This window comes from Scatophagus argus, chromosome 4 (assembly GCF_020382885.2).
Source record: "Scatophagus argus isolate fScaArg1 chromosome 4, fScaArg1.pri, whole genome shotgun sequence".
Taxonomy (NCBI): domain Eukaryota; kingdom Metazoa; phylum Chordata; class Actinopteri; family Scatophagidae; genus Scatophagus; species Scatophagus argus.
This window is the reverse complement of record NC_058496.1, coordinates 25,368,350-25,440,438: the sequence shown is the minus strand read 5'-3', so window position 1 is coordinate 25,440,438 and position 72,089 is coordinate 25,368,350. Positions and strand designations below refer to the sequence as shown.

The 72,089-nt window shown below is 41.6% G+C and overlaps 3 protein-coding genes across 4 annotated transcripts; 2 read left to right on the top strand and 1 right to left on the bottom strand.

Moving 5' to 3' along the window:
- The first annotated feature begins 23,283 nt into the window (after nt 1-23,283).
- On the top strand, nt 23,284-47,330 carry hs3st1l2 (heparan sulfate (glucosamine) 3-O-sulfotransferase 1-like 2). Its single transcript, XM_046386002.1, has 3 exons — nt 23,284-23,626; nt 42,901-43,320; nt 44,703-47,330. Exons 2-3 carry the CDS (start codon nt 43,063-43,065, stop codon nt 45,366-45,368), a joined length of 924 nt encoding a protein of 307 aa, XP_046241958.1. The 5' UTR covers nt 23,284-23,626; nt 42,901-43,062; the 3' UTR covers nt 45,369-47,330.
- Nucleotides 47,331-52,003: 4,673 nt separating this feature from the next.
- Nucleotides 52,004-55,101, bottom strand: LOC124057591 (histone H2A.V). 2 transcript variants are annotated; one of them, XM_046386001.1, is made up of 5 exons: nt 54,947-55,101; nt 53,804-53,881; nt 53,560-53,673; nt 53,324-53,453; nt 52,004-53,099 (listed from the first exon to the last, which is right to left on the bottom strand). In XM_046386001.1, the coding sequence occupies exons 1-5, from the start codon at nt 54,947-54,949 to the stop codon at nt 53,038-53,040; spliced, it is 387 nt and encodes a 128-aa protein (XP_046241957.1). In that variant the 5' UTR covers nt 54,950-55,101; the 3' UTR covers nt 52,004-53,037. The 2 variants fall into 2 exon arrangements, with proteins under 2 accessions (XP_046241957.1, XP_046241956.1); XM_046386000.1 differs by lacking the exon at nt 54,947-55,101 and having other exon boundaries at nt 53,804-53,887.
- A 156-nt stretch (nt 55,102-55,257) lies between these two features.
- On the top strand, nt 55,258-58,918 carry LOC124057590 (transcriptional activator protein Pur-beta). Its single transcript, XM_046385999.1, has one exon. The coding sequence runs from the start codon at nt 55,685-55,687 to the stop codon at nt 56,603-56,605; it is 921 nt and encodes a 306-aa protein (XP_046241955.1). The 5' UTR covers nt 55,258-55,684; the 3' UTR covers nt 56,606-58,918.
- Nucleotides 58,919-72,089: the final 13,171 nt, after the last annotated feature.

Here is a 72,089-nt window from a genome sequence, read left to right as displayed (position 1 = left end):
ATATAATACATGTAACATATAGAAAGGAGACATTTTGAATATTTCAGTCTATTTTGAGTACTTTAACTTTTGATACTTGATGTACTGTACTGCTAATACTGAATGCAGGACTTTTATATTTTCATAGCAGTTTTGCTGCTGAAGTAAAACATCTGAGTGCTGCTTCCATCACTGACTGCAGTGCACATGCAGGTCAGTACTGCAGTCAGACCACAACAGACCACATTGTCTACATGTGAACAAAAAGACCAGACTGCTTTTCCTCATCGTCATGACATCCTTGTTGTGCGATTGATACCAAATGCAGCTCTCATTCCATATAGCAGTGAACTCTGAATTACTGAATCCTCAAGCAGAGCCTCCACACTGAGGGCTGGGATGTGAACGGAGTCTCTGTGTGTTTTCAGTGTGTTACAGGCTGTCTGGAAAGATCCAGAGCTGTAAGAAAGAGAGAGAAGAGGAGTGATAAATAAATATTTGAGTGGGTCCTCTCCGACCCTGTGTGCTGTAATATTGATGTGGTCCAGAGGCCTTGAGGCCAGCTCTCAGGTCCAGTAACACACTGCTATCACACCTGAGCTCTCCCTGACCTCCCAGTGAGGAAATCCAGTGTGGAATGAATGTGATGATGATCCATATACTGAGAGCACAGCAGAGCTCCATGTTGGGCTATTTATCTTAAGTTTTCATGCTGTATTTAAACGTCTTATGAAATGGAGACCGCCTTTTTTCTGTGTCAGTACTTGAAGCTTTTGACTATGTTGTGCCGTCTCCTGCTATATGGCAGTCACACCACAGCAACAGATAGCACTTGTTTCTGACTGGCTGGCAGGCATCTGTTCATATGTGATGCAAAGTAGAGAAGATATTCCTGAGCCTCAGGAGGTCGAGCGAGTCATGCACTGATGTCAGTGCTGGCTGTTGGCTCCTGTCTTAACGGAGACAAGAAACTGAACTCCAAATTGCTCTCGGTGGTCAGGCCTGCACCTCGTTTGGTCACTTACTGCCACCAGTGTGTCAGTATGTCAAAATAGATGAATGAAAGGCTAAATTGTAAAGCTCTATATACATGCAGTCCATTTATCATTTCTATTCTGGTTGACAGAATTAGACAGTTTTATTACCTCAAACTAACCTTTTGATTCTTGCAAAATCTTTTAGATTATATATGATGACAAATGCATTTTCGTCTTACAAACAGAAGATCCAGTGGCGTTAAAATACAGCGACATGTAATCGTCTGATGTGCTCCCTGCATTTGGGTCCTCAGGCAAAAAGTTAACGATAGAAGAATAAAATATGATGATGTGTTTGGGGTTGGCCCAGCACTAGCATGGACTGCACTGCAGGAGGAGCAGCAAATTTCCCCTGGATTTAATGAAATCAAACACACATGTCCAGCTGACTGCTGGGACGGGAGGTAAAGGTGAGGTCAGGCTCTGCGATCAAGTCTGGTGTATGTTATTATGGCAGAGATCCCACTGTAAGTCATTTCATTTGCAGCTAACTCCTGCCCATAGAGCATGTTCACAACCCATGTCTTTGGTCGATGAAATCCAAATCCGTAAGTTTTCATGCAAATTCATTGAAATAATCTGGATTTTTGAATTTCTCTTTGGCTTTAAGAAGCTTTTGCTGACGTTTCTGCTCTGCACTTCCTGAAGACCACCTGTCAGTAATAAAGTGTGTGGTTCTTATTTCTTTCTGTTTACTTGTGACTAAATCTGACTGTAGGTGGCACCATTTTATTTATTTGTTGCTGCTGTTGCTCACTTGCCGTCCTCCACCCTGTGTCACGCTCATGTTGTGTCTTGTGTTATTTCATCCTATTATGTTACACCTGTGCTGCATTACGATACATTAAAGCTTGATGTAAAGTCTCTCCCTCCTCACCCTCACAGAGCTCATCAGCAGGGGTCGGACATTCAAAGATGAGTTAATGCTGGTGAATGACGATACATCTGGGTGCTGCTGGTGGATTTTAAGTCTGTGTCCGAGTTTTTCTTTGCATGACACCTGCTGACTTGCAAGGAGCGCCTCCTCTGTCGTCGACAGAAGAGAGAAAAAGAGCAGTGTGATGTCAGCAGGAGGTACACATTCATTCATTCAGACTGCTGCTCTCTTCTTCTCTCCTCTGTGGATTCTACTGTTTTGTGTCAGTCCTTCCATCATCCTCTGATGTTGTTTCTGTCTTTTCTTCATCTTGGATGTGGCAGTTGACAATTGATGTGTAACTTAAATTGTGTAACTTTTTTGACATTACAATCACTTAATCAGGACGCTGCAGGAGAAAACAGCATTTTTAGACTTTGACACTGACATCAGTCAAAGTTTAGGATCAAGTGCACCTGACTGTAAGCTTTAAGAAGGCTTTCTACACTGCCAGAGGCTACACTTGAGGCACCAATGTGTTACCAGTCGCACAATGATTGGTCAGGCTTTGATCTCTCTCAAGCTCTTTTATTCATTCTTTACAAAACTACCACACACCACCTGCATCTCAGGTTTTTATTCATAGCACAGTCGGGTTTGAGATAAGTAAACACTTTATTGATCTGCAGAAGGGAAAGAACAGGAAACAGACCAGGGAGGCAGGTAGGATACAGACAAGTAAATAAATACACATATAGTAACCTTAGAAAGACACAGACTACACAAAGTCAGTGTGAATATAAAGAACATAAACTCCATTTTGCCAGAAGTATGTTGACTGAACATTTCACCCACATATCATCACTGAAGACCTAATTCTGCACCCTCAGACATTAATCTCCTGCTGCAACAGCCTCCACTCTTCTCGTTTCAGGCCTTTCACCACATCAGCATCAGTGAGATCCAACACAGATGTTGGGTGATGAGGTCTGTCTAGCAGCTGGAGTCCCAGTTCACCCCAAAGATGTTGATGGGGTTGAGGCCAGAGCACTGGGTACTTTACCACCAAACAGAGGACACCATTTCTTTATGGGCCAGTGTTTGTGCATGGGGGGGCAATGATATGCTGAAACAGGGAACAACCGGTCGTGCTGCAGACGGCGGTGTCCATGTAGTTTTGGCCTTATAATGTACACATATGTGACAAACAAAAGTGCAGCTGAAGAAATGAGGTTGAAGAAATGAAATATTAATGTGCATTGCAAATATAAATAAATCAATACACTGATGACATAACAAGATTAGTAAGTAAAACTTGTGCCTACTAGGAAGATGCGACCTCAACCTATGGGCAGTAAAGTTCAGAAAATGTTTTGCATTCATATAGAAAAAGGGCTAAAATGAAAAGCCCAGATAAGTTAACACAAAAAGTTGTGTTACGCTAAAGTGAAACACTAAATGAGCCGTCCGTCACTTACAGTGGAGTCGGCTGCAGTACAAGAATGGAAAAGAGAAGGAAAGCAGGGAAAAGAGAAAGAAGGAGTAGGTTTGGGGATATCCGTGGAGGATCATAGTTTAGTCTTTTTAAACATAGCTGAATTATTCAACAACTTTTGCTACAGAAATCTTTTATTTTTCTTTTTTTTTTCAATAGTGCTCTGGGACGCATAAACCAAGGCCACCAGCAAAACACTCTCTTAGGTTTATCTCACATCTCATCTCATGAATCATATCTCATCTCATGAAAACTACCACTCTCTCTCTCACACACACACACACACACGCACACACTAAAGTAAGACTGCACGGCAGCCATAGACTTTCATCCATCCATTTTCTACACCGCTTATCTGTCAGGGTCATGGGGGAGCTGGAGCCTATCCCAGCTAACCCTAACCCTATGGACGAGAGGCGGGGTTCACCCTGGACTGGTCGCCAGTCAATCGCAGGGCCAACACACAAAGACAAACAACCACACACTCTCACTCTCACACCTAGGGGCAATGTAGAGTAGCTAATTAACCTAATGTGCATGTTTTTGGTAATGTGGGAGGAAGCCGGAGAACCCGGAGAAAACCCACGCAGGCACAGGGAGAACATGCAAACTCCACATAGAAGGGCCCAGACCGGGATTCAAACCTGGAACCCTCTTGCTATGAGGCGATAATGCTAACCACTGCACCACCGTGCCGCCCACAGCCATAGACTTCTATAAAATAATCTACCCTAAGGAACATCCAATGAAAAGCAAAATGAGCTGAGTTTGTTCCCTAATTAGAAAAAAAGTGTACATTGTGTATGTGTGTATGTGTGCGTGCATTGTGTGTATCGTTTTTCTGATGCGGCAGGTGCTCAGGTGGGTAGACAGATGTGTGAAACAAACAAAACTGTCTTTTAGACAGCAGGGACAAGACAGGTAGCACTATGTGACAACACTGTGATCTGCATAGGACACCTGCAGCTGAGTTAAGACACACACCCACACACACACACGCGCAAAGAGAGAGAGAGAGAGAGAAAGAGAGAGAGAGAGAAGCTTCTCGATGATTCCTGAAGGAAGGAACCTCATTTGTTTCACTATGGAGATGGAGGAGGTGGAAAAAGATGCTTGGCCCTTAGAGGACTCTCATGTGTATGAAACAAGGCAACCTATCTACACACACACACACACACACTTTTTGTGAACATGATTCTCATTGTTTCCAGGTGAGACCTTCTTGTTTGCTTTAAAATTTTGCAAAACTCTGATAAACATTTACAGTTGGGACATTTAGCTAGTGTCCAGTATGTATTGGGAGGCATTCACTCATCTGTACAAACACACACATCCATACTAATGCACACTTTCTGCTGGATGGACACTGCTGTTGGTGAACATCTGGTTTGGCGGCTGGGTTTGTATCACCCTCTGTCTTGGATGCATTGGTCACCCAGACCAGACCATCCCCAGGCCGAAACGGCAGCCTCACCTCAGTCCCCTGGCGAGTCACGCATCATTATCTGCCATCTTGGCCCTAACATTCACTGCATCCCCCAGAAACAGAGGGAGGCTGTGGACGGGCCACATTGAAGTGTGCTGCTGTGATTAATATTGATGTGAAGGGGTGAAGTTTCAGAGGGGCGGCGAGGCTGGTTGTCATTATTTCTCTTCTGACTGTAAGCTTAGAGTGAATTTATATAAGCATACAAACTTGAAGTTTAGGAAATAAACGTCTGATAAGACACAAAGCGAACCTCTGTGTATTAGAAACACAAAAATGCTCAGGATGGATTATATCTGATTTGTGATCCCGTGACATCTGATATGGTGTCATTATCAGGTCAAAGTTTTAATTACTTTGGTTTATAGCCAAATTCTTACAAAAGAATGATATTCCCATCAAGGGATGTCAGTAACTGATATTGTTAAAAAATAATTTCAAAATTAATGACCAACAATGAGAGGAAGCAGTGTCAATATGAAAGGTATAAACACTCAATTCAGAGCTTGCACAGGGTCAGAAAGTTGTCTCTTCCAAAGCCCTGGAGAGTTTTATTCAGCCGCTGGTAATGTTGTTATGACGGGTGAGCTAATGCAGCATCCTGTCATGTTGTGTGGCTGTTTCCCTCAGGAACGACTGTGTGTGTGTGTGTGTGTGTGTGTGTGTGAGTATCTCACTGAAGAAGAGCAGAGGGAGGAGGGGGGATATTACAGTACATTAAGAGGGGGATTATACTGACCATGCTGACATCAACATGTTAGCTAATTGACAAGGGGGGTAAGACATGCTGTTTACCAAATCCTCTTTAGGCTCAGACTGAATAAAACACTTCCAGGCTGAATGAATGTCCACAAGCACATCCTCATAGACACACACACACACACACACAAGCGAGGATTACAGGAAATTCATAGCTCTGCAAAGTTGCTCATGACCTGCAAATGTCTAATTAAGACTTGAGGTGGGCTGGAAAAGGTTCTCAGGAAATGGACCTCAGTGGAGCCAAGTCCAGGAATTGATGCTGGTGCAGTGTTCATGTCAGTTATGTCATCCAAAAAGCCTAATTACAAAAGAAAACAGGCTGTAAAGCTATGATTTTCCTGGTGCATTTTGGTAGTTAAAGTCTCTCCTTATCATGGATACCCACAGAGCGCATAAATACAAAAAGACTGATAATGATACTAACATAAAGTCAGCATTTTTAATTTAATTGGCATGACTTTTGGCTTTTGTTTGCTTGTGACCAGTTTCACTGAAAATGATGACAAATGATGCGTCGTTGAGATGTTTGTATACTGGGTGGTGTTTGTGTTGGGGGCTTCCTGATGAAGTGACAACTTCTGCTGACATGATTCATAACTGATGCCAAAGTTCAGAGTTAAATACTTCACAGAAGCAAAGTATAAATTTGCTTCTCTCACATGAATAAAAATTTGCAATTTTGATTTGAAGTTCATTATAAATGTGGGTTGCTGTCCGTCTCAAGGATTCAAAGATTCAAGGATTCAAGAAGCTTTATTGTCATATGACAATAAAGCTCCTGTCATATGATATGTAAACAGTGATACAGGGAGCAACAATATTTACAGCAGTGCTGCGGTATTGTGCAAATAGCGGAGTAGTGCAATGACAGTAGTGCAAATGAGATGAGTGGTGCAGAGTTCTGTGCAAATGCTTCATTGTGCAATTTAGGTTGCCGGGAAGGGGTGTGTGTGTGTGTGTGTGTGTGGGTGGGGTGGAAGGTATGGGGAAGCAGCAGAGGCTACAGAGGACCTCCAGAGTTCAACAGTCTCAGTCTGTTCCTCAGTCTGGTGGTCCTGCTCTTGATGCTCTGCAGCCTCCTGCCTGAGGGGAGAGGGGCAAACAGTTTGTGTGAGGGGTGGGTGGGGTCCTTCATGATGCAGGAGGCCCTTTTCCTGCACCTGGAGGTGTAAATGTCTGTGGTGGTGGATAGGCTGTGTCCCACAGTCTTCTGTGGAGCTTTCACCACCCTCTGCAGAGCCTTTTTCTCTGCCGCAGAGCAGCTGCCGTGCCACACTGTGATGCAGGAGCACAGGACGCTCTCCACCACACATCTGGAAAAAGATGTCAGGACTGAGCTCCCCAGTCCAGCACGCCTCAGCCTCCTGAGGAAGTAGAGCCGCTGGTGTGCCTTCCTGATGAGGCAGGAAGTGTTGTTGCTCCAGGTGAGGTCGTATGTGGACGCCCAGGTACCTGAAACTGGAGACCACTTCCACTGCTGTCCCTCCGATGTACAGGGGAGGAAGGGGGAGATGTCTTCCCCTTCTGAGGTCCACAATCATCTCCTTGGTCTTTTTCACGTTGATGCAGAGGTTGTTCTCTGTGCACCAACCCTCCAGGTGTTCCACCTCCTGCCTGTAGTCAGCCTCGTTCGCTGTTGACGATGCGTCCAACCACAGCTGTATCATCCGCAAACTTCACGATCACGATGGACTAGAAAGTTGGAGCTGATTTCTGACTCGGGTTGTTTTTGCAGGTCAGGTTTGCCCAAGAACTTCATGGATGCAGTGCAAGCATTAGCCACTTACCGGCTGTTCAGGCTAACGGTGGACCACAGTCAGGAGCCTTTGTCATGAGGAGGGTGTGACTCGTGACAAGGCACATGTTAAAGCAGCCTTCACCTGGAAGAAGCTCAATAAATAATGTTGATGAGTATTCGACGCTGCAGGGAACAACAAGTTGACAGTCGATTTGGAGGTCAGCAACTCGAGGCCGAGGCTTACACCAGCTGTATTGCTGTTACAACACAACTCATGTAAAATTCATAGATAATGTCAAGTCAAACTAACAACCTCGTCTCCACCCTGTCCTTCATATTCGCCGCTCTATATTTTCTTTCACTGCTTTTCTCTCTAGTTTTCACTTGCTTCCTCCCTTTTTCCTCCTGTCCGTCTGCTTTCTTGTCTTTCATCCTCTCATTTCTTCTCTTCTGCTGCCCTCTCCTCTCCTTGTTTCCTCTCCTCACTGTTCATTTTATCCTCTCTTGTAACCTACCCACTCCCTTAGTTGTTTTCCCCATCCTGGCTCCTCTCCTCTTCTATACCCTTCTCATTTCTTCTCCCTTTTTTTGTTTCAGCTTTTTCCTCTGCTTATCTTTGCCTCCTTTTGCCTCCTTTCCTCTTCTAGCTTCACCAACTCTTTTCTGGTTTCCTCTCTCATCACCCAAATTTCTCCCATGTCTCCTCTTTTCCTTTCTTTTGTCTTTACTTCCTCCCTCCTCTCTCTTTCTCTGCCCTCATCCAGCCACAAAGGCTCAGAGGAGCGTCATCGTGGGGCATCTCCAAGCTCAGGGCTCCAGACACAACACACCCAATTCACTCTTCTGGGACAGAGGGACGAAGTCAGACAGAGAGCATTAACAATGAACAACACTAACAGCAATAATATGAGTGTTCTCGCTGAAGCAGGCAGACTCATTAAGCTCTTCCCTTTATGAACCACGGTGTTGTACTGTACTGCCTTTAATGTGAATGAAACCAAAAAAAGCTGCTCTACTCAAAAGTGCTGTACAGGGTGGAGCAGATATTTCTTTTCCACAGCGTGACTGAATTATCAACAAGCAAAAAAGCATGGAAGTCAAAGCTACTTTTAATCAGAATACAAGACAGGTTCTCCTATCTTTGGAATTCACAATAAACTATTATGGTTGGAAATATTTTGTATCAAAAAGGAAAGGATCTTAAAATAAATTCTAAGAAAAGGTAAGTAAAAATAACTCTGAAATAAGATGCCCTCATGGTGTGGGGGAAAGTACTTCAACCATCACATGGAAATGTCCCAGGGCCAACTCTGGCCAGCTCTCCACTTTTGATATGTAATAAAGCCCCCTCCAAAAATGAGGGAAAATAGAAAATAACTTTGAAATGAATGCAGAGGAAGAAAAAATAAACAGAATGGGATACACTCACTTAACCCTAGAACACTAACGTTAAAATTAGTAACACCATCACTAACGTTGGGTATATTTTACCCGAGAGCGTTCATCATGCCATATGATAGGACACACAGTGGCCACCTCTTGGTTTTTCTTTCACAGCTGTACTGAGCACACATTTGGTCGAAAGTATCAACACATCCCTTCATTTGGTTGTAAAATTCGATCACTTCAAAATTGTGTGGGTGAAAATCACCCGACGTTAGTGTTCTAGGGTTAAAGCTCATCAACTGAAGTAGTGTAGTGAAGCAGGACTAGTGTCTGATTAAACGCAGGATAAAGAGAAACCCCTCTGAAAAAGAAGCCACAAGCAGCTGTTCAGCCTTTAAACTCAATGAGTCTCTGGTCGACTGCCAGTGGATCAGCTCCAGGTTTCGTCCCACGAGGACGTCGGAGAGCATCTTCTCCGTCTCATCCCCTTTCCAGCTGCAGCTGCAAGTGATCCTTGTTCACAAATATTGACTCAACTAAACTGTTGAATATTCACAGTGGGCTTAAATCTGCAGCTCATCACTCAGTCATATTTACTCCTTTATCAGTGAAGCAGATGAATGAAAAGTCAGCAAAGGACAAAACATCATTTGAGTCCTCTGTCTGCTCAATCATCAAGTGACTGAATATTTCAGAAATGCAACAAAATAACGGACTTGGTTCTTGATAGATTCTGACACAGCAATCTGTATGAATGCAACACCAAAATAAAAGCTGAGATGGTGTTCTCAGCCAAAATAACCTGCTATCTGGGGACCTTTTTTTAAAAAAAATCTAAACAATTTTAAATACAAAAACTCTCAGAATATCATATCGCGATTTTCTGTACACATTTGTTTGCGGTTTGTGTTGTGGTGTCTGCATCAGCATGTTCATTTCCTGGCAGCTATATGGCAACATTCAACTTCTACTATTGTCTGATTTGCAAGGTAATCACAAATGCTCCTTGAGTCAAATGCTGAGGAAACAGTGGTTCAGACTTACTGTGACGGTACTGACATTTTCAGAAACTTAGGATATGTTACATCATATTCTGGTTTTATTAGTGTCAACAGTTTCCATACAAAAAACCAAAACCAACAATGAATGCATTGTCTGTGCATCAAAGCATAGATGTTATTCCTGTGCCATGATGCTCCGTTGTTGTCCAAAAATTGCAAAAATCACATCAGTGAGCCACACTGTTGCAGTGGGTGACAAGCTCTTTGATTCCAATGAGCGTGGTTCATCCAGCATTCTGCTGCCAGAAATACTCTGTTGCACCAAAAGTGCGTTAATCCGCAGGCGAAAGTGACTTCCCACCAAAGGTACTATTTAATGTCAGTAACATTTGCTAAAAATATGGCGGCAAACTCTTTTAGGAAATTATTTTGCCTAATTTTTTAAAAAATTAAACTGTGTGTTTGTGAAACTTTTTAAACATTTCCTTCTCCCACTACGACTCCATTGACAACACACACACTGTCAGTTCTGGTGTTTTCATGAGATTTTTTTCACAGTCATATGAATCTTGTCAGTCTTATCCATCTCAGTGCTTTTTTCCACTGTGCTGCTGTGTCTACAGTTTGATATGTAAGCTGTTAAATGGGTAACTTTTTTCAAATTTCTTACCAAAGACAATGAGAACTGAATGGAAACACTGCAAGTTATGTAAGTACCCACAGAAACAATTATAATTCTTTTTTTGTTTAAATGCTTTGAGCACCGCTGACAAAATTCCTGCCACCTACACTGTAGTGCAGAGGAGGCAGACATCTCAACCCATTAAAAATCAAAAACGTGTGAGACTGTGACCAAAAAATGTTGACCAAAAACAGAGCTACTGTAACCCCCAATGTGGGCCATGTTTTCAATCAATCTTTTGTCATATATATTGAAAAAAAATCTCTTCCAGTGGTTTCTTTTCTAGTGCCACCCAGATGTTGGTGTTTCCTGTTTTTCAGTGTAAATTATGAGTTTGTTGAATTTATACCATTTGAAACGGATTAAATTCATGGAATTTAAAAGAGAAGAAAGGCCAATGTGACCACATCTGACCTTTCACTGCAAGCATACTGTAACATTTATGCCCACCCTGTTTATGGCCCGGGTTTGTTGTGGTGAGTCTTGAAAGCAGCTCTGGTTTAATTTTTGTGGTCCATGGTGAGCTTTTGCTTTGGGAGACCCCCTAAAAAAGGCACTTGGCTTCTAAACAAGATTTCTTAATTTTGTCTGTGTATAAAAAACAGAAAAGATTCCCAGATCCTGGAGGATCTAAGATTCAGGGTGTCCAACTGTCTGTTGTATGGATTGTAAAGCCCTTCCTATGCTTTTTTGACCCCAAATCAGGACAGTGTTTTGAAGAGATGGTGAGATTAGGATCTGCAGAACAGATCCAGGGTAAGCAGACAGAGAGAGCTGAGCTGTCAGCTGGAGGACAGACTGGTAGGACATTGGACGAGGCAAGCAGAGATCACAGGAGGTTTCGAACAGCACAGGCAAACAAAGGATTAAACAAGGTTCAGGAAAACATGAGGAAAATACTGAAGAGCCAAGAACTTGGCCCCAGCCTTGGCACCACGTTAGGAAACTGAACAATCTGGTGAACACTGAAGTGAAAAGGTGGAGTATCTGCACTGCAGGAGCTTGATGAGTGCATGGATTGTGGGTTGACTGGGAACACGAGAGAACAGAGAGTCACATTCAGACAGACTCACAGAGAGAGAAAGAACAAAGACAAGGAAGAAACACAAAGCAGGAGTGACCAGGAGAAACGCAAGGAGTCAGTATATGACAGCGCTCAAATGTCTCATTCGTGATTGGGCAGTATAAATAAAAATGACTGACATAATGTAAATAACTCAGATTTACTCTGTCTCTGACTCAACTTTCTCTCTCTTGCACTAACATGTTGTGTTGTTGTTGTTTTTTTCCCTAACTTCAGTGCTTACATGCCAGCGTCAATGAGGCTGTCTTGTCTGGATGCCAGTCAGGCTGCAGGTAGAGCTGAAGAGGGATCCGACTGTCTTCACCTCTGAACAGGAATCACCACAAATTTGTTATCACTGCCAAAACAAATAGGACTATGAACTACAATGAAGCGACATAATGTTTTCATTAAAGTACATTAAAACTATCTGCTGCCTATGCTGCTGTTTTAACAAGGTTGCATTTCACTTCCATGTGCACAATAACAACATATCATCAGACATTGAATTTAGGCAGCAAAAATGTGAAGTCCTGGCAGTGTCACATTGTCACAACAGGAATAAAACACCAAGACTGCAAAACAACAAGACTTTAGTCTAAAAATGGCCTGACAGCTTTGACAGAACTCACAGGGCTGATGGCTGCTGTACTTTGGATGTAAAAAACTGAGTACAGCAGCTTATTAGTCTGTTGTGTAGAAATGGACAGACAGTTAATTACTTAATCACTTCTTGTTCCTGCTGCTTTGCAATGGCAGCAGTTTATAGACCAGACCAAACCTCATGTTGTCCTTATGGCCTAAGTAGACTTTGTCATCTAACAGTGACTCCACAGCTTCGTTTCATAGTAATTGCCGTTACAGTTATTTGTGACTGAGAGAGCCTGGAAGTTTGTGTCATTTGCAAAAAGCGTGAGAGTGTACAACCCTAATAAATGCATTTCATCAAACATTCCTCTTTCGTGGTTGAGGAATTGAGGAAAATGAAACCTGAGTGACATCTCGTATGTAAAGACTTTTTTAAAGTAACGCGTTATTAAAATTTGCTTTAAAATATTTTTGGTTTTCAGAAGTTCAGAAGAAACTTTTGGTAATAAAAGGGTGAATGAGTGTGCATGTTTTCATTATAATTATAGGTGCCAAGTGGAGTCTTGATAACCAACAAAGGTTACTTAAAGTGAGTCTCACAAAAACACAGTCTGTCCTTGTGCTCTGTGTTGAATGCTTTACTTTCATTATAAAGGAAACACTGTGAAACTATTGGCAGAAAGGCATATTTTGCATTGTGCAGGTGCATGAGCCTTATCATGCATTTGCCTATTAAAGCACTGCTGCAGAGTGCTACTAGTGGTTAGAAACCCCAATGAGTATCTCTGACATCAGGGAGAGGGACAGCAATGGAAAGGATTGTCCCTGTAAAAATAAAAAGTGAAATTAAAAATCAAATTTATGTCCTCTGATCCACCAGGACCCCAGTTAACTTGGGTCAACTCCTTTAGTGATTATTGGCAACATGCAGCAAGCACTCATTGAAGCTCCTGAAGCATGCATCTTTGAAATGCTTTTTTTAATATATTTATCTTCAGGCTTTCTGGCGAAGCGCAGCCATGAGTGGATTGACTGGCAGCTTTGACGACAGCAGCAGAAGCTGCAGCACCAAAACAGCAAGGTGTATTTGAAAAACCCATCAGTCATCTTTCTGTGTATGCCAACTTTTCTTTTTCAACCAAGAGTGAAAAAAAAAAACTTCTCTCAAAGTTCTGGTGCTCCAACTTGAGTTTTTCCTGACATACAAACTGAAAATGTTCAACAAAAGAAAAAAAAAAGAAAAGCAAGTGGATGGAAACATCTTAAGAAAAAAACAGAGTGCCTCAAGACAATCTGGCAAAGAGTTGAATGCTGCGTGAGAGGCGTTTATATACTGGTGCTGATAACTGAAGAGACGCAGGTGTGTGCAGGCAGGCGACTGGTCAGGTGAGGCTGGTCAAACATGATGAAATGAGCAGGAGAAACTGAGTCTGAGCAATTCGATGAAATCTTGATAAAAGATGAACAAGAACGGGTAAAACTATGGTTGTTGTGAGGTTTTGTATTTGCATTGATTTTCTTTTTGTCTCTTACTTCTCACTTCTCCTTCTCCACTTCTGTCTTTCCCTGTTTTAGGGAACTAAAAACTGCTAACTTACACTCACCAACAAGCTGCCAAAAGCTCGCCTGCGATGTGTGTCTGTGTGTGTGTGTGTATATATATATATACAGTATGTGCGTGTCTCAGCGTGTCAGAGTGGCTGCAGTCTCACCGCAGGCCTTCGTGATCGGCTCTGAATCGCTGCTTGAATCAGATTTTTTGTTTGGGTGACAGTTCATATCTATTCTAGGATGTAGCACATATCTCCTACCAACATGCACTGACAGCGATGTCAAGGAGACATGTGTGTGTGCCGAGTCGGTGTAACAAAAGGTGTCACAGCTGATTTTGTACCTACACCACTTCTGCTTGTTTTCATACATATTTTTAGACAAGGAAAAAATATACCTCCCAGTTCTGAGTGAGCTGAGGTGTCTGCACAAACCCCATTTTTTTCTTTTAACTCATCTGTTTTACACATGAAGGGGGCTCAGGACATTTTGTTGAAGGAAGTTAAGAAGGGCTTCAGCGTTTAATATTTTTGCCTCTGGCTCTGTTCAGCTGATGGTGGGGGTCTGGAAAGTGCCCACTGCTGTGATGTCCCAGGCCACCTCAACGCAGACTGAGTATGTGAAAATGCCAAAAATGTCTCTTTTACTCTCCCGAGAATGCATTTACATCCTGCTCTCAAGGTAGGTAATTAGTCTGAGACTCGGAGACTTCAGTTCACGTGCACAGACGCTTACATTAACAGTGCTGCTGAGGGCTTATTTAAAATGCAGCAAGTCAGCAGCTGGTTAAAAACCACAGGCAGTAGCAGATTTCTGTCTAATGCCACTTGAAGCCACAGGGACCAGAGGGAAGAAAATACTCGACTTAAAGGTAGAATTTCTTGAACGCCTGGTCATCAGCACTGATGACACTGAAATTTTCAGTGCAATTTACCAAATCGAATCATCCATCCATCCATCCATCCATCCATCCATCCATCCATCCATCTGTTATCTATTACTGTTGATCCTTTGGTTGATGGGAGGCTGCAACCTGTCTCAGCTGACACTGGGCGAGAGCATGGAGTACCTCCTGAACATGTCACCAGTTCATCACAGGGCTGACATGTGGAGACAAACAGCCATTCGTGCTCACATTCACACCTACAGGCATTAGTATGGAGTATATAGAGCATAGATGCACTTCTTTGGACTGTGGGAATCAATGCAGAACATGCAAAGTCCACAAAGGAAGGCCCAGGTCGGCGGTTTCAAACACAGGACCTTCTCGCACTCTGACAAATGGACTGATCTCTTAACAGTGGTGACTTTTAAAGAACAGAGCCAGATAATCTAGGATGTAGCTAACTCATTAGCTTTGTTGCTAAAACAATACGTCCGCTGCACAACCTGCGAATGAGTACGTGAGCAAGCTTCAGACCTGGAAATGACATCAAACCACAGTTAGCCACATTCAGATTCAGTAAGAAAAGCAACGTGGATTGCTTGAGCCTGGTTAACCATTATGAATAATAGCAGTGTAATGAGTGAGAATGAATATATTCTACAGCTCTCTGTTTATGCACAGAGCAGCCATCTTGGATTCTGAGATCACAGTTGGCAAGTCAGAGTTTAGTGCCTGCGTGGGTTTTCTCCGGGTGCTCCTTCCTCCCACAATACCAAAAACATGCACATTAGGTTAATTGGCTACTCTAAATTGCCCCTAGGTGAGAGTGTGAGAGTGTGTGGTTGTTTGTCTTTGTGTGTTGGCCCTGTGATTGACTGGCGACCAGTCCAGGGTGAACCCCGCCTCTCGCCCGTACTCAGCTGGGATAGGCTCCAGCTCCCCCGCGATCCTGACGGATAAGCGGTATAGAAAATGGATGGATTTTAGAGAGGGAACTCAGAAATCCTGACTTCCCAACTGGAATTCACCGTTTTGTGTTTGTACACATCAGTTAAACAGAGCACATGGTCTGGCCCAGAAAAAACACTCATTATGTTTCAATGACCTTTTGCCATGTCTCTTTGCCTTAGTCCAATTGATAACACTCATAATGACCTCGAGATCCACGGTCATACTACTCTACATGCTGGTTTACAAGCTTAAGCTGGACTGCAGGAGTTTTAAAATCCTCATCGATTTTGAAATCAGGATGCATCATTCACATGGGGAGAAACTTCGCAGCCCCCCTTCTTTCTAATCTCAAGCATGCACACAATACAAGATTTGAAAATAATTGCACAGAGCAGCGGACCACCTGATGTGATCTCTTGCACATGACTTCATGGTGAAGCAGATGTGTTGCAACAACTTGCTAATGTAATGATTTGCAGAAAGCTGAACAAGTCTGGATGACAAAATGGTGATGTGATTCATGTGCCACATGCATGTGTTGTGGTGTCCTAAGTGCACAAGGGCAGAGGGTGTTTCAATGTCACTGTCACACTCTCCACCTGTCAGGTGTCACTTTGTTGACACCTGACAGGTGAACAGTGTGCTGCACTGTACAACATAAACTGGGATCCATTTGTGATGAGAATACTTCTTTAAAGTGCCAGAGGCCATTGAAGGTAAGCCTTTGCTCACTCAAGTCAGTGAACTGCAGACAGGCCATAACTTAACAAAGGAAAAGTAAGTGTTCACCATCAAAGCTTTGTAACAAAGTTGGGAGCAAAACCTGAGAGATAAAGGCTTAGATTTTTAATTTCAACTTTTGAAAAATGGGAGCAAAATCAAAAGTGTTGCATTTATATTTTGTTTAGCATTAGTAAAACCTCAACCTCAACTTCCCACGTCTCTCTCTTGCCGCAGCAGTTGGTTCTCATTCTGTTCAAATTACTGGAGTCTTGTCAAAGCTGAGGCCTTCACACAATCACTGCCTCGCGTTGGATCTTTTCTCTCCAGTCGCAGCAATCTCAGTTCCTCAGCCCGGACACAAAGACTGCACACATCAAGAGCGCAAAGGTTTGATGTCCCAGCTGGTAACTGTTGGCTAATTAGCCTCTGTTCCCTCTGTTTGGCCTGCTGCAGCTAAATGACTCATCAGCAGCTAATGAACCCCGTTTGTCCTTCTGCAGCTTCTGAAGTGAGCTGAGAGTCATGGTGGACAACACATGGAGAATGTAGTGGCTCCAGCAGCGGCCAAATGTTCACAGAGTGGATTTGTTGAGCATAAACTCTGACGTGTAGATTACATGACGGTGATGGTGACTTAACCGTGCGCACAGTCAGCTTATGATAACTCATTCTAAAAGTTTAATAAAGTGTTTGCTTTAAAGCTTATATTGTATGCAGCGATACGATTGTCTTTTCCATGTGTGTGCTTACTCAGAAATGAACACATCTACACTCCAGGACATGTAGATGAACTGTGCAAGCAGCCTATCAGGATCTGAAGTGATGTCAGCAGCACACACTGATTAAACATAAAAACAACAGTGGAAAGTTATGAAGAGAGTCTTATGAGCCAATTGCTGCTGATGCTTTTTCTCATTTGTCTCGAGTGTTTCCAGTGTTGTTGGTGTTCAGTGATCACATTGTGCAAAAGTATGTAGATATTCCGGTGATATTCTGGTAGGATTGATTTGTCCCCATTGTGGAGGTGCTTTTTAGTCCTTTAGTCTTCAGGCAACATGTCAACAATGTCGCTCCCACTGCAGCTACTTGTCTACATGTACTCTCTGAAAAGCAAGTCTATCACAAGCTTGAAATGTTGATTCCAAAAATAACAATTTTTTTTTATGCTGAAAAAGAAAACTATTAAAATATACAGAATATCTTAGAAAACACTCCTGGAGCACAGTAAGAGAATAGCATGAGCTTAATCGGGATATGTGAAAGTCTTTTCATAAACATTAAAAGACCTAACTTATCTTTTATTGTTTACACTCATTTCCGTTGTGTTTGCATTGATGACATTCATTAAATAAAGGCTGCTTTTGTGTTGTTTCAGATGCTTTCGTAAGCGAAGCAGTAGCAGTGAAAATAAAAATGTCTTCGTCTTATCTACGGCACAAAATGGCATGAAGTAAAAGGAGCAAAACAATTATATTAATAAACACAATAAAGGAAGACTTTGTGCTGCTGGCTACATAAAGGCCCTCACAGCAGAAGAGAGACAGCTGAAAAGTATTATCATTACAACATAAATTTCCATGCATATCACTATAAGGAGCAGAGTCTGCTCAGCAGGACAGAGCAGCTAAGTTATGGAGACCCCTTTAAAGGTAACATTTGTACTTTCCTATTGTTTATATCTTTTTGAAGACTGTAAAAAGCAAAAAGAAACAATAATAACAACAACACAACATAGTCTGATGTTAAAACAGCACAGAGGTTGGTGGTGGGAGGGTTGTTGATTTCAGCATGAGAGAGTAAACACATCATACTCAAATAGTGAAAACTTTGAAAGTGAAAAGCAAAGGTAATACTATTCACTGACTTTTATTTACAGCTCGAAAACTACTGCATTTAGTTATGCCCCTCACCAGCTTTAAACATGACAAAATTCTTATTGAGTCCAGTGAGCAATTTGTCCTTGAGTTGAGGGGAATCAGTGGAAAACTTAACAAACCGCTTCTTCCATAAAAGGTTGAAGGATAAATGGAGTTTGCACACGAAAACGATCAAATCCACTTTTATGAGCAGAAGTCAAACAAAATTCAAGCTTCAGTTTCCACAAACAAAAGTTCTTGTAAATACATCATGAGAGTTTGGTCACCTGATGAATTTAAGCTCTACATTCACTCTCTTCTCAGCTCTGTTTGGGTCTCTACCAGCTCCTATGGGAAATACATTGTTGTTTCAGTTTTTGGAGCTTTTTAATTGAACACAGCTGTCTGTAGTGGCTGAAAACAATATGAGAGCAGTGAGGAGGAACTAAAACAGTAAATGGGAGGGCCAGAAAACCAAAACGATGAGCTGAAAGAGGCCATAAACCTCAGAGCAGAGTGCTAATTCTCTGTGTATTCTTCACTATGAGCAGCCTTACACATGTGGACGCACTCATGTGAATTGACTGTCACTCACAGCAATTAGTTTCAATAAAAGCTAACAAAAATTCAAAAGCTGCCGCAAATTCAGTGATTGTGGACCAGAATAACCGAGAGATTTCATGAGAGCAAATTAACAAAAGCTCAAGTGTTTCACGTGATGAACAGGTGAATGGTTCTTGATCTGTTCACAGCAGGCTACTCTTGCCCAATTTATATTATATATATATATATTTGCATAGTTTGAGTGTATTTCACCGTTGTTTTGGCAGGTTTCCTGTCCTGCACACACCTCTGCAGGGCTCCTCCCAGTCTGTGTTGGTTATGTAGCTCACAGCGATGGGATCCGCAGCTTTGTAGTCGGACCGACTGCTTCCTGTCCTGCATTATTAATACCTGATGTTCACAGTTGACCTGGCGCTCACACACTTCCCTTATCAGGCCATGAGTGAAGGAGCATGTGTGTGTGTGCATGCGTGTGTGTGTGTGTAGCAGAGAGACAAAGAATTAAACTAGTGGATGGGTACACCATGTCCACTTCACCATATAAAAATGCCTCCTTCTGGTTGCTTATAAATCAATTAATCCTTATCAGAGTCGTGTAGGTGTGTAAGGCGCCTTGCTGCTAATAGCAATTTGTTCTTGATAATCTGCCTCAGTTCAGCTAGAAATGGCAGTTCATTACTTCTTTAAATGAGACCAGTTTTATCCAAATAGTCAGACACTGGAGAATCCAGACTGTAATGTCGATAATTTGAACTGAAAAGAAATGGATGAAGTGGAGTGGGGCCGAGCGATCTGTCACTAAGCCCTGTGAGAAAACTTCACTGACAACCATATAATGAGCCACTGTGAGGATCTCCCTCTATTTTATTGTGTCTTTATCTCCTCACTCTAAACTGGGAGGGTGAAAAGAAGGGGGGAAAAAATAAGGGGCTGCAGGTTCGGAGCAAATTACCCATGCTTATTTATTCAGAGATGTCGTCTCATAGAGAAACCAACCCCCTGGGTCTTCTCACAGGCCCGAGTGAGCGCCAAATCGCTTTGCTGCTTGGAAGGAGAGAAAAACAACAGAGAATAAAAATGGGAGAAGGGAAAGAAAAGGTGGTGTGTCTTCCAAGAAGTTGTAAAAAGAAGTGAGGCGATAGATAAGAGGACGACGATTACAGGAAGGGGGGGTGGACAGAAGGAGGAGAGGAGTGGGGACAGAGAGACAGGAAGGAGACCTGAACAAAAAGGGAAGGGGAAAGGAGAGCACAACAGTTTTTTTGGAAGGGGGGGGGGTAGCAATCAGATCAGCAGATCAGAGCGATAGTTAACTTGAGACTCCGAGGGAGAAAAACGAGATGAGAGAGGCTGGGGGGTGGGGGGGTGATGGAAACTAACAAGGGAGGAGGTGAGGAGGGGTTTGCTGGTTGAGCGTCTCCCAGGGGTCTCAGAGGGAGAGGAAGATGGCTTGACGAGTGCGCCCCCCGCAGAGAAACTCAACAGGGGGTCAGCTTTTTGTTTTGGAGAGAAAAAAGAAAACCACCCTCGACAGTAACATGGCGATAACAGAACCTCGTATGCTCCAGATTTCAGCTGGTGGAGGCACTTTGTTTAGAAAGATGGAGGGGGGGGGGCTTCTTCTAAATCGGTCACCACAAACACACACAAACACACATTCTGCCCACCTACAGATATAAGATTAAACAGCCATTAACACATGCATTTCGATATACAGTCTGTAAGCATTAGTACGGTGACATGTCTGTCTGATTTGAGATTAATAAATCCATGTTTATAATGCACATTTTTAATATCCATCCATCCATTTTCTATACCGCTTATCCGTCAGGGTCGCGGGGGAGCTGGAGCCTATCCCAGCTGACTACGGGCGAGAGGCGGGGTACACCCTGGACTGGTCGCCAGTCAATCACAGGGCCAACACACAAAGACAGACAACCACACACTCTCACACTCACACCTAGGGGCAATGTAGAGTAGCCAATTAACCTAATGTGCATGTTTTTGGTATTGTGGGAGGAAGCCGGAGAACCCGGAGAAAACCCAGTTTTTTTTACAGTGCTAACCACTGCACCACCGTGCCGCCCACATTTTTAATATGATTTGCATATTTAAAAAAAACTGTATGAATGTCACATGTTCAGAAAATAGTTTTAATGCTATCAGTAAAAGCAAAATGAGACTTAATTAATTAATCACGACATACATGAAGCATGTGACCTTAACAACACTTGAGCTTCCACCGAAGAGATGAAAAGTAGCAGCAGATGAAAAACATCAGATCTGTATGAAGCCATGAGGAATCGGTCACATTCCTCAAATTAATACATGAAACAAACATAAATGAGATGGTTTTCATCAGTTTGAGGTTTGACTGCAGCTCTTCTAGTTACATTGTCTCATTGCGACCTTTTCTTCTGCAATGGTTTGGTAGCAACAGACTGGAGAATAATTATAATTTCATATCACACGAAACTTTTTGCTAGTGCAACAAAATATATTCATACATTAAAAATTTGCTTAAACACTAACCCAATAACCTAACAATGCAAGTGTGACCTCCTTAAACTGAACTAAGAGTCATGAGGAGGAGATGAGGACTGATGGTTTGGTGTACGAGAAGCCAAACTTTGACACTAGAGGCTTGGATTCATGTTACATGCCCCACGTGTTGTTAGTTTTAGACAAGAAAAAGACTTGGATACGACTTTGACTCAGTCCCACAGCAGCACACACTCCTGCTGCAGGAAATACTCCCAAAAGCACCTAATTTGGAGTCATCTACTGCTGCCCCTAAATCTAAATAGTCCCCTCGAAAGGTACTATTTAGTCCTGTGTATTCCTGGAAAGCTGTTAGGAAAAATTTCAGAACCAGCTTCAAAGATTTATGTGTTCAGTAGGAACCAATGGATCTGGGGCTGAAAGCCTGTTCTTTCATTGTTCTTTGTTCTTTCATGGCATTTGTTCACAATAGGAAAAATATAGGAAATTGCATTTTTCAGAAACATTTGATTCAGAAATTTCCTTTTTATCTTGAAAAAACATAAGCTGAATGATATTTGCTAATTCTATATTAACAGTATATGAAATTAATTGTCAGAAGACAAGGTTGAATAAGAGGTCATATTACAAATTTTCTGCTTTAAGGGTGTTTGAGGTTGTTTACATCCACATTTGGTGAACAGAAGCCCTTCTTCCCTTGGGGTTGTTATGTACTAATAGGGTTCCAATCCCCAGATGTGGATGTGAACACCCTCAGACTGAAGCTGAAAGTCGGTGTTTGTTAGTTCGTTTCAAACCCGCTGAAGAAAAGAGTCCAAACACTTGGGGGGTGGGGGGGTCCTGTATGCTAACCCATACCCAAAAAACATCCTTCTGCTCAGCCTCCTGAGGAGCAGTTTAATGTGGATCTGGAGCAGATTAGCAGGCTACAGCTAAGTTCTGTAATCGCTGTGATGGGCTTAAACAACATTGAGTCGGGGGTCTCCTCAAGGTTAAACTGACTGCTGTCTGTTTCCATTACCTGTCAGTGTTCATTCAAGCGCTCAGATTTTTTCTCTTCTCTCTCCATTTTGTTGCAAGATGCTCAGGTATTGATTTGAATAACAAATTTATAACTGTGTAAAAATCATGTTTTTCTGTGTTTAGGTCCATAAAACCATGGGGGAAAAAGAGGAAATGATATTTTATCCTGTTTCAGAGCAACCAGCTGACTTTTCTTGTTTCGCAAATGTTTCAGTCAGAGGAAGTCTTAAGAAAAGTTCATTGCCTTCAAAAACATGCTGACATATTTTACTTCGATTCCAGATTTTTTCACTTCTTTTAAGAAATAGGGTTCGTAGGGCTTGATTTGTAGATGGAAATTACTTCATAGGTACAGAGATTTTTTTTCAGCATTTAACTGCAGTGGCTGCAAAGGATTTCATAGATTGTGTTTAGATTTTTAAAATCTTGAAAAGTTACTTGTTTACTTTGTTCACACTATTCATGCCACGTTTCTGACAACATGCTGATGACATTTACCAAAAAGTGTAGCCAAGTGCTGTTAGGTCTCACTCAACAACCATTGATAAGATTTGTCCCTGAAATGATTTGAAAAGTGAAAAGATTCCTTTCTCTCCCCACCTACTGCCTCGCTATTCAATTAAATGTCTTTGCAGATTGAAAGGCAGGAAAAACATGGAGAGTGCAAAAACATTATATAGTTTTACTGATATGAAGTCAAATTAAAAGCAGTAGCTCACAGGGAGAAGGCCATCAGAGATATTTGGGTTGTTTTATTCCCTTTGTGCAGCTTTGTGCCAGCTCTCTGTAACTTATTTATGATTCAGGGGACTCACAGCAAAAGGGAAGGGGGAATATGAAGGAGAAAGACAACAAAAGAGAAGGTTAAAAGCCGAGACTCAAGCAGGAGGATCCACTCCAGCTGAATGGGAGCAAAGAATGATGAGGAGGAGGAGGAAGAGGAGGAGGAGGAGCGGAAATGTTTGCTCCACGAGTCCTTCAAGGTGATCAGGTGATAGAAAAGAAAAGACGTGATGTGAGAGAAATGAAACAAGACAAGAAGGGGAAAAAAAGGGAGGAAGGAGGGAGTGGGGTGTTTCCCTGAGGCGGTGATGTGTTTGTGTGTGGACTAATCTCTCTCCCTCTCTTTCTCACTCACTCACTCACACACACACACTCCCTCCCTCTCTCTCCCTCTCACAGTCACTCAGTCAGTTGCAACAACACGCTCACCGAGGTCGGCAGCACAAAGACGAGAGACGCTCTCTTACTAGCTCGCACACACTCTCACTCACACAGACATACCACACCACACACACACGCTGATACACACACACGCACTCAGACACTCGACACACACCTCCTGAGTGACACCCCGAGGAGCTGAAGCAAAACTGACCGGAGGAAGGAAGGAGGGGAAAGAAAAGCTGACCATAAGATAAGAAAAAGTGAAAGGAGAGAAGAAGACCGGTGCAGATTCAATGAGAACATCAAAGATTTTGGGAAAATATTAACCAGGTAAGAAATCTTCTCTTTTACATGATAACACACTCAACCTGAGAAGCCACTACACTCTGTACATCACAGCCAGTATTTACTTCATGCTGTGCGGGGTAACATCTGCTCCTCATGTCTGGAAGTTTCTGAGCTCTCCTCCCTCTATGAAGCACATTGAGGAACTCGCATGTTTTTGGAGGCTGGTTTGTTTATTTCTTACCTGCGAAAGAGTGAAGTAAGACTGAGACACAGATGCTGACACGTGGTGGAAGTATGGGCCATTGTTCATTCATCTGTGCAGATGAAGTTGAAAGGTCTTTTTGTGTGTGCATTCAATCATGTATGTGTGTGTGTGTGTGTGTGTATACAAGATCACTTTTGCAGAGTTCTCATGGAGACTCGTGCTCTTCTGACAAGAGCTGATGTTGATGACTTGCGTTGGCTGAGGCGTAACACTGACACGGACACTCGTTTCTCTCATTGCGGTGACGCCAGAGAGCAGAATAAGTCACTTCTCCACATTCAAAAACCACCACTGCCTTAACAAAACTTTAAAGTAGTTTGGCTTATGTGGAAGTAAGCCATTGGTATATCACCAAGCAACCTGAGCTCATGCATTCATACTTTCTGTTTATCAAAACTAAAAGGAAAACAACATTGTGAGTCGTTTCAGATCAGTGACACTAAACATTGCTTGAATTCATGCAAAAAAGCCCTCGTAGTAATTATGACTGTCATCCATCAGCAGCAGGAGGCTGGGTGGTGTTATGGTAGGGTCACAAAGTCCACAGAGGAAATTCAGAGTGACTGGATGAGCAAATAAAATGTCAGGACATTAACACTGTAGGCCGTTTTAACCCAAACCACAATGATTCTCTGACTTTACCCACAGTACTGTCATTGAACAGAGTCATTTTTCTAACAGTTACTGAGATTTATGGCAATACAGGATTTAATTTGGAGGACTTGTTGCAAAGATTTATCAGTCTTAGATATTATTGTGATATCCTTGAGCATTTTGTTGTGTTTGATTTCCCCTCCAATCACACCAAATGAATTAATCACAAAAAAATAAATGAGCAGAACATTTAATGTACATGTTTGTAGCATGATTTGGCCCAAATGTGGACACACCACAGCTAAGAGGAAAGCAGTAATTCCCAGCCACCACCACTTATCATGGCACTCCCACATGACTAATTGGTTAAGTGAGTGTGTACCGAGAAAAGCAAAACCTACTGTAGAGCACTCAAACAGACTGCTAAAAGACGAAACAACCAGAGCCGGTCCAGGTCAGGGAGAAGGTGAAGGGGACAGACGTGATGTGTTTCATGCTTCTGACCTTCACCGTGTTTGCTATGAGCTGCTGAGAGCAGGGGAAGAGAGCGCGAAGAGAGAGAAAGAGAGAAGATACACAGAGAGCAAAGACATGAATGGAGTCATTGTCTGGTCTGTGTGTGTGTGTGTGTGTGTGTGCACGCTGAGTGAGGGGGAAAGGTTTTGTGTGTCTCAAAACAAACTGTAAGCAATCGGTGTCACATGAGAGGTTAATGTTCTACCAAGACGTGTAAACAAAGAGATCATGTCAAATAACTGCGTTAACGCTTATCTGACACTTCATGTGAATAGACGCCTTTCTCAGGAAAATCACCTGGTTCACAGGAAGTCATCTGTTTTATGTTGCCTTTGTTAATAAGCAGAGGAGCTGGATAGTTAGCACGAGCAATGACTGGCCAGTTTGAAAGGTCAGACCCACAGAAAATCCATGAAAGTGAAGCCACAGTGCTGACCTGATGAAACAAGTAGACAAAATATCAAGCAACAGAGATAATCCTTCATCATCATGGATCACTGAAGTGTTTTTTGTTTTTTTGTATTGGACAGTCCAACTGAATTGTTTAATGAGGTATGTGTAAGTTAGATAAAGTATTTTGCCAAAAGGTTCAAACTGTCTCTTTGGTGTCAAACTGACCAGGTCAAACTGACCAGTGCTTTTCTCAAAAACTAAAACCTACAACAACAGTTTCATCACCTTTTAAGCTGATGTGGTGAACTTGTTAGCAAACAGTTGCTTATTTCAACATCCAATCTGTTTCTGGTCTTCTGGATTTTGGTTTTCACCAACTCCTGTGGGAAATATCTGGCTCTTTTGGTGTTCAATCCTGCACTTTGTTGGAGAGTTTTTGCATAAAACTACTGCCTGCTGCGGCTGAAAGCGGCAGGATGACAGCGACAACAGAGAACTAATACAGTAAAGTTTTAAAAACAGTGAGCTGAAGTTGCTCTGGGGCTTCGTAGAGCTGAGGAGAACTGCAGAATCTGTCGACAATTATCTGCTGGTTCATCTACAAGCAACGTCTTTCACATTTCAGTTGTTATTCAGTTGTAAAATTCGTTTTCAGCATAGAAGTATGTGAGAGCAGCTTTGACTCGCTCACGTTAAGCTACGGGCTGCAACACAAACAAAACAAGGGAATGGATAAAAAATATTTTGTGGAAAACAAAAAGGTTGAAAATCATTGCACCATGCCTGAAAATCCTTCCTTTGCTCCGATAAAGAAAAACAATATTTTCACATTCAGAAAGTGAGGCAACAGTGCAAAACAAGTATGATAAACTTTTAACCAATTATTTCTTATCACAAGTAGAAATTGTTATGTTACACAATGTGAGAGTTAAAGTGCTCCACAAAGACCAAAACAAAAAGAGGATCATAAACCACCAAAGCAATTAAAACCACAGACGGTTAACAGTTGAATCAATTACACAGTGATTGGAACATAAAACACTGTCGATAAAATGCAGACAAGCAAAGCAGCAGCGATAAACATTTCACCTGAAACTGATTTTATCATTTTTCAGGGCTTTTTTCTTTGCTCCAAAACTGTCTCCTGTTTACCTCTGGATGGAATCTGCTTAATATCCCCCCAAAACTGATTAAGATTATGTACTTAGGAAGCTTCACTGTCGGAGCTTCTCAGCTACAAATCCTTGTTTAAACAAAATCCTAATTCTGCAGAAAGCTGGCACCTCGGGGCCGTACAGAGACGAAGAAGAGTAGGTTTTTCAAAACTGTACTCAGATATATGTTCTGTTTCAAAAAACAAAGACAAAGAGAGCAACAGTGAGGAGACGTACGGGGGAGGAGCGGCGGACGGAGACAGCGATGACGGAGAATTAGGGACAAATCGAGCAAAGTTCGATGGAAATGTGGTGAGACAGCGTGAACCAGAGCAATTTGGATCAAAAGTCAAATGGAATTTTTAGAAAATGAGGAACATGGCATGATTTGAGAGCACGATAAGAGCCTGACAAAGCGACACTGACAAAGACATTGTGTAGAATCAAGGTGTAGAGGTTTGTCTTGTGTGTGTGTGTGTGTTAAGGGGGTCCCTGCCACCTTGGTAGCAGAGTACATTATGGCTGTTTGGGCACATTAGGGGGCATTAGCTGGAGGAGCAGTCCTGAATAATGCATGGCCTTTATTTATGAGCAGAGTGCATATGTCCTCTGAAGCGCAGTGAACCCAGTGCATGCACGCACGCACACACACACACACGCACATACACACGCACATACACACACACACACACACACACTTCTCTTTTGTCCTCTTTTGCACTCTCAAAATAACAAAATTTGCCAAACTGGGAACTGGGTGACTGGTAATTTCTGTGAGACACCTGCAGATTCCTACATGCTAACCTAAGAAAGCAGCAGCAGCAGATGAGCAGTGCACTCGGCTGAACGGTCTTCAGGTCTAACAGGGCAGCTAACGTCTGCTCATTAACGTCTCACACACACACAAACTCATGCACTGCACTTACAAGAGAGTCAATCAAAAAATTTTAAGTGTCACGATCCTTCCAGACCTTTCAGACTTTTATCAAGATTTCACACCCAACAGTTTTTCCTCCAGAGTGAGTCGTCACTTGACTCACTAAAATTATTGCAGGCGTGAAGGGAAGAGTCACATCAGATACATCATCGGGAGCGGTTGATTTTTAAACCTGTGAAAGTGATTTAAGTTGGATTGGAGATTGCACAACCTCTATATCACTGATAAGTTGATATGAGGTAACTTTGATTAACTCTTCATTAATCAAAATGGACATATACATTTTTTTACTCTACACTTATCACATAATTCATATATTACATTTCTGATTACTATTTTTACAATAAATTTCAATTTTGTTCACAACAGTGTGGTTTTAAAGGACTGTCAACTTGCAGAGACTTGAAATTTGCTTTGTACAAAAGGCTCAGTTTTTCTTTGTTTCTTTGTTTAGTTTCGAAACTAACGAAACTAAACGAAAGCTTGCTGGTTCATTCAGGTGTTTGCGAGAGACTGGGACAACTGAGACTTGTGAATGAGCTCCTAAACATTACCACATGAATGTATATCAACGTTGAGCTTTATTCTTCATTCAAGCATAAAATTGATCACGTCAGAGGACATCTTCGAACTGACCTCGAAAAGATGATTTCTCATTAGCTTAAAGGTGGGTTTATTCTATGAAGAGATACCGGAGCAGAGCCTGGGAGGTGGTGCTGGTGCTGGTGGTGTTTAAAGAGCTGGAGGGAGGCCATGCACTCAGGAGGTCAGTGTTAACTGTGTTTGAAAACCTTGGGGTAGAAGTTCATCAGCCTGGCAGCCGCCCGCTCTGTCAGGGTGAAGGTTCACAGTGACTTCAGCTTAGCAGGGAAACGCACACACACACACACACATACACACAAACATGTAGATTGTCGAGGCCGTCACGCCTCAGCAGCTCTGAGGTGACATGGACTCCTGGCGGCACAGACAGATGGAGGGAGCCAGCACGACACACACACATTTCATTCAGAGTTTAACCCGACTGAGAATGACAGAATCTTAAAATTTGTCTTAAACCTAATCCCCGAGTCAAATAACTGACCCTGAGTCACAAACAGGACTGGGTTCTGAAAGCTTGATCCTGTTCATTCAGTGTGTCAGATTTATTTAACCAACGCTTCATATCAGGCTGCAGCTACAGGTTGTGATGATTAATCTGACTGTCACTAAAATCTGAAGTGTCTCTGCAGTCATCAGAACAGGGTTACTCATCTCCACTGAATATATATGTTTTTCTTTATTCTCAACCTTTGTCATTTGCATATGTTGAAAACTGATTTGATTCAGAGAGGGAATTAAAAAGCGCTGGGATTTGATAGTCAAACCCCAATGTCCTCCCTTAACGAGTAAATAGCTAAATGTGGCATGTCACAGTGTTAGAGCTATGACGAGGTGCAGGCCACAGACATGTTGTATTGTAGTGGTATGTTGTACACAAACATGTGACTCAGAGAGGTTAAGCTGCAGCAGGGATTTGAGATGGAAATGCGAATGTTGTTAAAACTATTTTTTTTTTTTCCACGGTAAAATTGGAACTTTGGAGAGGCACCTTTCAAGCCAGTGGTTGAGCATTCGGTACTGAAAAGACACACTCTAAATGGAGCATTTCTTTAACCCTGACCTTGTACCTTGAGTACGGGCGTCACATTGTGAAAACTCAAAAACACAGCAATAACACTAATATATTTGTTAGCAAAGTTTATCGTGGATTGTGGGGTTAAATGTTCGGACCTGGGCTCTGGACTGTTTGCCTACGCGATGAATTTCAGCTCTATTAATTACATGATACTGCATTGATCCCTGGAGGGAATTTTCCTTTCACTTGCCTTCCTGCTCACAGAGCTCAGAGGTCAGCTACAGAGCAGCCGTCCCGAGGCTCGCTGGGCTTCAGTGTTCAGCTCAAGGGCACAACAGCAGGATTAGATTTCTGTCAACACACTGGGCTCGAGCCAAAGTTTTCAGGCTGAAGGATAATCTTCCCACTCACTATGAAGGGGAACATCATCAATCTACCTGACACAGAGTGAAAATAGTGTACCTGAAAATCTCATAATATTAAAAGTGTATGGATATATTTTCTTTCTTTATTTTTTTAAGAGAATAGTCCAGCGAGAGTTACAGCAGTAGAAAGGTTTGCTAATTTATGAGATGTTGTGATGTGTCCAGAATTTTAATCAAATTCACTAACTTTTTTTTTTTTGATGGTTTTCAATGTTGTGTTTTGATGTTTCAGATGCTTTTATAAAAACTGGGGAAAAGCATGAAGCTCATTTTTTGTCCATGACAGAGGTCAAATTTGCACATCAGTAATGAATTGCAGCCTTCAAACTCTCATATATGAGCAAAACCTTGTCCCATCCTTGTGATCGCTCGAACCTCCGCTGCCCTCGCGCCTCCTGGTGTCCTGCCAATTAAAATCAATCAACCCAATCTCCCATATCGACCTGCTGTGTACAGTAAAGTCATTAGATCTGAATCCTGGCCCCCTCCCAAAATTTTAGGAAAAAGTATCAAAGCAAGGTCATGGAGGGCAAACAAGAAGACTGCAGAGGGAGGAGCAAAGCTTTAGATTTGCGAGGTGACCTTGATGGATTCCAGACAGTAGGAGGGAGCTCAAATCGCAAGTTGGGTGGCAATGTGTGTGTGTGTGCATGTGAGGTTAGAGATGGCTCTCATTAATTCCCACTTGCAAAGATGGCCTGTAGACTGTGTGTATGTATATGTGTGTGTGTGTGTGTGTGTTTTGTGGTGTGGCAGGGAGGAAGGAGGTGGTGTGTGGGGGTTAAGAAGGAAGGCAATAAGGCCATTTAAGAGTCATAAAGTGCTTGCCCAATCAAATCCGCCCCCTGCTAGGCGGCTCGTGTCCTCTGCTCTGTGCGTGTGTGTGTGAACACACAGCACACATCTGTTTGTATAAGTGTGTGTGAGCGCAGAAAAAAAAAGAGCTAGAGTGCATGTACATATGTGTGTGTGAGGGAGTGATTGTGCATCCATGTGTGTGAATGTGTGTGTCACTGTCTCGTTTGTGTGTATGTGTGCTGTGTGTGTGCACTGAGGGTCAGTGGGATATTGTGCTCAAAGAGAGACAGAAAGGGATGAAGAAAGAAAGGAAGCACCACCGGTGGAGCTCTGCGAAAATAACCACAGAACGGATGCAGTGATCTCAGTGTGATGTGTCCAGCTACATCACAATGTGTCTGTGCCTGTAAATACATGTGCATGCATTTGCACCTACGTCTACGCCTGCGAGTCAGAATTTCTGCCTAATTTGTAGCCTCTGCAGGACTCCATGATTTGCTTCCTGTTCAGCTCGCAGATTTACTTTTCGCAGAAGTCTGAAACGTCAAATCAGAATCTGAAACAGCCTGCAAGTTAAACTGTGCATGCGGCGCATCATCACACAGCTACGAGGGGCAGAAAAACATGAAAACTAAATGACAGATACGCTGATGAGTTAACAGATGGATTTAAGTGCAATATTCTTACTCTTTAGATCCGGTTTGGTCCCCATTCGTACCTGAGCTTGCTGAATGCTCAGTTACTAAGTCATTTTTTTTTGTCTGCCATGTTTCTGAGCGGGCAGGGTTCGATTGATTGGCTAGACTGTGTTTTACAAAAGAAAGAAAAAAAAACACTTCCTTATAGCACTGACTAAACTGTACAGTAAATCAAAACAGTTAGCTAAAAGGGGAATAAAAAGCTCAAGATAGCTGTGAGTGGGGTTTAATTCACTGCGATTTCAATAATACAAGCTTTTGTACATTAATTCAGTGACAACCTCAAAATATTGTTGCCATCAAATGTTGATTTGATCCACCTGTGATGCTACAGGACTCTCCCTGCTGTTTGTATTTCAACTCAGGTGGAGAGATGTGACTTAAACACACCAACATGTCGACAGCTGGGAGCTGCTGCAGAAATCACCTCACCTGCCTGAGGGTCAGATTTCACACAGGGAGACAAAAAGCTGGGCAATGGCACCATCAGTACCCTGACATGTAGTTTTACTCGTTTGGCTTGTGTGTGTGTGTGTGTGTGTGTGTGTGCGCGCGTAAAACCTGCCTTGTTACATTTCAGCACAAGGCTCATTTAGAACATAATGGAGTTTTGGTGGTTTAGACCGATAAGACTGGTGAGTTCTTCCTTTTAAAGATCAGCTCTGAAAAGCCCAAACATAGCTACAAGCCGGGGAGTCTGTCTCAGAGTGTCTGTGTTGACTTCAGGGCTGAACAGTTGAGACACCGTTCAGACTAATCGTCCATCTTGGCCAACAAAGCCACCAGAAGCCGGTTTGGTTTATTACTGTCGCTGTAGGGCACCGCTTGGCCGTAACACCACACCAACTGTGGCATCATCTGTAACCACCAGCGCCCTCCCTCATCCCCTGATTCTCTCTCTCTCTCTGCAGCTTCTCTCACTTTCTCTCCCTCTCTCTTTTTTCCACCCTTCTCTACCTCCTCGCTTTAATAATCATATCCCTGGGGTCTACTGTCCAGGTGAGAGAGATCTAAAGAGCTGTTGCCATGGTAAGCTAGCAGCAGGAGCCCAAACACACCTGATGATGCTGGTACGCCAATTCTGGGTCTCTGTCCCTTTCTTATCACTTTCCACTCGTTTTCCCCCAACCTTGAAATCCTCCTCTTTCACACAAACACCATCTGCTTGTTTTCCCACTATTTCACTCCCTGTACATGCAGAAGGGAAGCAAAACAAAACTGTCTGTAACCCAGAAAAAAGAAAACACAGCTCAGGACCCAGATAATATTTGGGCTCGTTGGCCCGTGATATTATTGACCAGACACAACTTGCCCGGCCCCATCTGTCAGCTTGCTCTCGTTCCAGACGCCCATATGTACACAAGCGTGACCCTCAAATGTACAGCAAATGACACTCAATTGATTCTCAAAAAACAACTCGATGGTGTCTGTCAGCCCTGGAGCTGCTGACCTCACTGAGCTAAGAATCTTCCTCCTGTCCCTCTTCCTCCACTGAGGGGGAAACTGTCCTACACCCCCTGAATGTCCCGTCACAAGTGACAGTCGGGTTAAATCCACTCTGACAGGTTGGCCTCCTCTCACTGTCAGGCCAAGCTGTCGGGGTCACCGTCACTGTGAGAGAGACCACATATGTTGTGTGTCTATGTGTGTGTGTGTGTGTGTGTGAGAGAGAGAGAGAGAGAGAGAGAGAGAGAGAGAGCAAGCATGTAAACAAGGATGTTTGGCAGTCAGGAGGGGACGGAAGTGTGAACTAAGCATGGAGTGTGTTGTCTGTGAGGTCGCAGTAATTAAAATAAAATGATGTGTTACGCCTCAAAGGACTGACCCTTAGAATCCCATCATCCACCAGTGTCCAACAAGGTTTCCTCATTTTTGGTCTTGTTTGTTTGTGTTACAGTTGTTTGTTTTCTTTGTTTGTGTTTGTTACCAAAATATCTCAAAGCTACCACTTTGCAGCGTTGAGTGAATTTTGGTGATGGGTCAGGCCATGGACCAAAGACTTGTTTTTGGTGCGTGGAGGAGAAAATATATTCGTGGATTCTTTGTTTTAGGCCACAATCACACTCAACTGAACAGATTTTGCAGACCAGTCAAATTCCTTTACACCAAAATGAGAAAGCCATTTCTTGTTTGTGCATGGAGGAATTGTCGTGCTGAAGCAGGAAAGCACACTGTTGTCTGTTAAAACAACATTGTGTGCTGTCGCATCAATACAATGAAGGGGGTCCCGGAAACAACACAAAACCTCTGGGTTTGTACCAACTTTACATGATTTTGTAACAGTGGTGCAGAAATGCAGCCTTTGAGTTTCAGAAACATGTCGTCATAAAGACAAAAACCCAAACGGGAAACAAAGAAAGACTGTTTCATCATGTACCTGGCATCGTCAGACACTCACCTCTGTACTAAGTGACATGTGCCGGGTTGTCTGCCAGGTGGGCCATGTAAACACGTGCGTGCGTGCACACACACACACACACAAGTGTATGCACAGGCACTCAGACCAGAACCCCTTTTAATTAGAGCAAAATTTACACAGTCCTCCAGCACGCTTTGTTTTTGTTTCTCTCTCTTTCCCTCTCTATAACCCACACACACTCACCCACACACACACACACACACACACTCACAAAGATTTCTTTGATAAAACTGAATTTGCTAATCAGGCTTCCCAATGCGCACTTTCTGATAAAACAAGAGGCAACAGAAGAAGAACCCCTTCTTCTTCTTCTTCTTCTTCTCCTTCACACACACTCAGCAGTCGTGCTCCATGCACGGATATACTAAACACACACCAGAGAGGAGCAGGCGCATGTTTGATACGGTTGACCCAGATCTTGGAGCGTGCACAGCTGAAGATGCAAGGGGGAGAAAAGGGGGGATAAAGGGGGACAGGGGGGAGGGGTTTAAGCAGGAGATGGCTGGATGGGCGGTGGTGGTGGAGTTATCTGAGTGTTATGCATGTGTGAGTGAATAAGATGATGAGGGAGTGAAAGGGTGGTGGGTGTGGGCCGCCGAGCTGCTCAGAGGTTGGTTTTTCCAAAGAGTCTAATTTGAAAAGCAGCAGGGGGCTGATGGGTAAAAGATGGACAGATCTCAGCAAAGGTCAGAGTGTGTGTGTGTGTGCGTACGTGTGTGTGTGTGTGTGAGAAAGAGAGAGAGAGAGAGAGAGAAGCCAACAAATAAAGAAATGATAAAAGTGCATGAGGTGAGGGGAGGCTTTCTGTTTGCGGCCATGTTGGAGGTAACTGATGGGAAGCTACTGTATCTGTAAACTCACTGGTCAATAGAAGCACAGTATTAAAAAGATATGGTTCATGTTTTGTGATTTCTTTAATCTGATGCAAGCCTCAGCACTTACACTTCACTGTGTGACTGTGTGTGCGTTTGGGGGCGAGTTTGGAATCTGCGCCTTAATCCTTACATGGACTAACTGCATACAATGCTAATGCTTGCTAAAGTGCGAGAAACGGTTAGTGAGTGCGGTATGTGGCAATTTTTAATATTAGTGGCTGGTTGTGTAGCTGTAGAAGTTGCATGCAATGTTAGAATCAATTCTTTTGCTAAAATAAAGTATAGTTCATGTAGGTAGCTCACAAAAGTTAAAAAACCAAAAAATATTCAGGTGTTTCTCTAACTCATCATTCTCTCAGCTTGGATCACAGCTCTAACTTTGTTTAGCATGATGAGCTACATAATGTAGCTCATAGGCACAACTGAAATGACTTCATTTTATTGTTGCAGATGCATCACATTTGACACAAATTGCAAATTAAGTGTTGAAAAACAGATCTTTTGCAGTTATTTACGGTACTACTGCAAAATAATTTGGCTTTGTAGTCTTGATTTTGTGGCTCTTGGGGGTTTATATTATGTTCAAACGAGACTGTGCTCCCAAGAAAAACAAGAGAAACAGCCATCCTGCTGAGAGCAGCAGAAGATCAGAAAAATCTTCTGTGTCGCTCAAGAAAGCACGAAGCTACCATATATTTTGTCATTAATTTGGAAGGCTTGTCGATGCAAAAATATCTCTGTATTCATTTATACAAGTATTAAGTGATATTGTTATTAATGCAGATACGGACTTTGGAAGCAGAGATGAAGAGAGATGAAGGGAGAGGAAGAGTCTCTTTGTCAGGACAAAGTCAAGCAGTTTTATTTTTTTGCCCTTTGTCTATTTCCTCCTGTCTCTGTATTCTTCTTTACTCTGAATCTCTCTCAGGAAAAGATCAAATCTTCGACTCATGTTGGCAACTAAGCATATCTCTCCCCAGGCCCAGTACCTGGTGCAGGGTGCCTCGGACTCCTCACATATACAGATAGATTGCCTGGAAGAGGAGCAGCTGCTTGACTTCAATAGAGATGGTAGAGCTGTTTTCACTCTCTCATGCACACCTCAAGTTTCTTTCATCTTATCTGTGAACTCCAAAAGACCTGGCAGCAGATAGGAAGCTTTGTTGGCCTTAAAAGGATTTTTGTAAGATACTGTGGTGGGAAAAGGAAAGGTGGACTTCTCGAGTATATTTTCTCTGTTCATACATTGTCAAACATCTTAAGCCGCCATTCAACGTTCATTGTACTCCATCTCTTCTATGTGATTACTGAGGAACACAAGACCAAGCCCAATATGGACACATTCCCTTCTTTCTCAGATGGATTCATCTATTTTGATTACAGACCCCCCTCCGAGTGTTGGCCGTTTCCTCTCCAGGCGCGTAATGGGAACGGGATGGGAAATAAGACCAGCTTTGTTACATTTTGCCTTTGATTCTGAAAGGCAATCATCTCTGTGGCTGTGGTGTACCATAATCAGAGAACGTGACTGGTCAAGCGGGAGCAGGGCATGAGATGGTATATGACGAAAAACAAAAAGCCAAGAGAGTGTGACCGAGGTGGAAGTTTGGAGCTAAAGAAAGACAAATAGCTGAGGAAATGAAAGTGGGACCTAACAAATAAAAGGAAAGAAAGGAGACCACAATGTGGAAGAGAGATGGATGGATGGATGGTGAATGGATGGAAGAAGAAAGAAAAAGGAGGACAGAGAGAGTTTTATCTGACTCTCACAGCCTTGGTGATATGACAGCCTTGGCAATCCAAAGCGTTTCACCATGCCACCCCCTACCAGGAACAATCTTCCTTGCTGCCTTACACACACACACGCTCCTGCAGAGCACACGCACATAGACACACACACATCAACTATACCTCAGTCCCATCCTGCCTCCCGACTGCCCGCCTCCTCCCTCCCTGCCACCCTTCGTCTCTCTGCACAGGATAATCCTTCCCCCACCCCCCAAATACCATCGCGCAGTCAAAAGATATTTCCAAGGCCCTGGATCGCGGGCAGTCACATGCTGCGTGCTGGCACAAAAGGCAAAGGCACTGCACACATGCAGATGAGACGAGATACACACAAATATACTCACGTACCAAAACTTATAAGACACAGAGACTCTCCCAGTACACAGATGACAGCTTCTGCCTTTCACAGATAATTACACTCCACCCCTTTTGTTTCTCTCCATCTCTATCTCCTCCAGCCTGGATAGATACTTGTGTCTGTCAATATGGAGAAGTCACGCATCATTGGCAATCCTGGCATTGTTGTTGTTGTTGTTTGTTCTCCCTATCCGTGCTGGCTAATGAGAATCACAAGAAGCAATGAGCGGGAAAGATGAGGACTTGCAATGATTCATGTGAGCCTCATTGAACAGGGCTAAGAGGCTAAGTTAGTGCTCATATGGCTCTGATTTAAAAAAAAAAACAAAAACAAAAACGGCCGTTTAGCCATTAAGTGGTGCTGATGGAGTTGCCAATTTTGTTTTGCCTTTATCTTATCTTCATCTCATCTAAAAGTAATCCAAAATTCTGCACACATTCATTAAACAATAGAAAATTAAGTAAATAAAAATTACAAAGAGTAAATTAATACAAACATGTGACAAAAAAAAAGCTTTCACTTTCAAAAATGTATCCAAATTCAGTACTTTTTGTAGGAAAATAAAAAGGGGACAGAGCATACTAAGTGTAAACTGGGAATTTTAGAATCCTGAAATGTGCAGTTTAAAGTACGAAAAGTGACTATATTAAAAATTTTGAAACCAGTGAAAAAAGTTGTGCAAAAATAAATACTTTTATCCCAGAAAAGTTTCACTTACACCAAAATTATAGGAAGTGAATTAAGGACAGGACACTTGACATGTACATGAAGCATTTCTGAATCCAATCCTGTCTTGTTTCCAATCCGTCAAGATTAAAGTTCATTGACTCAAAAATATTTCGGGGCAGAAAGGTGCACTTGTGTTTTATTTATGAGCAGCTAAGAGGCTGCTGCAGGGCATTCCCATTAGCACGGTGCCAGGGTTTGTTAACGGTTCCACACAAACAGGGAGGGATTCGAACGACTCACAAAGAAAGACTCAGGAACAGGCTGAAGAAGTAGAACAGAGCTGAGGGTTGAGTAGGACGAGGAAAGGTGAGAGGGAGGGTAGGAGGATGCGGAGGAGAGAGAGGAAGGTCATGAGGTGAGGTGGAAGCGAAGCGACTCGACAGCAGGGGAATATTCCAGCTTACAGGGGAGTCACAAGGGACTCACACAACCACTTAACACAAGGCATGTGTCTGGCTGTGCAACACACACATCTACACAAAGACACACACAAAGATCTCTCTTTGTCTCTATTGCTCTCATGCACACACACACACACACACACACACACACACACATAAACTGTACACACTCCACGCTGTGATTGACATCAGCCCACAGTTTTCCACTTTACATCAAAATGATGATGATGACTGTGTGCTCCGGCATTCTCTCTGCTCGCTGCCAGCGACTAATGTGCATGAGGCAAAATTCATATGCACACTCACAGTAGGAAAAAAAGTTAATGGTTGGCAATTGGCTGATATTAGCTTATTGCAGATATATCAGTATTACATGTTGGCGAATAAGTAAGAAGAAATTGCACTACAGAAATGTTAAACTTGAGGTCTGTAAGAAAGAGTAACTGGGTTTCCATCCGAGTGTTTTCATGTACTTTCGCATAAAAAGTATCATTAGAAACGCTGAGAGAAAAAGAAGGTCTGAATTTCACAAAGAATTTTTAATCTTAGCTGATGTGGGAAAGCTAGCAATAAAAAAAAACATACAACAAAGTGCAGATGAAACATATTTAACGAATAAATCTTACACAGGCCCTGAAGCCTTAGGAGAGATGAAAAATGTCAGTAGATGAAAACAACAGATCTATGGAGTGAAGAAAAGACTGTAACCTTCCTTAGAATTAATACATGAAACAAACAGAAATGTTATATTTCCATAATGTTTTTCTCCATTCTTTGATGTTTGACTGGCCCTCATTTAACTACAACATCTCTTTGTGCCCTCTTCTTCTGCAGCAGTATGGTGTTGGGGCATTAGCTCCACCAACTGCTTAAAAGAACCAATTCCTAATATCAGCATTGCAGCAGTGGATAGAAATATGCATACATTTTCATTTTATTTGGCAGAATTTCAGAGAATTTGGTGAATTTTCACTACATTTGGATTGAAACCTGGCTAGTATTTCTATTACACAGATTGTGCACCAGAGCGCACTGACAAGTTGATTTTTCCACCGTAAGTAAAACTCATAATAATAATAATAATGATAAATTAAAACCCAAATGTTTGCAACATTAAATGCATTCTGTGAGAAATGTCATTCTTGTTTGTTTATGTTTTCATTATGATGAGCAGGAAGCACTGACCTAATGAACTTATCACCACAAAATGTTGACATCAAACATATCAGTAAGATGAACAACATATTTAATTTGTTTTCTTACAATATCCTCTCGTAGCATCTAAAGCATGATTATGGATACATTTAGATACTCACGTTACTTGGTTAAAGTTAGGCAAAAGATCAGTGTCTTGGTTAAATACTGAAAAAGTCAACAGTGACTTGAAGCACAAGACAGGATGCAGTTGTTTTATTAATATTTTATTTAAGCTTTTCCTAACCTTAGCTAAAGTGCTTTTGTTGCCTAAACACTCACAGGACACAAGGCCACAATGTTTTGTGTCCACCAGGGCACCAAGAGCTGCATGTGGTAGGTGATCTGAGGGAAACAAAGAGTTAGTGAAGTATTTGTTTCAACACACAGCTTTGTGTTTTGCTGCGGTTCAGTCTGGTCATAAAAGGCACATTATTACAATATTGTGCAAATTCAGAAACGCTCCTAATCTTTTGAAGTTTGCACAAAACTGGAACTACATTTCACACTTTGTCAACAGCTGAACAGGTGTATGCTTGCACCAAAGCAGACATGTAATTTTAGGTTCACAGTTAAGGTTGGCAGCTGCTAGCAAGACCCACCAGTGGAGTTTATATGAAGACAACAAACCACAGAGCCACCATGGTTGAGTGAACGTCATTGTGGCAACGTTTTCAGACAGGTTTCATTGTCTTAAAAGGTTGTTACTTGTGCTTTGTCTTAATTTAAATTACTGTGTTATTTGTTGTTTTTTTGTTTGTTTGTTTGTTTGTTTTTTGGACTATGAGTACTAATATTTGTGTGGATATTTTGCAGGATGGCAGGTCCCCTGACTGAATCAGCTCAACATCTAGTTGATGAATTGCCATAAAATTTGGTACAGAAATCTGTGTTCCCCTCATGATGATTTCTAAAAAATTTTGCGATCCCTTACATGTCCAATATTTTGATTGTTAGATTGTTGTTGTTTGATTGTTACTCTTAAACTAAAATGGCGAGCATGCTAAACATCATGTTTGCTTAACACGACAATGTTAGCAGTGTTATTGTTAGCATGCTAATGTTAGCATTTAGCTCAAAGGACCGCAGTGCCTAAACACAGCCTAAAATGTCACCTACAGGATTGTGTTTGGTTTTCATATCATCATCTGCCTGTGGGAGGAAAAACAGCTTTTCAGGCAATCAAATGCAGCTTCTCAATGCTCATTCTTAACTCTCAACCATATACTGCAGTAAAAAGAGCTTTACCTGTTTTCATAATAAAATACAGGAGGCTGGCTTTAGCTTTTTTTATATTAAATCAAAAATACTATGACTTTCAAAACAGAAGAAAGCACAAACTATTTATCATTCTCATGGAATAATGTTGTGCCATGAAAATGTATATGGTTGTACTTTAAGGTCCCAGTTACTCAAAAGTGATCTGAATCTGTTTATTATCAATATAATTTGATAATATTTTTAACTGGTCGCTTAGACAATGAAGTATACTGAAATAATAACTGTGGTCACCACAACACCAACATCAAACCACACACTGTTTTACATTGAAACTCCCATCCAATGAGTGAGTCGATGAGTGATGGCAAAGGTTGCAACATCGATGACGACAATGTCACCAAGCCAGGGGATAGCACAGAAGGTTGGGGGTGCAACGATTCTCCCTGAAGGTGCAATTAGCACTCCGCTACAAGAACACCGCTAGACAGGGTTCCTCCTCTGAACCAGAACATTGTTATACTAATTAATTACTCAGTCGCACCAGGGCAGCTTCAGAACAATAACAACAGCAATAACAACAGGAAAAGCAGACGACCAGGGAAGGGAAGAGTTTAGTGCTTTGCCAACAACTAAACATGCTCACTAGAAGTTTTTACAGTTAAAAAGTTGTCGGCAAATTACAGATGCAAACAGTTTAAGGTCAGTTTGTATATTGTTGCTGTATTTTCCTATTAACCTGCCCCAATATGATATTTTCAGTTATTGTCTTCCATATGTTGCAATTTGTTGAAGTGAAAGCTGATTGAGAACCAGGGATGGTGGTTTCTGTGGTTCTTTTTCTTTTCTTTTTGAAGCTTTTCAGCTGTTCCCACTTGACTGTTGGCAGTTATAGTCTGAACAATATGACATAAACATAGAATTGTATAAATGCAGTGTCTTACCTTTTCTTGACTGAGTAGCTTTCCAGCTCAGTGGTTTCACCACAGACTTCCTGACAGAAAAGCACAGGTGTAAGTAATAGCATTGATGATGGCTCTGCACCACAACACGACTGCATTAGTGGCACCTGTAATATCAGCTTGTGTGAGTCAAAATGTAAAATACCAGTTCAGACCCTCAGCTGAACGTGCTTACACAGAAACTTGTCTTCGGAGTTTGGGAAAGTAATTTTGATAAATGAAAATCACTAAAATCACATTAAAAACTTGTGAAAATTGAAGTAAAGTTTGTCCATAAAAATTCATTATGATTGTCTGAATGAATATTTGACAAAGACAAGAGAAAACACAAGGCGAGCAAAAAAAAGAAAAAGAAAAAAACGCAACATGGTGATAATTATTGTTTTAAGGTGTCACTCTTTATTTTGTGGCCACAGAAAGCCCACAGACATTTCCTAGATATGATGTCCAGTGATCATCTGTGATCGATCACAGGTTTGTTTTATCCTACAGTGGATGATATTTGGTGCTCAGTTTAAACCAAACACTACTGGATGAAGGATCAGCTGGTAATTTAGAAATGTGTTTTCGTATGAAACCTTCAGCTACTATGAGTTCCCTCCACCACCGCACCACCTACAGTATTATCTTGTGAGCCTTTGGAGGGGCCCAACCCCGAGACTGGGAACCACCAAACAAGCAGCTATGATAATAAAATGCTATCAATATATTGTTGCAATAGTATTAATAAAATCTATCATATAATACATGATAATGTTGCATTCAAAGTCAGTTTTACAGAATGAGTACTTTCACTTACATTTTGCTGATGATTCACTTGTACATTTACTTAGGTAGGATTTTAAAAGCAGGACTTCTACTTATAATGGAGTATTTTTGCTGGTGTTGTGCTGGTACTTTTACTTAAGTAAAGGATCTGAATTCTTCTTCCACCTCTGCAGTCCTCAGCAAGTACAGATTAAATTCAACTCCAACAAACATATTGCAGCAGACATGCAGGATTCACTGCAACTTGTCTTCTGTACTTTAAAAATGGTTCAGCTGAACTCAGAAGGGTGTTAGAGCTCCTTAGGGAGACCCTAAATCTCGTAACACCATTAATTTTCAATGCATCTCCTCTCTGTCTGCTTTAGATGTAGATTAATATTTTAGTATCCTCTTGCCATAATCACATCATAGTCCTATATTCTGAGCTGAAAACACCACTGCTTGGACAAGGACTTTGTAAAATGGCATACTAGAGTGCAGAGCCGTCTCAAACGTATGCGATCATGAAACAGTCAGGCAAGTCTGAGTGCATAAAGCAACTGCTGCGTGTATGTGAGATGAAAAGAAACGCTCTGTGACTATGCTTTTGCAGTCTGAGTGATGCCAACACTGCATCCGCCCCCGCCCAAAGGATTCACGTTTTTATTCTTTCTCTACAGAGGGTTTGGTGAGTTTTTTGGTTAAGATTGGCTATTCAAATCTTTGGAGATTTGTTGGTGTATTTGTATCTTTCACTTGCAGAAATGTACAAAATATATATGTTGCATACTTGCTTGTTGTCATGTCTTGACATAACTGTATACATATAAACATGTGCGTGTGTGTGTGTGTGTGTATATACATATACACACAAATAACTTTAAGGTTTCTTTGTTTCTTTGGTTTTCCTTGTTGATGAGTTTCATGATTCAGTTCTGCAGTTTTCTTTTAACAACTACAGTCTGTCTGAAATAAAATGTGGTAATGTGTCACAATTACCATTAAAACTGATTTAAGTTCAGCCCCTGGTTTTATTCATCTAAACGTTACCATTCTCCTTTGCATTTGATTTACATTAAAGAGGATTTCATATTGCCTATAGGCTGCAGCCTTGCCAAATAGATGACCTCTCTGCCTTGCATTTCTGCCTAAAGCCCAGTATCAAAGAGGAAAGTGGTGAGACAGCAAAAGTGGACAATAACCTTTTTTTTCTTTCTTGGCTCATAGGTTGTCCAATTGAAGAGCTCCCTCCTGAGGCCCCCTGCTGCCTGATAACAAGCACAACTCTATACAAGTCTTGGAGCTTCATGAGTGTGTGCACATAACCTCCACTCCACCTGTGTGTGTGTGTGTGTGTGTGTGTGTGTGTGTGTGTGTGTGTGGGGCACCATGCTGTGGACAGTGCTACTAGCACTGCTGGTGCTTCTGCTGCTGCAAACTCAGCTGTCTGTGTGCTTAAGGGAATTACGCAGTGGGGCTTCCAGCTCTCCTGCCTACTCCTCTTCATCATCCTCTTCCTCCTCCTCTTATAATGCCACCCAGCAGCGGCTGCCCGGAGCTATTATTATTGGTGTGCGGAAAGGCGGCACCAGAGCCCTGCTGGAGATGCTCAACCTGCACCCAGATGTGGAAGTGGCAAAGGCTGAGGTAAAAGACACTCACTGTCACCTAATGACTGTCCTATCACCAGGAGTGGAAAGAAAATTAGTAGATTTACTCAGCTGCTGTAGCATACTTGAATACATGTTGAGATACATTGCTTGAGTATTTTCCTGATATTTTGTTGTTCTACTACTCTGCTTCACTACATTTCACAGGGAAATGTCATATTTTTTACCCCACTACATTTGGCAGCTGTAGTTACTTTTCATATTAAGGAAAAGAAGACATGATCTTGAAAATAAGCTTACAAATTGCCTTGTAAAATACAACACATAAAATGCCCCTTAATGGCTGTCAGAAGTCTGATAATCAGAATTGGGAGATTGAAATGGCCATTTTGTAAACTGTATACTCTTGTGAATGTGCAGTATATAGACAAAAGTACCCAGACACACCTCTTTATGGGGCTGTTTATCAGGGGTTGGGCCCCTGACTTCCAGTGAAGGGAAATCTTAATGCTTCAGCATACCAAGACATTTTGGACAATGCTATGCTTTCATCTTTGTGGCAACAGTTTGGCCCCTTTCTATTCCAGCATGACTGTGCCCCAGTGCACAACAGTCCATAAAGTCCATAAAGACATGGTTGGACGAGAACTTGATTGGCCCACACAGAGTCCTGACCTCAACCCCATCAAACACATTTGGGATGAACTGGAACAGAAATTGTGAGCCAGGCCTTTTGGTCCAACATCAGTGTCTGACCTCACAAATGCTCTACTGTATGAATGGGCAAAAATTCAGAAGCACTCCAAAATCTTCTCTGAAATCTCCGGAAAACCTTCACAGACCTTGTTCTGTTTGTTGCTAGCTGCAAAGTTGTTTATGGATTTAAAATGTGATGTGTGATCTGAACTGATGTAATGTTCCACTAGTGATAAATCTGCTTCATTGGGGGTACTGATGTACTGCTGCTTCTTATTTTCCCGGTAAACCTTGCTTAACCTGTGTTGTTGAGGTGAATTTGAGTCCCACTCTTGGTGAACTTGTCCCCTGTGGTGATTATCAGTGCAGAGAGAACAAAGTCAGCTCAGCTTATATATGGTTTACAGTGTAGGACTGCTTATGATTATGAATGGTGACAGGCCTGTCCTGAGGAAGCACAGACAGAAATCCTTACCACGGTAGTTTGAGGTGAGGACTGCAAAGCTGGCACAAAGTAATAAATTGGTTTGGACAAGATGGGAACAAAATGAGAAACACTCAATGTCTTTTTAATGGTAAAAGGCTTATAGGGAAATACCTCATTCCTACACATTTCAGTGCTCATTCAAGAGAGGATTTCAACAAAGCTGCATAAAGATGTGACATTTTATGGACATCTTCTTATCTTCAGTAACACTGCTCCACCTTCTGTCCCTCTGTCAGGTGCACTACTTCAATGTGGAGGAGCACTATCGTCGAGGCCTGGCCTGGTATCGAGCCCAGATGCCCTTTACCCTCCTTGGTCAGCTGACGGTAGAGAAGACCCCCGGCTACTTTGCGGCCCCCCAGGTTCCTGCACGTGTCTGGGACATGAACCCCGCAGTTCGCTTGTTACTTATTGTCCGAGACCCAGCCGAGAGGCTGGTGTCCGACTACACCCAGGTCCTCCACAATCGCCTGACCCGCCACAAGCCCTACCAGCCTCTAGAGGAGCTCCTGATCCACAAGGGCCACATTGACCCTGGGTACAAGGCACTGCAGAGGAGCCTGTACCACCAGCATTTTGCTCGCTGGCTGGAGGTCTTCCCCAGGGAGCAGATCCATGTGGTGGACGGCGACGCCCTCATTCGGGATCCCTTTCCCGAGTTAAGAAAGGCTGAGAGGTTTCTGGACCTGCCGCCCAGGATAAGCCCCAACAACTTCTACTACAACACCACCAAGGGCTTCTACTGCCTCCTGTCTGCAGGACACGACAAGTGCCTGGATGAGTCTAAAGGCAGGCCACATGCGCCGCTTAGCACGCAGGCCTTTAAGAAGCTTTGTCGCTACTTCAGGAAGCCCAACAAGTTGTTCTTTGAAATGGTTGGGAGGTCGTTTTCCTGGTGCTGATCCAGTGGCGAATAGCAATTAAGGAGATAAAACATGTCCTAAACAATGCCAACACATTCAGGGACACAGTGAGAGACAGAAAACTGTTGTTTGTGTATTTTTTGTAGGTAGATGAGTGGAAATATTTTGGTTTAACTCAAGTCATGAACATCTCCTGTTGTTGATACCTACTCAGGTATAAATGTGGCCAACAAGAGCAGCACACGTGTGTGTGTGAAGATACAATTCAAATTGCTTGTGTTGAACATGTGGCCAACACAAACCTTTACAAAGACCATTCTGGTGCCTCCTTGGATAAACTCACTTGACGAAGCTGTGATAACTGTGCCATACACAAGTTTGAAAATGCAACTAACTGCTCATTTGTGCTTGTTTGTGGGGTGTTAAAACAAGATGTGCAAACTTTGAACTCATGTAGAACTAGCGATGAAAAGATGGTTGAATTAATTCATTGTTGCACTATGAACTCCAATTGCATAAAAAGTCAATCAAGGTTCAATGTAGGCAATTTTAAACGGAAACCATCTGCTTGCTTTACGTTTTCAGTTGTTTGTGTGTTAGTAAAAATGTTTGAGTTGAGTTTAGCTGTTATTTTAAGGTACAAACTTATAGATGTTCAGTGAAAATATCTATATTTGAGGCATTTTGAAAGTAGCAACACTGAAAACTTGTTTATTTGGTTTCCCTTTGGTTTCAAGGCTGATGTAGTTCTATTGCTAGCTTGTGTCTTTTTTAAAAACAACATTCTAATAAATGTGTTCAGTCCTGCTGTCTCCTCTCTGGTGCCACACTGCATTGAACCCAGCTGTAAGGTTTAAAAACATCAAATATGAAGACACATAGTTGCTGACAGGCCTCTGAAAGCTCCCCCTCTCTCAAAGTGTATAAAGGTTTTGCCTGTCAGTGTCTATATAACATGTTCTTTACATCAAGGAACAAAGGACGCCTACATTTCTTTACATCATGAAGTCAAGGAATTACGTCCACTTTCACCATCACACTGTAACAAATCACACCTGTTTGATACCTGACTTTACTGAAAGTTGGTATCGATTATATAATTTAAGTCAGTTCATCTGGAAGGACTAGGTCATACTGACATGTCATGACATCAGTGCAGCCACTTTGAATTACAAGATTAAAGGGAAAGTGAGCTGCTTTTAACGCAGACATTTCTTTTGTTTTATGTGAGTCTCACTAACCCACAATCCTTTAGGGTGTAAGATTAAACACAGTTAAATACAACCGTATTGGCAAAGCAGGCATTATGTTCAAATTTTTACATCTGATGTGCTGAATCTTGACAATTTTTTTAAATTTCAGTGTTCATTTTTATGTAGTCACAAGGCTGTGCTTAAGGCCTGGTTAGTTTTAGACACAAAAAACACCTGGTTAGAGTTAGGAATTGTGGATTTGTTGTCGAAAACAATGCTGGAAACTCTCTTGATGTCGCTTTGAAAATATCCTCGTGAGGTTCTGGAGGCACAGCTACAAAATGTTCCAGCCTGTTCGTTGGTTGAGGCGGTCTTGAACAGTGGTCTCTCTCGGACAAGCCACAAGCCCAGCTCCTTCACTTTCAGATGCAAAACTCAGCTCATATACATTTAATGTAAACCTTGAAATGACACATATTGTAGATATGTTGATGTGAAATGTATGAAATTTACTTTATTTTTTATTATTTTATTCTGGCTCCAGATCTTGTTGAATGGGGAAACTGTTTATCCCCCAGAAAACAGGTATAAATCTAACTAGGCCTACAACTAGTGATTATTTACATTATTGATTTATTAGCTATTATTTACTTAATTAATCAATTATTTTGTTTGGAAAAATGTTTGAGAATAGTGAAAATACTCATCACAGCTTCCTTATGCTCAAAGCAACATCTTCAAATGTCTTGTTTTATATGAGCAACAGTATAAAATGAGAGATATTTAACGTAATAACACCCCCCCCACCCCCCCCCCCCCCCCCCCCCACCCTCCCCCACCCCCCCACCCCCCCCAAAAAAAGAGAAAAAACAGCAAAATCTCCCAGTTGGGAAGCTTACTTATAAGATTAATTAGTTATTAAAAAGTTGAGCCCAGCTCTAAATCTAACACAAGTAAAGGGCATGTCACACTTTTTTACAGATGATGGTTTCATATTTCAAGAAAAGTTTGATGAAATCTGACAGATCTTTGCATCATTGGCTCAAGATTTTTTTCTCTCATTTTCTCGACCTCGTAAACCAAACATTCTGTATTCTTAAGTATGGTGACTTTTTGTGAGGTGCTTTTCAGGCATCTCCTGTTTGCTGCAGAAGAAAATGGGAGCTGAAGGCTGACCCCTGGCTGTCACCCTCCCCACTGTCCTCAAGAGAAAACTGTAAAGACAACGGCAGAGAGAGAGATGTAAGAATAAACAAATGATTCTCGCTCTTTGAAGATGTGAGGCAGTCTTTCATGTGTTCCCGCAGAGGTTTGCGCTCATGTGGACAATACATCTGATGTCACTTTTGATCAGAGAACTCTTGACTCCATGTGTTGGGGTTCTTAAGTTTGTAGCTGTTTCATAACCAACTTTTTGGAGTTATTCTTACCATTAGCTCCATTTTGAATCTGTGATGATCTGGTAAAGAGGTAATCTGCAGGGTTTTACAGTTTGGTGTTATATTTAATGCAAATCCAAATCCTTCTGGCTGTGATAATCCCCTGACTTTCTACAGACTTTTCTACAGTGACACCAAGAAACAAGTATTTATGATCTTGATTGAAATGTAACAACCACTATGTTACCAGGAAATCTGGTAGAGACCATATTCACACATCAGTATGAACAGCTTCATATAGTGCCATCATCAGTTTACAGTTTTAATTTGTCCAATAGTTTATGATCAAATATCTGTAAAACTAAAGACATTCGCAACAGCCTTCACAGTATTTTGTGTTAATTAGTAAATGTGCTTCATGCTAAACATTAGCACGTTCCATTTTCTGAGGGAGGATGATAGCATGTTGATTTTAACATTTAGCTCAAAGCCCCACTGCGCTTAAATACACCCTCGAAGAGCCACCAGTTTGTCTGTGGCCATGTTTCTGGAAAAAACAAACCAAACAAAAAAAATCACCTTTCCTTAAAAAAAAAAATCTACCTTATTGCAAAAACAGACCTACAAGTACAGCAGAGCAGCAGTAGTCTGACTCTGATGGGCTGCGCTGTGTTCCTCGAATAAATCTTGAAAATATGTCCATTTGTGGCTGACAGTTGGACAAAACTTTAACAATAAATTAGATTCCAGCTCTGAATCAGATTTGAATCTCATGCACAGAGTCCAGCTGAAGGCCTCAGGATGTCAGAGAAGCTATTGCTGCCTTCACACAGGTCAGGCCTGTTAGTGTCGTAATAAGATCCTCGCTGTCAGTGTTGGGCTGTGAGCTACCACGCAGCGGAACCAGCAAGTTTTATCATTTCACAGTTATTACACCTCTGAGTCAGACATGAATAAACAAAACTTCAGAAGTGATTGTTTTTCCCTTTTAAATAAACCATAATTTTGTGTTCCTGTCACCCTCTGAGCTGCTTGTTCTTCTGCAGTCTCATCTCTCCTCTCTTCCACATCATTTGCAGCTCATATCATAAAAAGATTTTCTGACACTTCAGCCACTGGGAACTGCAAAAGAAATAATGAGATGAGCATGACAGTGAGGTGTTGGGATTCAAAGAAGAAAAACTCTCTAATGTTTCGGTCAGGGAATAAAAGTTAATTAAGCTTCTCACATGTGATTTTGAAAATTTACTATTTATTTTTTTATTTACTACAATTGTGCTTAGGTTGGATTAAACATATCAAAGAGGTTTAGTAATTGTTTGTAAGGGCTAAGTGTTTGCTAATTGTCCAGTTTGTAAGGAATAATTCCATATTTGAGATACACTCACGGGCGGCACGGTGGTGCAGTGGTTAGCACTGTCGCCTCATAGCAAGAGGGTTCCAGGTTCGAATCCCGGTCTGGGCCCTTCTATGTGGAGTTTGCATGTTCTCCCTGTGCCTGCGTGGGTTTTCTCCGGGTTCTCCGACTTCCTCCCACAATACCAAAAACATGCACATTAGGTTAACTGGCTACTCTAAATTGCCCCTAGGTGTGAGTGTGAGAGTGTGTGGTTGTCTGTCTTTGTGTGTTGGCCCTGTGATTGACTGGCGACCAGTCCAGGGTGTACCCTGCCTCTCGCCCGTAGTCAGCTGGGCTCCCCCGCGACCCTGACGGATAAGCGGTATAGAAGATGGATGGATGGTCTTAGAAACAGGGAAAACAGCAAGTCTGGTTCTGTCCAAAAGTGAAGAAAATATGCCTAACCTCACCTTTAAAGCTTCTTTCTTGGTCTAGCACAGTGTCAGTGAGGAATTTACCTCAGTCTGGAAATGGTTCAGCACACAACCCCATAAAATCACAACTTATGATTCTTATATTTTTGTTTTACACTATATAAACATAAGTATTTGGTCACGCCTTTTTTTTTTATTGAATTCAGGTGTGTTATGGGGCTGTGTTATGGGGCACAGTCCATAAAGACATGGTTGGATGAGTTTGGTGTGGAAGAACTTGGCTGGCTCATAAGGAGCCCTGAACTCAACCGTATCAAACACACCCGGGACAAACCATAATGAAGCCGGCGAGCCAGACCCCTCTGTTCAACATCAGTGCCCGACTCCACACACGTTCTACTGCATGAATGGGTGAAATACTTCAAAATCTCACAGAAAGCCTTCCTGGAGTAGTGGAAGCTTCCATAGGTGCAAAGGGGGAACCAACTCCACGCCAATGTCCATGCACTTAGAATGTTACCAAAATCCATGGTGTAATGATGATGTTAATTAGTTAACTTTAGAGGTGCTATTAGGTGCTTCTACTGTTGGCACTTGAATAAATTTGTTATTTTGCTTTTCAGAAAACATTCAGTCTGCAGAAACAAGACATCATTCCACCTCAAACCCTGTCAAAACTTGTATTTGCAATGAAATAAATTTCGACTGCAAAGTTAAGAATGCCAGTACTTCTACTACCATTTTTCCCTCCACAAATATTGACTGAGGTATGAATGTTGTCCCTGTTCTTGAACTGCATTCAGAAATGCTGTAATGTTAACCAAAAATCTCTCAAGGTTGCAGTTTTTCCATAAACTGCTAAAAGCGTCTTCAAAAGCACTGGTGCTGTTCATAACAATTACTGCTAGAGACAAAAATGTAGCAAAAGGAATAGCACAAAGCAAACAGAGCAAACACAACTGACATATTTCACCCTTGAACCGCAGACATTAAGGGTAAACTTGCATAAAGTATATCACATGATTCTCACGACAAATGTGTAAACCGTCCTTGTTCATGTTTGTAAAAGGGGTATAAAACACCATGGGAGTGTGCAAATTGTTCAGATGAACACGATCAGTGCCATGTGAGGCAATTGTCAAATCCCAGGGGTTTTGTCGATTGCTCCCTGAGAACCATTTGAACCATGGAAGACAAGATGCTTTGTGCCCTTGAAAATCAACAGCTGCCCACGCAAGAGCTCCCACTACAGTCTCTGCAGCACAGTTTGCCACAGCCTGTGTCAAATTCAGGCAATCACAATTCATTTCTGAGAGTGTGTGTGTGAGTGTGTGCGCACGCAGCACATAGGAAGGGAAACATTTGATGAATACACTGACCAGGGAATTATTAATCCATGTTCTCACTGCATGATTATGATGGCCACAAGAAGCCGTAAGAACAATCTTATTCACAATATGCGATACCTATAGAAATTGTGAGAAAATTAAGAATGATATCAGTCAAATTTATCTTTTTAATGTTTTTTCTTTTTGTCTCTTTTGTGGTGAATTATACTCTAAATATGGAAAAAATAATAGTAATTGTTTGTATGAAATAACACAGATATAAAATTTGAATCTTTGACTGTAACTCAAGTCAGTAGTTTAATGTAAGCGTTGTTTATAGCTTAAACAAGATACAAAACAAAATCAGAATGAGATGTGATCAGTGTGGGAAAATGCTTTTATATCTCTTAAGCCATCTCAGTGGAATATTGCACATAAGTGGTTAAAATAAAGGTTATGTTAAAAATTTCCTGACCCTAATATGCCATGTTACATTGTATTCATGTGGCAAGTATATTTTATGGGCCTAAACACTACAGAATTTCAAACAGAAGCCCATTGTTGTCTCAGTACTATCTACATATGTCCCTTAATAAGTGTTAGACTCTGTTATAAGTTTGCCTCATGAGTCTTTGTTTCAAAACTCATGTATATCCTTTAAACAATCCAGTTTTGTCATGTTTGCAGTTCCATGCATTTATGGTGCAGACCTGGCTGACTGAAGAAATATTATATGCTGTTTATCTCATTGACCTAAGTAACCTACAAATTTATCACCCAGGAAAGGTTAAGAGGTATTATTGTAAATGTAAGTTGCTCCCCCTACTGGCAGACTGCAAACTTGCAGGACAAATCCTGAGGTGACCGTTGGGAGATACCCGATTTGATTCATGATCTGGTTTGACCAGTTAAGTCAGACTAAGCACAGTGTAGCCTACTGTGAAGGCAGGAAGACACTTGGTGCAACTCTTCTAAATCATTTAATCAACTTGTCTTGCTGATTTTTTTTCTAAAATATATTTATTTGTAAACCAAAATGAAAAACAGACTGCACTTGTTGTTCATGTTGGACATTTGAAGCACCTTACATATGACCGTAACAAAATTAACTTCAAGTAGTGGTTTCAAACCGAGGATAGCATGCAAACTGTATTTATTAATAGATAAAATAGGCAGTATCTTCCCTGAAAACATAGCTTTCAGAAATGACTTCTGACTTCTTTACATGAAAAATCTAGAATTAAAATTGAGACAACAGTCTGTGGATACATTTTTGAAGCACTGATATGGTCCACATCTGCCAGATTTCTGGTCTCCAAGTATCAAGGTACCAATTATAGAAGAAATATACTTGACAGATGGCTCCACAGTGAGGCAAAGACTGCAGGATCAGTGTCACCTGATCACAGCAGCCTAGGATCACACTTACATTTAATACAGTTTTGAACTGCTATAAGCAAATGCAATACACTGTTGCACAAAGCTGCAGTAAGTAAATTTCAATGTCTTTTCATTTGGATGTTTAAAAAAAAAAATCAACTTAATACATGACTATTCTTGCGCAGTTCAAAATATTACAGTAAGTCAAAAAGGGAAAAAGCACCGTCGCACATTTAGCTGTCATTATCTGCTGTCCAAAAAGATCTCCATAAAAACTTGCATTATAGTACATACTGTAACTTCAAGAAAATAACCACAGAACAAGTTTTTTTTCTTTTATATAAAAAATGGTTTTAACAATTTCTTTTTTCAGTATAAAACATTACATAATCCCAGGCCAATCAAACAAATTCACTGTCACCATTTGAAATAATCATGAACTCCCCAGTCAAACGTTCTACAACAACATACAAAGGGGTTTTTTTTGTTGTTAAGGGGTTTTCTGCACTTTTTTTTCCTAGTTATGGGAAAATATTACAACACAAAGTCTAACAATCACTCTTCTTTTGCTATAATATTAAAAATAAAAAAGAACAAATGTGAACTCCTGGTCCAAAGAAAGCCCAAGCCCCAAAATTTCTGGTCAACATGGCATCTATGCAGTCTTCTGCTGGCCCTTCTTCCCAATGAGGGATTTGTGGATGTGGGGAATGACACCTGAAAACAAAAACATACCGTAAGATGAATTGTTTCATGCAAATGTAGCTGTGAGCTTCAGAAAAATATGTCTAGATAATGTGTAGTATAGAATTGGCAGAGCACACTCACACTCACAAGATACAGGAATACAAGTATGATGTACATGCAATCAAGACAGAAAAATCTGATGAAAACAAGAGAGAAAAACTGAAATCATCTTGTTTGTGAGACTGTCAACTCACCTCCTCCAGCAATTGTTGCTTTGATAAGAGAGTCCAACTCTTCATCTCCACGGATGGCCAACTGCAAGTGACGAGGAGTGATACGCTTCACCTTCAAGTCTTTAGAAGCATTGCCCGCCAACTCTAGTACCTGAACAAAAATGACAATACGGGACATTGATGCAAACAGCCCCAGCTGAAACAAACATTAAATGATGTGACAACCAATAGCACCACATAAAATGGAGAAAACTTACTTCAGCAGTGAGGTACTCAAGTATAGCAGCACTGTACACAGCTGCTGTGGCTCCTACACGGCCATGGCTGGTTGTGCGAGTCTTCAAGTGCCTGTGGATACGACCCACTGGGAACTGGCAGGAAACAGACACAAGACATTGTTGTCAGTAAAACAAGGAGGAAAATCCTCTCCAATCAGGGAGGAAAGTAATCAAGGTATGCAGTAAGCCACAAGTGGCCATGTGAAGACTGAAAGACATTTACCTGAAGGCCAGCCCTCTGGGAACGGGACACTGCTTTCGCCTTGGCTTTGCCACTGTCTTTCCCTGCCTTGCCACCGGCCTGCATAGGGTGAAGCAGGATGGAATATCAACTTAAATCCGGGAAGAAAAGCAAAATTGAGGCAGAAATATCTGAGGCTGTAGTGCTTGCTTTATACAAGAGGAAGCACTGCATAACAAAAAGTAAACACCTCACAGCATGTCGTACTTTTTTAAATTAGCAGCCAAAGAACCTGACAAAAACAAATATTAACGCACGAAGTGGTTATACTACAAGAAGAAAGCGAAACTATTAAGAAAGTCAACAATGTGTTGTCAGGGGGTAACGTTACGGATATCGGACTTAACTGTTATCACTTTCCCGCCAAACAAATACAAAACATAATTTAAAAAACCCGGCAATGATAACGGTCACCAAAACTTACAAGCATAAAACCTACAAATAATACAACTACCTTGATAAAACTAAGACTGGCCAATTCTGACAAAAACATAAGAAGCCGTTAGCGGGCTACTGCCACTGACCCCGCGACAAACAGAAAGGTGACGCGCCGCCTTAAGACAGTGGAGTTTGCTTAAGAGTTTGTTTTTTCATTCACGAAATCCAACAAGAAAAAAAAAAACCTGCCTCACAAAGTATCTACGAATGACGAAATCAATTTTACTCCATTCTTATTACATGTTTAAAGACTTACTTCGAAAGACCTAGGGCCAAACACTAACACTTAAGCTAATGAAATAGCTAAACTTAGCATCCTAATGGTGGCTAATCCACCTTTCTGAGAGGCTAAGTTACACCGAGGGGAAAAATACACTGCTATGACTCCAGGTTTATACGAAACACTCCATTCCTCTAAATGACGAAATGTCAACAAAAAAAAAACATCGCAACAACTGCACTGCAAACTTTCGTGAAAAACAACAGAATTGGACTTCTTGCGCTAATGATAATGCTAACATGTTAGCTGATCGTTAGCTCACTGGCAAGCTTTTTAACCACACACATTCTGGTCGAATTTCCTCAGTTCAAAATTAAAACAGCATCTTATACAGTTGCACATTAATCACAGCACAAATGTACCTATATCCCATGTCATGCATGTAGCATTAGCCAAAGCGTACATACCATTTTTCCGCCTCGTTATTTGACTGTAAAACTGAGTGGATAGCAAACAATTTCGGCTCTCGAAAGCAGAGAAACAATAAACCCTTTCGGAAATCTTTTACATGAGACCCCTCGTGGGAGTCTTGAAAGCCAATCAGAGTGTGTGTTGTTACTTCGAATCTCTGTTCCGGCCAATCACTCCACGGCTTGCAGAACACTCACCCATCCCCCACCAAAAGATCATCGTGCCTTTGCGCACGAAACTAGCAAGTAGGCGGGACTGTGAGCGAAGTGTCCTTCCAGGGGCATCCGTCCCCAAAATATACAAAATATATAATCAGGAGGCCATAGTTGGAATTAACTCTTGAATTTCAGTGCAAGGGCACTCATTACTTCTTCAGCAACAAATAGCATTGCACAGATTGCATCAAGAAACTGGTTATGGCAACAATGAATTCACCAGAGGACAAATTATCCGTTGTGGTTACTCACTCAATATGAGTTTAACATTTAAATAGAGAGCTGGTGTAGATAGTAAATACAACATCTACTCGAATGTCATCCAGAAAGAGGTTATGTTTAATGACAGGCAGGATACATGGCGAATGAAAACACAAGCCCTCTAACTGGTGTTGTAACTGGCAGCCGAAGCAGCCAAACAGCGCTCAGGAGGAAGCGTCCGGTTTCCTCCGCGAGCTCGGCGAGCAAGGGGGGGTGGGGGTCAAAGATACGCAGAGAAACGGGCTGCTGGTGGCGAAGATGGCGGATGGGGACAGTGGCAGTGAGCGCGGTGGCAGCAGCGGTGGCGGAGGGGGTGGAGGCGGCGGCGGGTTTCAGCATTACCAGCGGGACTCGGAGACCCAGGAGCTGGCCTCGAAGCGGTTGGACATTCAGAACAAACGCTTCTACCTTGATGTAAAGCAGAACGCCAAAGGCCGGTTCATCAAAATCGCGGAGGTCGGCGCCGGGGGCTCGAAAAGTCGGCTGACCCTCTCTATGTCAGTTGCGGCAGAGTTCCGCGACTACCTGGGGGATTTCATAGAGCACTACGCCCAGCTCGGGCCTAGCACCCCCGAGCAGATCGCTCAGTCTTCCGGTGGGGATGACACCGGGCCTAGACGGGCCTTGAAGAGTGAGTTCCTGGTGCGAGAGAATCGAAAATACTACCTCGATCTGAAGGAGAACCAGCGGGGTCGGTTTCTCCGGATCCGTCAGACCGTTAACCGAGGCCCCGGTTTCGGAGTTGGAGTGGGTGGCATCCCCGGGGCTGGCCTGCAGGCCGGTCAAACCATCGCACTCCCGGCCCAGGGCTTAATAGAGTTCCGCGACGCATTGGCCAAGTTGATAGACGACTACGGGGGAGACGAGGAGGACCTGGCCGGTGGCGGTGGGGCCGGGGGCTATAGCGAGCTTCCGGAGGGCACCTCGATTATGGTGGACTCCAAGCGGTTCTTCTTTGACGTGGGATCCAACAAGTACGGAGTTTTCTTACGGGTGAGCGAAGTGAAGCCCAGTTACAGAAACTCTATAACAATCCCCTTCAAGGCGTGGAGCAAGTTCGGGGGGGCGTTCAGCCGCTACGCCGAGGAAATGAAAGAGATCCAGGAGCGGCACCGGGATAAGATGTACGAGAGGAGAGTCGGAGAGGAGTCGGAGGGAGACGACGTGGACGACGATTGATGGAAAGGTGGTTAACTTGCTTGTGATGAAGCTGACAACAAGATGCAAAGCCTGGCGATAAACAGAGAGTGGAACGACCATTCTGTGCATGACGAACCGAACTTTAAAATGCTAAAACGACGGATTAAAATAATTAAAAAAAAAAAAAAGTATATTTGACTGAGGAATTCCTGTCTATATAAGAGAATCCTGTTCTAAAGTTTAGGTGGATGTTATAGCTTAATGAGTGCGGACTGCAGAAGTCAGCTCCTGTATGAGATTCCCCACGGATTAAAAATTTTATATATATATATATATATACATACATACATATATAATGTACACACACACAGTACATATATAGATATATATCTATATATGTATATTGATATTGATTGATTGTTTGAAAACCTCACACGTAGCTCAGCAAATTAAGTTTTGACAGTGCTCAAGACACAGCAGTAGGCTACTAGTTCCACTTCCTGGTTGCTATCCAATGGTGAGAGCTCATCTGGTGCTGACCTGTAGTCTGTGATGATGATAAGGAAGTGTGACATACTCATACCAACAGGTGCACAGTGGGAGTGAGACAGAGCGCCTGCATCACTCACCATGGATGTGTGTGTTTTTGTCTAAAATGACCTGTAACGGACAACTTGCCCAGCCTGACCCGTACCACCAGGAGCCACAGTCTCAGCTATGGGGGCCATCCCTGGCATCGCAGTATATCCACTCAGTCCAGCAGGGTCCTGTATGGTGATCTGTTACAAGCACATGACACATTTGGATTCTATGGACAATCCAAATGAGTTCAAATGACCCCACTTCCTCCCTTCCCCCACTCCCTCTCCCTCCTCGGCCATCTCTCAGGTGCTAACTTCCTGCTCCGATAGCTGAAATGTGGTGAGGCCTGCCCACACGCGGCTTCTTTCTTCTCAGTATTTTGGGGTATATCAGCATTACCTGTGCCTGTGCATCATCCTCAGGAGGTTCTGGGTGCAGAGCTGGCCAGCCAGTTGCTACAGCTGAGATGTCTGTGGCAACTGATGATGCCTCGCATGATGCAGGCCCATGTCTGACCCCAGTGACCTTTTTATCAAAGGGGACGCGGTGAGCCAGGCCTCTAGCACTGGTCATGATTTTTTCGAGTTTAAAGCTTAATATTGCCGGGCTTGAGCTATGGTCTCGAGGGAATTGACCTTGTTGACTTATTTAGAGTGCAACATTTGGATCCTTTAATCTTGAACTCAGACCATTAATGACTGAAGCAATATTCAGTCTGATTGTAAGAAAAATTAGGTGCTTTTGGAAAACAAAACCCACAATGGGGTGCTGTACCTAAAGGAAAAAAAAAAAGAAAAAGCATATACTGGAAGAGATTTACTTACTAAAAAGATCAAGTATAGATAGAATTATTTTTCAAAAGAGATATATTGAAATATGTCTTAGAAATATGAGACATTTATTAGATAATACTGCCTAAAGTGGCTTATTTAAAACACTAAACTTGGATGCAACTGTCCAGGGTGATATTTCATACCTGCTTTTTTCCTAACATTTCTTTTATTCCTTAGAGGAAATTAAGAATACAACAAATTGATAACAGTATGTTATAGCGATTTCTAGAAACAACTTCATTGAAGTAGTTTGTCAGCAAACACTCAGCACTCCAGTTCACTTTACATAGCATCTAATTGTCCCCTCGTTTCAGTCCAACTGTTTTAACCATGTTTTGTTACAAACTGGCTTTCCATCAGTTGCTATATGATGCAAACATAAACACCTGCAATCATCAACATTTTGTCTTTAGCGCTCCTTTTAAAAATATGATCTCCTTTTTTTTTTTTTTTTGCATGCCTGCTCTTATGCGGAGCTGCCTTGTGTTCTTTTCTTTTGCATATTCTGATTGCTGTATGATGGTATTTATCCAATTTTGAGAGCGGTTTCAAGTTAGATTTCTTGCAATGGAAAAAAAGTTAAGTTTACTTACTCAGCCTAATAAAAAAAAAAAAAAAGCCACAAAGTTCCCACACTTTGGGGAATGTCACTTTCATTGTCCCACTTCCTTTGGTGTGTCAACCTCTTGTTGAATTTTATTTTACCCACTTCAACACAACAAATGCAGAAATGCCATATGAAAAAAATAAACACCTGGGAGCAATAGTTTTTTTTTCTTTTCTATTGATATAAATATATATAATATTACACGAGATTGAACTACATCCTTCTTCCTGTACTGTGTTACGTGAAATGGCAGCTGTTTCAGTCGTGTGTTCTGCTGTAATATTCTACCAAGTTCCTTTCCACAAGAAATAAAAAGGTTTTTGCTCAGGACAGGTGTGGTCTTTTTATCCTCCCACTTCAGGGTAGAGATCAACAAAAGTATTAGGATTTTCTCCCGTTATTTTGTAGGTAGTAGGTTATTTCTCATCACTGACTAACCAGCAGGTTGTTTTCTCAGTTGATGAATTGTTGTTTTATGAATTGTTTTCATCTCTGTTTAGACCTAAACATCATTTTTTTGCAAAGACAATTGACACAAGGACAGTATTCTCAGAATCCACTGATTCTCAAAGGAGAAGAATGATAGATAATGTGTATCTGCATCAGATCTGATTAACAAAAAGTTAATATTCTGTCATTTTATTGCATGTATGTAACACCACATTAATCAATACCTAAATCTGTTTAACAAATGAAGTGATGTATAAAGCAAGTTTCCCTCTGAAACACTGCAGAGGAGAAGTAGAAGCATAAAAACAAATTTCTAAAGTAAAGAACAAGTACCTCAAAACTGTACTAAAGGACAGTACTTGAGTGAGAGTGACTTGAGAGTGACTTATTTTCCATCACTGCGGGTTTTATTAGGCCACGAAACATTCAAATAAGATCTATTCATTCAGAGACAGTGAAACATGGTTACATGCCAACACAGAGGGACCACAAAAAACATGACATGATGAAAAACACACACACCACACACACACACACATATGCTAAAATTGTGGCAATTACTTCATAAATAATTATACTGAATGCACAAATTCAAGTAACTGTTTCATTCAGCAGCAAATTTCTGTTAACGGAGTGAATGAATGAGAAATGTCACCTGATCTACTTAATATAAGTTAGATTTAATCTGAAAATGTACTTAATATCCTATAAGGCCTACAGTCTTCTCCAAGTATGTAACCACCACTGTCTTAAATTAAAAAAATGGAGTCACCAGCTTCTGGTACATCACAGCATTAAGCCAAACATCCAGAAAGATGAGCTGAAACCAAAAAAATACTCTGCTGTCTACAAGCCTACAAGGTGCAGGTCAAAAGGGTGACATGTGAAAAGTCCAACAGGGCAGGTTCCAGTGTGAGGTTTTGTTTTAGAGGAACTGAAAATTGCACAGCTATCTGCAGACTGCCAACTCAGCTGTAGATGATTCACAGGAAATACATTACAGGAATATGCTGTTAGTCTCTCAAGTGATGACATAGAGGCACTAAAAACGACCCTTTCTAATCATCAAAGAAAATTAAAGACAATTATTGGGTATGTCTAGTTGCACATCTTTCAAAAAAGAAAATCCTGCAAATATGGAATTTATTCTGTTCAAAGGCCACCCATAAGTAAAATGTAGCTTGTTCCATCATGACTCCCTCTCCTCAGAATAGAATCATTTTTGTTATACTCAACATCGAACCGTAAAAGTGCACCAAGAAATGTGAAATGTGAGAAATTTACTGATCCAAAGTAACTACCAGCTAAGGTGGAAGTGAACTTATATATAAGAAATCAAATTCAAGTGCAAGGAAAGGCAACACCATCATCCCATAGAATTATAAAATGTTCTGGATTATCCCTCACTTGGCCCATTTCCTCACCCAGCACAATTTTTTAATTTTTTTTACATGCAGGACTGTGACGCATATTGCAGTCTAATTTACAGAGAATTTGTAATATGTTAGGTTTGAAGGAATGTTTAACAATTTTGACAAGGCGGTGTAAGCAAACAGCATTTTGTTTTGTTGTTGAATTTGAGTGAGAAAACAATTATTGAATTTTATGATCACTGAATGCATTTTGCGCCAAGGAAAAGATAAATGATCCACATTTTGGTCTTTAAGAAGAGTTTTAAAGAAAGTAAAAAGTGAGAAGTGTTGATAAATGGGTGTCCTGAAATCTTATGGTGCCATCAGGTGACACCCTTTGAAGATCCACTGACATTGACTTCAGGGGGCCGAACTGACTGAATGCAGGGACACCATCAGTAACTCATAAACTGTGCCTTTAAAGGCCCTCATGGCTGTGGTACCAGTGCGCTGACGTTAAAATGTGATCTTAATTTTAGTCATTCTCTTCTTATTCAGCAATATGCATTTGTTACTGGATGACACCAGGAATAAACCTGATAGACAGTCCCATGTAAAAAAGAAAATGAACTATTGGCCATTATAGGTGCATATTACTAAATAACTTTGTCAGTCAGTCATTTTCTATACCGCTTATCCGTCAGGGTCGTCGGGGGCTGGAGTCTATCCCAGCTGACTACGGGCGAGAGGCGGGGTTCACCCTGGACTGGTCACAGTCTGACACACAAAGACAGACAACCACACACTCTCACACTCACACACTAGGAGCAATGTAGAGAAGCCAATTAACCTAATGTGCATGTTTTTGGTATTGTGGGAGGAAGCCGGAGTACCCGGAGAAAACCCATGCAGGCACAGGGAGAACATGCAAACTCCACATAGAAGGACCCATACCGGGATTCGAACCTGGAACCCTCTTGGTATGAGGTGACAGTGCACTAGATGACTTTGCAATAATGAATTTTACTTCACCTCAAATTACCTCAAACAAATTGCCACACTATGCAGTTATGTTAGAGCCCCAGTGGGTCTGATTCAGCTTTAATTCAAGTCCACAAATCAAAACTGAGGTTATATTATTATTTCAAGTGAAGTGAATTCAGTTTTAGGTAATTTCCAGATTCTCTTAAAGAATTTAAACTTGAAGGTGTACCACCAGGCAACAGAACATGATCACTACAAGCAGACCCCTTCAGTCTTAGAGGTGAAACAGCCGGATTTTCCCCTTCAGTCTCAGAACTGAAGGAGGCTTTCACATGAGAGGTGAAACGTCTTCAACAACCTAAAAATATCTGACTGCTTTCGCTTCTAGCACTTCAACTACCATCACTGAGAACCCACATCGACATACAAGCAGACCACCTGAGAAATATTAAGCCAGTATTTATTTTCTTCTCTTTTAGCTGTGATTTTAAATCCCATTAATGTTGTAAAATTCTGCACATTCATATTGTGATTGTGGTTATTGTTAATAAGAAGTTGAACTTTTACATTCACCACTAAACCTAAGTGGTTTTAACTTTTCTCTCTAGTTTATTATTTTTTTTTTCATTCTTTACACAACTGTTTTCAAGAGCAGCCATTCATTGTTCATTCACACGTTAGACAACACATCTTATGAAATTGTTCTGTTCCACCATAACCCGTCCTGCACTGTCCACTGCTTCCTGCACCGACAGTGAACTCTGGCACTGGATGTAAACTGAGATGAATGTTATCTTCAAATACTGTATTTATTGTAGTCCTTGTAGATACTCTACACAACCTGCTTGTTTGGGGTTTTGGTTAATGAAACTTAATGAAAGCTTCAGCATAAAGCATTAAGCAACACCTCAATCATTAGATGAGATGCTGATTAAGCAGAACTGTGATATAATATGTAGATCTGCTGACCTTGTTTTAACGTTCAAGTGTCAAATAAAATGCCATGAATCCTTTTGCTGAGGCCTCTCACGAATGGATTTCAAAACATTCTTATTAATCACGAACTTTGTGAAGGAAGTTGGAATCTCAACAGCATCATCTGTCTGTCTGTCTGTCTGTCTGTCTGTCTGATGTTTCACCACAGTGCCATCAGTACATGCTGTGACTCACAGGGGATGACGTTAAATCCTCTGCTGTGTACTCCACTTCCACTACTTAGCCTCGTGATTCACCAGCGTAAACGACATGCACATTCACACACAGACATGTTCATTCACACAAACAAGCACCCCCTCCCTCCCTGATGACAAATGAAGAGGCACAGGGCACTAATGTGTGTGTGCAAAAGAGAGGACAGCACAAGGGCACATAATACCACACTGAGCCGGGTGCCACTGAAAGAGGGGATTATTTCACATGGCCTTGGTGTCCTGATGGACTGCTGCACAGATACAAGCCACATTAAGCTGCCCATTCATCCTTCTGAGCAGACGATGAGTGAGAGGTAGTGAAGGTTACGAGGTGGTGGGGTGTTGAATATACCTGGTGCCCAATACTGTGCCTCCTGCAACCCCACACACTCAGCTAAGTACTTCTTTACATACATGCTGTCATTTATGCATAATGATGCAAGATGTGAGTATACAGAGTAATAACAGAAGTGAGAGTGTTTCAGTGGAAGCCTTGAGCCATGAGCCATGAGCCTTAACGTGCTTTCGTCTGAAACACAGCCGAACATTTTGTTTCAGTGTTCCCACACATTCCAAATTTTTTGTCAACCACTGCAAAAGCACGCTGACCCCGACACTTCACGGTAAACAAGGTCCTCGTGTCTCCAGATCAGCTCAGAAAAGCGGCCAGAGCCTTTTTCACCACAAGCTTCTGCGTTGTCATAGACGTAAAAGCACAATTTCAATTAATGACTTTAACGAAAGCTCTCTAAAGCTCTGAAAGCTCTCAGCAGTCAGACTCTTCTGAAATCTCTGATATATGAGACCTGGCACTAAATAATATGCAAATATCCTACCATATTCTATCCCCCATATTGTGTGAGATGGCGTGGAATCACAAGACATCAAATTATTAGCTTCAAAACAGGGCTTGAACTCCAGGGCACAGTGTAGTGATTTACTTCTCACTAAGCTAGAAAATATGAAACACAATCAACAACGAATGATTGATTTTGAGCTTGCTGTTGATGTTTGCTGAGAGTTTAGAGGAAACCCAACTTAAATGTCTGACATCTCCTGTGTAGCTCTCTGAAATGAGCAGGATGTTGCTGCTTGTTTCCAACAGAGTAAACCTTGGTCAAGGTAGATATTTTTACTTGTTTCATTGGAGAAGCACAGGTGTAACTAATAACTTGGTGATGATGGCACCAAACCGGAAAAGTGCCAAACAGAATATTTAAAAACATCAGCTGTGAAATGTCTTGTCTTGTTACTGCACTGTATTTTTGATGCAAACTCTCACAATACACAAACATGAGCTCTTTCCCATCTCATGCATGCCATACGACACAAATGCTTCTGTGATCTGGTACTTGACTGAGAGGGGGTAATAGTAGAATCACTGTTCACCATAAGGTCATATGTCAGCAAACCGGATTCTGGAAATTCAGCACAAAGAGTCATTTCACTCAAACCAGCCCACAAAATAATGTCCTCTGAGATGCACTCGGTAATTCGAGCGTTAATACGTGTTTCGATAGAGCAGAGTTAGCATAAAGAGGAGTGATAATGGTGACTCTGGCTTGGTTGCTGGAAGTGTTTTCTGTCCTACTCTTTCAGCAGTGAAACTCCAAATAGAGGCAGAAAAAACTAAAGTATATTGTGTTGAAGCCGGACCAGAACGGCCGGGGATCCCACGCCTGCTGAGCAAATATCCTATAGTAGTGAATGAGGGGCTTCTGAGCTATTTTTAGCCCGTGTTGCCATGTGTGAGGAATGCTCTCTGCTGCACATCCAGGCAAACTACATTTTCGACGCACATGACACAGCGTCATCCTAATCCCATCCGTGAAAGGACGAAATTATCAGCTCGATTCCACACGGCACATCTCTCAGCACTGAACTGCTGAGAGATGCAGCACAGTGCATGATGCACACACTCAATCACATGCACTTTCTCTACAGTATATCTATTCTCCTGTCTCTGCGTCTCATCTTCTACCTGTATCTGGACATTTCCTCCTCCCTCTCTTTCTCGCTCTCAGTGTCAGTTCTGTCCAGTGTCTTTTTCTGGCAAGACGGATTAAGTTCAGGGCTGCAAAATTGATCAGGGGCAGGCTGTCGTCATAATGCAATTAAACAGACCAGTTGTCATTTTTTTTCATTTCATGTATTGATTTTTTCATGCTCTATATGTTAAGAGATACAAAATAAAAATTAGAAATCAGAGCCAAATTAAAGCACCATTCAAAAAAATTAAAAAAATAAAAATAAATTGTACAACAATACCAGACTGATTCTATAAAATTATCTTATCCATGAAACATTTGCAAGAGCAGTAATACACATTGATGCCACACACCAGCAGCAGAGTTCCAGTGACTGTGGTCTTGATCAGCAGCTTGCAGCACACAACCAGTTTATCATACCTGCAGTGACTGGAGCCACAGAAGGTGAAGAAACTCAATGATTCAGGAGCATCAGTACCTGTCAGCTGTTGCAGATTATTATAGTGTCAGAGGCTATTGTTCAGCTCTAGCACAGGAAAAAAAAAACACAGGAAAATGTAGCAGCAGAAATGTCAGTTTAACTTCACAGAATTTGTTTTGGGGGAAACCTTGCTTTACACACTGAAACCGTATTCAAATGGTCTAAAATTACATTTTAAAGTTGTGGATATAACGGAAGTTTTGGCTATTGTAATTTTAATTTCTCTCATTGTTCTACTTTTATGGAATGTCTCAGGATTAAAAATAGTGGCCCACACCAACTATACAGCTTAGCTAAAAGACTGCAGTGCCAACTTTGCTTTGCTCCAGAAAGCTGTCAGGAAGATACGGAGCAGTGTTTCTCAAGACAAGAGCAACTTGACTTTCTGCTATGCGTTAAGTATCGAGTAAGAGTCACTGTGCAACTGAAAGGCATCTTCAAAATACTGAAGGGTTGAGTCCTTCAAGTTCATGGCTCTTGCAGGAGCTAACATTAGATTTTTTTTCAGGTACAGGGTACAAGGTGTGTAAACAGACACCAAGATAACTGGCTAGCAACACAATTTAGTTTTGAAACACAGACTTCACTTAATCTTTGTAACCATCAAGCCTGTGAATATTCTCATTCATCCATGTCATGGTTATCTCAAGGACATTCAATCAAACGTAACTGGACTGGCATCATCAGTTCATGCTCACTTGACTAGGCTGGGACTAGTCCGAGCATGAACTGATGATGCCAGAGGTGAAACGTCTATATAACTATAACTAAATATAACTAAGTCCAGTTGCGCAGTTTGATCTTTGTAATCATCGAAATTATTTGAAAATCAGTGTTCTCCTCTCCCCTTTACTCATTGTTTTGAAAATATAAAATACTAAAGAAATATATTAATATAAAAACATAGGTAAAAAAAAAATCTGCTTTACTAAGACATTCGACCACACCATTCTAAATAATAATAAGTAAATGTAATCATAGTCATGACTAATCTTAACAAACTGCCCTTGTAACTACTGCCGATTCAAGTAGTAAAATAGACTGCAGTTCTGCGTGTGGTTTGTTTAACACTGTGTTTGATTTGTACACGTAAGTTGTAACTCCGGACGCGGAGTGACATGTGACGAGTTGGATGCGTATTTGCCACGACACAAGGCAGCTTATTTGTAACGTTATTAAGCCAATGTTGTTACAGCAACCGGTTACAAGCAGCACCAGTTGATAAGCGACACATTATGTGGTATTTCACACCTAACAAGACTGTAGCCATATGCCTATAGGTAGCAGCAAGACAGCTTTGTGTATATGACTTACTAAATTGGACAGAAAAAAAAAAAAACAAAAGCACTAAAAATATACAAAACCACAGCTTTCATGTACAGTTGATGCTCTGGGCAGCCACCTTGGTTTGTGAACTCGGTGTCCTCTGAGGTTGACCGAGTTGGAATTCTGACTTCAAGAGACAAGACAAGACAACTTTATTTGTATAGCCCATTTTTACAAGCGGTTTGTCTCAAAGGGCTTAACATAACATCATAACAACATCCTCTGCCCTTCGACCCTCACATCGACTAAGGAAAAACCTTTAACAGGAAAAAATGGAAGAAACCTCAGGGTGAGCAACAGAGGAGGGATCCCTCACCCAGGACGGGCAGACGTGCAATGGATGTTGTACAAGAGGCGTTCCATTTGTCACTTCTGACTTGCAAAGTCGGAAAACAACTAAGAAAACGACTTATGAGTGCAAAACAAATGCAGTGTAAGTGGTTTTTATGTACTCCAGCATGAAGGCATGAAGCCACCAGCATTCATTCAACACATTAGCTAACAAAACAGCCCATATGTCTGTAAGGTTAGGATCTGTTAGTGTTCTCCTTCATTGTTGATGGGGAAACTTACCACCATACCAACAATAAAACCTTCCCATCAAAGCAAACAAACAGTGCATAGATTTCTGTTCATATCACTGTGGTTATAGTTATACTTAATGAATCCCTCATTTACATAAAAAACATATATCTATAAAGTTCATATCTATGGTCTTAGTCGCCAGATCAGTTCCTATAATTTTAGCTATTTAATATATGTATATATGTGACACAAGAATAAATGTTTCCTCTGGATGAAATTACAAAATGTACCCATAATTTTTCAGGAAACAACATCCACTCTATTGTCAGACCCCGATCAGATTATCCTACCCACAATGCTTTTCAGTGCTTCCGATGCCCATCAGTCACAGGAACAAATGAAAACCATAACTCCAGTCTCTCTCAAACATGCCGGAAACTAATGGTGTATAAATAAATAATGCATCTTGCTGCTATGATACAGATAAAAATGCAGTCATGGTGTGGACATTGCTGCAGCGTGATTGACACACATTGGCAACTCTGTCAAAGCAGCATCAAAAGAGAACCTTTCTGGGGCCAGTTTCACAGAGAAATTTTAGACTGGTTTGCAGTGCTGTGCCTACAGGATGTGGATGGGCTGAATGGTGAGAGGAGTTCAGGACTCTTACACCAAAAATTCCATTTGAGCCAAGACTTCAGTCTGGGCTAAAGTATTGGCAGCAAAAGCACTTTCCTTGAGGTTAGGAAAATATTGTAGGCTGGATTAAAATCACGTTAAGTACAGGGGACCTTTGTTATTACGGTTAAAATATGAAATGATCACGGTCATGCTTCTAGTGGGAAACAGAAAATGAACAACTATCTTCCATGTTACAGTAAGACATTTAATCAAACCAGAGGTAAGCATTTAGCAACTAAAGAGCCACAAATTTCCCTAAAAGTCCTAAAATGAGAGGGAATATTGGATTTATGCAAATGCTGGGTATGTACAACCCTGTCTGAAAAAAATGGGATGCTGCATAAAACATAAATAAAAACAGAAAGCAGTTATTTGCAAAGCAAATTGTTTACCAGCAGAAGTTTTACAAAATGTTCCTGAGCCCAGTGTTCCTGTGGTAATATCCTTCATACAAACACGTGTTTCACTAAGTGGTGAACCTTACCCCAACCCTGCTTGTGAACAGAACAGAAGTTGCAGTGATCGATGTTTAAACTTCACCAAATCATACTCTGCAGACTCCGGGGCTAAGTTTAGAAATGTGATGCTTCATCTGCCTACGAGTTATTGTTTAATTGGGTTTGCCGTGTCCTACTGGGTTCCAAAAATAACAGAAATTAGATCAAATCTCTTTATCTAAAGTTAACATTTTGTTGTGGCTTTGATTCACCGTGCAGTCTGTTACATATTGCAACTGCAACTGTGTATCGAGGCCACATTACACCTCTTTCAGCTGCTTTCATTAGTCATCTCATGTTTTTCATTCTTTTGAGATATCCATCCATCCACTTTCTATTTCATTTTCATTTTCACGGGGGAGCCTATCCCAGCTGACTACGGGCGAGAGGCGGGACTGGACTGGTTGCCAGTCAATCACAGGGCCAACACACAAAGACAGACAACCACACACTCTCACACTCACACCTAGGGACAATGTAGAGTAGCCAGTTAAACTAATGTACATGTTTTTGGTATTGTGGGAGGAAGCCGGAGAACCCGGAGAAAACCCACGCAGGCACAGGGAGAACATGCAAACTCCACATAGAAGGGCCCAGACCGGGATTCGAACCTGGAACCCTCTTGCTATGAGGTGACAGTGCTAACCACTGCACCACCGTGCCGCCCTTCTTTTAAGATAATTTGTTAAAATTTCAGGATGCAGAAACCCCTATTCCCAAGCTTCTTTAAAACCAGTTGATCGTTTCAGCTTACAAAATATGGCAGAGGAACTCAATTTTGAATACTTTTTTGAGCAGACTTCTCCATTTTAACTTGTCACTGTTTTTCAGGCATTTGCAAGCTTTGTCTCATTTTATGCTGTCGATCATTTCTCTATATATTTTTTGTTTTTGCCCCCATGGGTGTGAAGATCTGGATTAGCCATCACTTGGAAATCAGGTGAGCAAATATAACAAAAGTTATGGCTGTTGTGCAAGCTTCATGGCTCTTCAATATTAATGTGTCAAGGAAGTGATAAAATAAAGATTCCATGTCCCAACAGCTAGCTTCACCACCCTTGAAAATTTGAAATTTGAGATATTTAGGACTGGTGGGCAGTCTTTATTTTCTTGTCTCATCTAATTTAATCTTCCTTTGCTTATCTGAATCCGGGTCACAAGGGCAGCAGTCTCCTCATCTCCTTTCTGTCACTACCCATACCCATCGGATGGCCCGTAGCAACAGCCTATCTACCCCATATTCCCGGAGAACCTCCCACAGGATGTCTTGAGGAACACAGTGGTAAGCCTTCTCTGAGTCAAAACACATGCGGACAGATTGGGCAAGCTCCCATGGCCCCTCTAGCACCCTTGAGAGGCTGTTTTGACAAACAAATAGACTCTCCTTTCCAGCACCCTAGTGTAGACTTTCCCAGGGAGGCTGAGCAGTGTGATCCCTCAATAGTTGCAACACCACCACCACCAAGCTGTGCGTAGAAGTGAGCCTGACTATATCTAGGCGGTATCCCTCATGCACAAGTTCAGGCTCCTTCCCCACCAGTGAGGTGACATTCCATGTCCCAACAGCTAGCTTGAACAACCGGGTATCAGGTATCAGGTACCCCCTGGGCAGGGTACACTTCCCCTTGTTTTTACTCCTCATCATGGCCTTCTTCGTCAGATAAGTTTATTTCTGGGATATGTCTGTTCCACTAAATTGCTCTTCAAATTGTGTAAATACATTAAGAGCAATTCAAATCAGAGTTAAGTTCCTTGTATGTGGCCAACAGCCAAAAGGTTATTCTGATACTAAATCAGAGCTAAGTGAACTCTTAAAACATTGGGGGATGCCCAGCCCGGTCTGCCTGCTTTAAAACACACACACCAGCCACAGTATGTACAAATTGCACAAATGTTTAGTCTGCAAAGTGTCAGGTACATGACTGAGACAGGACCCAGACCACTGCTGTTCCTGAGCTTCTCAGCATTGTCATCACTGTGAATATTCCAAAACAAGTCCTTCGAATTTAATGATAAAACCTCCATGTTGTCTGTACATGCCCTCCAGATTGCCACATAGATGAGTTAACTGGTCTGATGCCACTACTGGCAAGATGCCATTTGTCTGTGTCTTCTTTTCTTATTTGTGTGTGTCTTTTGTCTATGTAGTTGGACGGCCAGTGATTGGCCAATCACTGATCGATAGACAAATCTGTAGGACAATCAGATCCTTTGTTTTAGTTAGTTTCACTTAGTCACTCCCACCGAGGGGCATATATTTGTTCCCTACCAGTCAGTTTTTTTCAGAACTGATGAAGCTGCTTGGATTAGCAGCGAAACGTCTCCAAGCCAATCTTCACAAGTCCAGACGCCTTGTTTTAACTCTTTGAGTGAATATAACCTGGCTGACTGAGAATCTCCACAGATATGTCTACAGTTAAGGTTTGTTAAGGCACAACAATGGTTAAAGAGACTATTTTGTGGAGGTGAGGGGACTTTTGTCATCATGGTTTAAATGAAACCAGCATTGACTATGGTTAAGAAACAGGGCCATAACATTGGTCTCATGTTCAAGTCAAGAGCAGAGCAAAGAATCATTATTACTGCAGGGCTTTGTCACTGGACATGGACAGACTCTACAAGAGTTAAAGCAAGGTGTCTGGACCTGTGAAGATTTGGCTTGAAGCCAAAGTGATGAAAGTGAACATACAGTAAACAGGAGATTGAGCTGAGCAGTCTCTCACAGTTGCAGTGGATATTTTTTGCACTTCCCAGCAGTGGATTGAGCCAGTCTTTGTTTTACGTGACATGCTGAAGTGACAAGGAAAAAATGTGAAACATGCCCAAGAAAGATAACCCTGAACAACAAGCACTTTTATCAAATTTTGCGGGCATCCACTGCTCATGTGACATCTTTATTGGTTTTCTGCTCGTGTTCTAATTCATGCTAGTCCAAGTTTTCGACTGATGAAGTTGCTGTTGTGGTGAATATTTGTTTAGAGTGTGTAATCAAAAATCACGTGCAACACTGTAAAGTGTTTAAATAATAACATTAATAAATGTTATTATTTAAGGTATATTTAGGCAGAAAAGATTGAGAAAGACAATAACTGGCTGTTCAAGGTTAGTGTGTGCCTTTTTGGAATGTCTGCGATAAGATGATTTTCCAGAAATAATAGATTATGACTGAAAGTGGCAAATATGTTGGTTACATTGTGGAGATAAGAAAATGCGGTGATGTTATGAAACAGATGGAGTGACTGGAACAGAAAGAAGGCAACAATATCTGTAAAGTAATACAAGTATGAATTTGTTTTTGTATCAAATCAGATGCTGTCTGGATGTTATCTCAGTTTTGTTCTCTTTTGTTCTTCTTTACTTCAGCAATGAAACCTAATCTACATTGAATTGCACCAAAAGATCATAATGTGTAAGAAGATCAGAGCATTATAGATAGATGGCTCTGCCCAGATCCTGCTGCTCCTGCTCTGCACTGTTCTCTCTATCCTCCCTGTCTCTCTCTCTCTCTCTCTCTCTTTTCTCTCTATCTCCCCCCTCCTGTCTCTCTTCATCTCTCTGTCTCTCCTCTCCCCCCTCTCCCTCCCAGGCGGTCACAGCAGAAAGTCGTCTACACTGAGTCTGGTTCTGCTCGAGGTTTCTGCCTGTCGCCATATGCTTGCTCAGTGTGGGGTTTTGCCCTGGGACCTGTTTCTCTCTGATTCTCTTCTTTATTTATTTATTATTTTTGAATGTGTTGTTTACACACCTGTAAAGTGTCTTGAGATAACTGAATGGGTACTTTAAATAAAATTGAATTGAATTGAATTGAATTGAATAGATAGATAAATAGATGACTTTATTCATCCCTGAGGGAAAATTAGGTTGTCATACCAGTCTGGTATATTTGAATACAATAAAACACACTGTGACATGAAATACTGAGTATAAAAATAGAATAGAGAAAAAGAATAAATTACACTAAAGGACACTTGTGTGAAAATAAATAATAGTGAAACAGTATCAGCATAAAATTTTTCAGAGTGCAAAA

What these genes read in the sequence shown, in the direction of transcription:
- hs3st1l2 (XM_046386002.1), top strand. Translation starts at nt 43,063, where the DNA reads ATGCTGTGGACAGTGCTACTAGCACTGCTGGTGCTTCTGCTGCTGCAA. An exon ending in TGGAAGTGGCAAAGGCTGAG is followed by an intron (nt 43,321 to 44,702) that starts GTAAAAGACACT and finishes TCCCTCTGTCAG; the next exon opens with GTGCACTACTTCAATGTGGA.
- LOC124057591 (XM_046386000.1), bottom strand. Translation starts at nt 53,887, where the DNA reads ATGCAGGCCGGTGGCAAGGCAGGGAAAGACAGTGGCAAAGCCAAGGCG. An exon ending in TTGAGTACCTCACTGCTGAA is followed by an intron (nt 53,454 to 53,559) that starts GTAAGTTTTCTC and finishes ATTTTTGTTCAG; the next exon opens with GTACTAGAGTTGGCGGGCAA. An exon ending in AGCAACAATTGCTGGAGGAG is followed by an intron (nt 53,100 to 53,323) that starts GTGAGTTGACAG and finishes TTTTGTTTTCAG; the next exon opens with GTGTCATTCCCCACATCCAC.
- LOC124057590 (XM_046385999.1), top strand. Translation starts at nt 55,685, where the DNA reads ATGGCGGATGGGGACAGTGGCAGTGAGCGCGGTGGCAGCAGCGGTGGC.